Source organism: Anolis sagrei, chromosome 5, assembly GCF_037176765.1.
Source record: "Anolis sagrei isolate rAnoSag1 chromosome 5, rAnoSag1.mat, whole genome shotgun sequence".
Lineage (NCBI taxonomy): Eukaryota > Metazoa > Chordata > Lepidosauria > Squamata > Dactyloidae > Anolis > Anolis sagrei.
In genome coordinates, this window is record NC_090025.1 from 41,598,140 (window position 1) to 41,670,228 (window position 72,089).

The window sequence follows — 72,089 nt, forward strand, 5'->3', positions numbered from 1 at the left end:
AAAATCAAGGAAAGGCATTTTAACAGTCTCTTCTATTACATTAAAATGCATGGTAAACATTGATTTTTATGTTCCATTTTGCACAAGCTGTCATAGATCTGAGTCTTGTAAAAGGTTTTATAGAGTTGCAATTATACTGCAAGACTACACACATAAGTTCAAAATGGGCACCCTTACTCCTTGTTCTGCTTCTTTGACCTTTTATAATCCCAGATTTATAAATTGTCATTACTACGCACCTGGAAACACTCCATGCCTGCCCTTTTTGGTTGAAGTGTTGACAAGTTGAAGATAGGAGAGTGCTACTATTCTTATGCAGGTGTATGTTTATGTGTATATATGTGCACACACATCATGTATGGAATGAAGGATGTATGCCAGCTATTGCCATGCAAAAAACCCCTAAAAAACCTAAAAAGGGAAATTCCTAAAAAGAAAAATGTTACAATTGCTCCTAAAAAATGAAAAATATATATTTATGGTGAGATTCTTTAGCCAATGGATATCCTGATTTATAGACTCCTGCCGGGAAGCTCCTATTCCCCTTTCTTTTACTTCTCTAATAAAAAAAAACCTCCAACAGGTTCACCACACTAGATAACAAGTCGCAGGAAAACCACTACATATCCCATTGGGTGAACTGTTACATTCTAGGCTTGTTTGATCAAAAAAGAAAGGGGGGGGGGGGCTCAAAACTTGTTTCAGATGTAGGGGGTGCTGGTGGTTCAGATCTAAAGTAAATTCTGATTTTCACATAAAAAAGTTCAAAACTTTTCAAAACTTCTGAGACTTCAGAATCCTTTGTTAATGGTTTCAATGTGTTATTTCCTATTTCATTGGGTCACTCACTTCCAGAGACCACAGCAATATTCATCCAATTACCAATAAAGACCACCCTTGGAACACAGAGCCCCCGTGACCCACTATATCCTACTGCAGTTTGGAGGAGGATGGCCCATGGATGATGGGACTTGAGGTACCTCCACTCACTTCCCGAGACCAGTATGACCCTTATCCAATGACTGATCAAGACCAAACGTGGCACATAGACCCCTCATGACCCACTTTATGCCCTGGTGTGGTTTGGCCAAGGATGGATGATGTATTATGGGAGTTGCAGTACTTTTGCTCAATTCCTGAAACCACTGCAAACCTCATCCAATTACCTATAAAGACTAAACTTGGCACACTCAGTCTCCATGATGCACTCTACATCCATCTGCGGTTTGGAGGAGGATGCACCATGGACGATGGGACTTACAATACCTACACTCTCTTCCTGAAACCATTACAACTGCCAACAATGATGGATCAGGACCACAATTCACACAGAGAGCCCGCATGACCCACTCTACATCCTGATGTGGTTTGGAAGAATTTGGAGATGGATGATGGGACTTGCAGTAACTTCACTCACTTCCTGAGACTACTGAGACCCTAGCCAATGACTGATCAAGACCAAATTTGGCACACAGAACCCCCATGATCCACTCTACATCCTGGTGTACTTTTGAGGAGGACAGACTATGGATGATGGGACTTCAAGTACCTCCACTCACTTCCCAAGACTGCTGCAATCCTTATCTAATGACTGATCAAGACCAAACTTGGCACAAAGAGCCCCCGTGAGCCACTCTACATCCCAGTGCTGTTTGGAGGAGGACAGATGATGGATGATGGGACTTGCAGTACCTTCACTCACTTCCTGACACCTCAGTGATACTCATCCAATGACTGATCAAGACCAAACTTGGCACACAGAGCCCCCATGACCCACTCTCCATCCTGGTGCAGTTTGGAGGACGATGGACCACAGATGATGGGACTCGCAGTACCTTCACTAACGTCCTGAGACCACTTTCAGCCATATAAATAACTGATAAAGGCCAAACTTGATACAATATTCATTTCTCAAATAACCCGGGCAGCGCCAGGTCCCCAAGTTAGTGTATAATAAATACTAGAAACAGCTGCAGGGTTTGTTACTCATAGGGATTGAAAGAATATATGAGAAGTATCTGAACAAATGATTGAAAGAATATTTTTAAAATATTTTAAGACCCTGATGAGTGTAATTCTAGATTGATGAAACTCTTTATAGTTGGAGAATTATTATGCACAAAATTTATATGCAGTTCAGCTCAGCACCTTGGATAGCTCATTGAAAATCAATTGTATATCCAATAAAACCCAGCATGAATTCACTTTACTGAAACATTGCATGTGTCTGGGAAATATATGTGATAAGAAAGGAGATCACATCTGCTGGATCAGTACATTCCACACTGCAGAAATGAAACTTAAAATCTGATTGCCTGTATGTGTAAATATCGGTTGTCCAAATTCACAGCAGTACATTTGCATCTTTAACAACTTTAGCAACACCAAAACCTGAAAAAAGTAAGGGGAATGTATTGGGTCAAATAGCTTCCAGAGTTATGTGAATAATTTTAATTTTTTACTAGAACCCTGAGTTCTACCAACCAATGCCTAGTATAGAAGACATATACTTAAAATTCACAACTAAGAGTTTGTGCGCCTTAAATACCAAACTGATGGTGTAGACTTCATGAGATAGATGGATGGATAGATGCAGATATAGATATGGATATAGATGCATTATTTATTTATTATTATTATTTAAAACATTTATATTCCACCCTTCTCACCCCAAAGGGGACTCAGGGCGGAGCACAGCACATACACGGCAAACATTCAATGCCGGGACACAGATTCACATACAATACGTAAACATTAAAAAAAAACATTTCTCAAAATATTAAAATACACCATTTAAAACCATCCTAGCCATCCGCATCAAAGCCAATTGGCCCTGTCATCTTTCCCACTGCCGCTTCATTGTCCTATCCCGAAAGCTTGGTCCCACAGCCAAGTTTTTACCATCCTTCTAAATGACAGGAGGGAGGGGGCTGACCTGATCTCACCAGGAAGGGAGTTCCATAGCCAGGGAGCAATCACCGAGAAGGCCCTGTCTCTCATCCCCACCAATCGTGCCTGTGACAATGGTGGGATGGAAAGCAGGGCCTTCCCGGAGGATCTTAATCTCCATGATGGTTCATAGGGGGCAATTCGTTCGGACAGGTAATTTGAGCTGGGGCCATTTAGGGCTTTATAGGCCAAAGCCAGCACTTTGAATGGCACAATTCAAATACCGGGCACACGGTAGCAAACTGGCAGCCAGTGGAGCTGGCATAACATGGGAGTTGTATGCTTCCTGTATGCCGCCCCACTTGTTAACCTGGCTGCCTCTCGTTGGACTACTTGAAGCTTCTGAGCAGTCTTCAAAGGCAACCCTACATAGAGTGCGTTGCAGTAGTCTATTCTAGATGTAACGAGAGCGTGGACCACTGACTTCCCAAGGTACGGGCGCAGCTGGCATACAAGTTTTAATTGTGCGAATGCTCCCCTGGCCACCGCTGCAACCTGGGATTCCAGGCTCAGTGATGAATCCAGGAAAACTCCCAAGATGCAAACCTGTGCCTTCAAGGGGACTGTGACCCCGTCCAGCAGAGGTTGCAACTCTATACCCTGTTCGGCCTTGCAACTGACCAGGAGGACCTCTGTCTTGTCTGGATTCAACTTCAATTTGCTTACCCTCATCTAGAATGTCACAGCAGCCAGGCACTGGTCAGGACTTCAACAACCTCCTTAGCATCTGGTGGAAAGGAGTGATAGAGTTGGACTTCATCTGTGTACAGATGGCATCAAACTCCAAAACTTTGGATGATTTCACCCAGAGGCTTCATGTAGATGTTAAACAACATGGGAGACAATACTGAGCCCTGCAGGACCCCACAGGACAATGGCTGTGGGGCTGAGCAGGAGTCCCCCAGTAACACCTTCTGGGTACGACCCTCCAGGAAGTACTGGAGCCACTGCAGAACAGTACCTCCAAGACCCATCCCCACCAGGTTCCCTAGAACAATACCGTGGTCTATGGTATCGAAGGTCGCTGAGAGGTCCAGGAGAACCAACAGGGACACATTCCCCTGTCGAGCTCTCTGCGGAGATCATCTACTAAGGCAACCATGGCTGTCTCAGTTCCATGTCCCGGTCTGAAACCCGACTGCGACGGATCCAGATAATCAGTTTCGTCCAAGAATCCCTGGAGCTGCAAGGCAACCACACATTCCAAGACTTTGCCCAAAAAGGGGAGATTGGAAACTGGCCAAAAGTTGTTCAAATCAGTGGGATCCAGTGATGGTTTTTTCAACAGAGGTTTTATCACAGCTTGTTTTAAGCTGGCTGGAATTTTGCCTTCCTGAAGGGAGGCATTAACCACCACCTTGACCCACTCTGCCAACCCCCCTCTGGCTTCTTTTATCGGCCAGGATGGACAGGGGTCCAGGATGCATGTGGTCACCCTCACCTCTCCAAGAATCTTGTCAACGCCCTCGGGTTGCACAAATTGAAATGAATCCATTAAAACCAGACAAGCAGGTGCTCTTGCTACATCTTCAGAGACTACAGTAACTGTGGCGTCCAGGTTGGAGCGAATCATAGCGACTTTATCCGCGAAGAACCAAGTAAATGCCTCACAGCGAGCTGTTGAAGGGCCAGGGACCCCATCATAGGTGGTGGGGTTCAACAAACCTCTGAACCTTTGAAACAGCTCAGCTGGATGATTCCTTGCAGATGCAATGTTTGCCACAATGTGAGATTTATTTGCAGCCTTCATTGCCGCAGAGTACGCCCTTGCATAGGAGCAAGCCCATGTTTGGTCTGACCCACTGTGAGATGATCGCCACATGCCCTCTAGACTCCTCTTTGTTCGCTTCATTGCTGCCAGCCCCCCGTTGAACCCGGAGGCTGGTTTAGCTCTGCTACTCGAGAGGGGTTGCTCCGGAGCGATTGTGTCTATTGCCCTGGTCATCTCCCTGTTATAGAAAGCGACCAGAGCATGAACAGAATCACCTACCTCGGTGGTGGGAAGTTCCCCAAGAGCCGCCAGGAATCCTTCTGGATCCATAAGCCTCCTGGGGTGGACCATCTTAATGGTCCCTCCACCTCTGCAGAGGTTAGGGAGTGCAGTAAGTCTAAACTTGACCAAGTGGTGGTCGGTCCATGGCAGTGGGACTAAAGAGAATTCCTCCACTCCACCACCTTCCTCCCATCCCTGACAGAACACCAAGTCCAATGTATGTCCAGCACTGTGGGTAGGGCCAGAAACCATTTGGGACATCCCCACGGTAGCCATGGTTACCATGAAGTCCTGAGCCACTCCTGACAGGGAGGTCTCTGCTTGAACATTGAAGTCCCCCAGCACTATAAGCCTTTGGGACTCCAATGCCAGGCCTGAGATCACCCCGGCTAGCTCAGGTAGGGAGGTTGTAGTGTTGCGAGGTGGTTGGTACATTACAAGTTTCCCTATTCCATCCTGGTCTCCTACTCTCAGGTGGACACATTCAAATGAGGATGTCTGTGGGATGGGACATCTGGTCAAGGAGATGGAATTCCTATAGACCACTGCAACCCCGCCTCTCCACCCTCCAGATCTCAGCTGGTGCTGCACAGAGTAGCCTGGTGAACAAAGCTGGGTGAGATTAACAACTCCAGCCTCATCCAACCAGGTCTCTGTTATGTATGCCAGGTCTGCACCCTCGTCCAGAATCAAGTCCTGGATGATTACAGTGTTTTCATTTACAGACCTGGCATTCAACAGCACCATCTTTAACCCGGAGGGACCGCCATCTTGGTTACCCAAGTTCACCATGTCAGGATACCGTTTTGCCACTACCAATTCTCTCACACATTCCCTAGGCCGAATTATCACATTTAGTCTACTTTTCCCGCATCTCCCTCTTCCCATTATTGTTTCTATAGCCCCCCCCCCCCCGACCACTGGAACTCCACTCACTCCCTACCTGATCTCTCTTCCTGTCCTTAGGCTGTGGTCCAGCATTGCTGTTGGACTGAGGGATGGGGGAACAAAGGCTGTTGGGCTGGGGAATAGGAAATGGGGGGCTTTTGGACTGAGGGGTAAAAGGTAGGAGGCTATTAGTCTGGGGGATTATGAGAGAGGGTGAGGGGCTATTGGGCTGTAGGGTAGGGGGAGGAAAGCTATTGGCCTGGGGGATTGGAGGGGGAGGGCTGTTGGATTACAAGAGGGGGGAGGGAGCTATTTGGCTGGGGTGTGAGAAGTAGGGGGCTATAGAGTTGGGGGTAAGGCGTAGGGAGCTATTCGACTGGAGGGAGGGGGACAAGGGGATATTTATTTGGGGAAAAAGGGGAAAGGGGCCATTAGGCTGGGGGTAGGGGGTGCGGGGCTAAAAGGCTGGGGGGCAGAGGGCAGGAGGCTTTTGTATACAGGTTGGGGGATTGGGGCTATTGGGTCGAGGGATAAGAAATAGGGGGATCTTACTCTGAGGTTCTTGCTGAGGTTGTCAATATTGTATTGCTTGGCTCCCATCAAGTTCTTCTGATGTATGTGTGTGTGTGTGTGTGTGTTTCTACCTATGAAACCACAATTCATATCCTAAGTTTTTTTAGGTACTCCCAAATTATTTGCTTTTCCTGAAACAAATTAACATGGCTGTCGCAATTGAAGCCAATACATTCTGGGCTCAGGAACTTGTTTTTACTACCAGAAGAGAATTATAATTCTACAAATAATCCATTTAAGAAGACCTTTCTTCAATGCAGCATATTAAGAGAGGTGGAATATATAATTGAAAACCAACAATATTTATCAATCAATTACAAACATCAATGAGAGTGACTAGTAGATCCAAATCTATCTTTTGTCTATCCCTGACACATACATGTGCACCCATCTTAAAAGGGTAAGAATGTGGCTTTTTCACCTCCACATTTTGTTAATCATTTGTTGGTTATTTGCACCTTCCAATCTCTATTCAAGAAATTGCATCTAACTGCATTCTGCAGTCTTGTCACAAAGAAATATATGACAATGGCACAAACCAAATATAATAGTCTTATTAATTCACAGTGATTTTTTGACAAGCAGCCTACCAAATTATATCTAAGCCATATCACAAGTATATGTGATATGTGTTGAAAAGTATATGATGTGGTTTTTTAATGGAAATAAAAGGGTAGTTGTTAAGGGTCCCATCTCTATAGTGAGAAAATTCAGGCTTGGACTGTAATTGTCAAAGGCAGATTAGGTAAAAGTACACTCAATGTAAATGCTAAAGTTTCATGTACAAAAAGGAGTTCATTAAAACAAAGGTGGCAAAATGGAACGAAGCAAACAGGCAGTGAGAAACCACAAATGATTACTGAGTTCATACTGACACATGCTTTGAAAATTGCACTTAGGATTGTTTTTCCAGAAGGAGGTTGATTAAAATCCCTAGTATAGCCTAGCAGGGTCATAATAGTGCTACCTTCAGTCCTTCCCAAGTATCTTGGATTTTAAAAAATGCACAAAATCCCCATACCATTTAAGACTCTAAGAAAGCCACGAGAAGACAATTGCAAACCCGGATAGCCAACTGCTTGATAAAATGTGCAAGCAAATTAAAGGGACACAGAACCCCTCTACGCATCGTTTGTCACAAGACTGATAGATGAAATTCCCCCTTTCTAATTTGCAGTCAAATTCCTGATAAATGACTGTTCTCCTAAAGAAAAAGGAACAAAAGAAGGACTGTAGTTTTATTAACACATATGACTAACATGGAAATGAACTTTATAAATAATGACATAATCTAATTGCTAGTCTCTGCTAGAGACTCATTAAAGCAATGGGATATACATATGGGTTAATTTACAATCTACCAATTGATACAATGGATCTACTGTAGTTGGCTACATTGCCTTTACAGTCTAGGCCAATATGCCCAAACATGGAAAGAGCATATGAAGCAGTGGTAGATGATGGCTCCAATATCAGTGGAGTGATGTATCTGTTCAGAGTTACAGATGGAATTTTGAAAACATTACCCAATACATTGAAGTGTTTAAGGAACAGAGTTTAGGACTTTGAATGACCCTTTAAAATTTGGAGGGGAAAAGGAGATACAGGTTCACTTCCCCACTACAATGGAAGCCTTTGTGCAATTGTATTTGCCTACCCAGGTATAAATATTATTATTTTCAGTGGGACTTCTTCCTAGATAAGTATTTCTGAAATTAGAATCACAGAATGGGAAGAGACTACAAGGGCCATCCAGTCCAACCTATTGCCATGCAGGTAACACAATCATTCCATTTATTTATTTATTTATTTATTTATTTATTTATTTATTTATTGTGTCAGGGGCAACCAGACAACTGTATTACATTTCTAACAGAACAAAACAGACAGACAAAACACAAAATTTACAAACTTGGTAGCTGATTAAATGTCCTTTGACCAGTATCTGGCCACTTGGAGTGCCTCTGGTGTTGCTGCAAGAAGGTCCTCCATTGTGCACGTAGCAGGGCTCAGGTTGCATTGCAGCAGGTGGTCAGTGGTTTGCTCTTCTCCACGCTCGCATGTCGTGGCTTCCACTTTGTAGCCCCATTTCTTAAGATTGGCTCTGCATCTTGTGGTGCCAGAGCACAGTCTGTTCAGTGCCTTCCAAGTCGCCCAGTCTTCTGTGTGCCCGGGGGGAGTCTCTCATTTGGTATCAGCCATTGGTTGAGGGTTTGAGCCTGCCACTTTTGGACTCTCACTTGCTGAGGTGTTCCAGCAAGTGTCTCTGTAGATCTTAGAAACCTATTTCTTGATTTAAGTCGTTGATGTGCTGGCTGATACCCAAACAAGGGATGAGCTGGAGATGTCGCTGCCTTGGTCCTTTCACTATTGGCTGCTACTTCCCGGCGGATGTCAGGTGGTGCAATACCGGCTAAATAGTGTAATTTCTCCAGTGGTGTAGGGCGCAGAGACCACGTGATAATGTGGCATGTCTCATTAAGAGCCACATCTACTGTTTTAGCGTGGTGAGATGTGTTCCACACTGGACATGCATGCTCAGCAGCAGAGTAGCAAAGCGCAAGGGCAGATGTCTTCACTGTGTCTGGTTATGATCCCCAGGTTCTGCAAGTCAGCTTTCATATGATATTGTTTCTAGCACCCACTTTTTGCTTGATATTCAGGCAGTGCTTCTTGTAGATCAGAGCATGGTCCAGGGTGATCCCAGGTATTTGGGTGTGCTGCAATGCTCCAGTGGGATTCCTTCCCAGGTGATCCTCAGAGCTTGGGATGTTGGTCTGTGCTTAGGGTGAAAGGCACATGTCTGTGATTTAGATGGATTAGGATTCAGCTGGTTTTCCCTGTAGTAGGCGGTAAGGGCACCTAGAGCTTTGGAGACCTTCTGTTCTACCATCTCAAAGCTCCCTGCTTGAGCAGTCATCTGCATAGATGAAACTCTCCATTCCTTCTGGCAGTGGCTGGTCATTTGTGTAGATGGAGCAAGCACGCTCCCCTGAGGCAGGACGTTCTTATGTTTCCGCCATCTACTTCGCTGGCCCTGGAACTCAACAAAAAAGCTCCTGTTATGTAGCAGGATTCCTATGAGGTGGGTGAGGTGGTAATCCTTTGTGATATTATACATTTTTCTCAGGAGAAGGCGGTGGTTTACAGTATCATAAGCCACTGACAGGTCTATGAAGACAGCTCCTATGATCAGCTGCCTTTCAGAGCCATCTTTTATGTGCTGAGTCAGGTTCAGCACTTGCGATGTGCAGCTTTTGGCTTTCCTGAAGCCAGCTTGCTGTGGAATCAGACAGGGGTCTATTTTTTCCATAATTCTATACAAAATAAGTCTCTCCAGAACTTTGTAGAGGTGGCACAACAGGAAGATTGGTCTATAGCTTTTTGGATCATTACGGTCTTTGCCTGGCTTCAAGATGGCGATGGCTCTTGCTTTCCTCCAGATTTTGGGGATCTGACAGGATGCAATGCAGTTGTTCATCAGTTCCAGCAGCCAGCGCCTTGTTTTTGGACCAAAGTTCTTGATTTGTTCCAGCTGTAGATCATCCAGGCCAGCTGCTTTGCCATTTTTACATTTATTGAGAGCCATGTCCAATTCAGTAGATGTAAAGGGTTCATGAAGGTTGTTCTTCTCAATCTCTGGTTGTCTGGCTATTGGTTTCTTTCCTACTTTGGTGGCAAGGTTGGGTTTCCCATTCTTCAAGAGTTGGTGTGCTATTTGATCTGCCTTTATTTTGGCATGGGTATTAGTTTGTGAGGGGTCATTGCTCAACCATCTTAGCAGCCTCCACACCTTCTGGCTGCTCCTGCCCATGTCGACTTCTGTGATCAGCTTTATCCACTGGTTCTTTCTTGGTTTCTGAAATGGAGGACACAATCCTCTGTGCTGCCTGAAGAGTTTGCTCACTAAATGGGTCTTCGCTGAGGAGCCTGTAATAGTTTTCCAACAAGGCAGCTGTTTCAGGAGTAATGCCCTGAAGGTGGTTGGTTCTGCAGCCCCTCGGTATAGAGGCCCGTGAGCAGGTTTTCACTATTTCAATCAAGTGCTTGTATTTCTCAGGGATTGGCTCGACCAATATGGTCATGTCATCTAACATGTCTGAGAATTTTGTCTAATCTGACTTTATGAAGTTGAATGTTTGTTTAAATTGAACTTCCTGAGGCCTTATAGTTGGGAACAGTTGGCATATTATTGGTCGGTGCTGTGTGTTTGGGATTGGTGGTCCCACGGATTTAGTGCATTGTTGTACAATGCTGTCGCTCACAAATAAGTGGTCTAGGTTATAACCTTGATGCCATCTCCCGCTGTTGTAGGAGCTTACTATCATGAATGAGTGATAGTTTGTGCAGTTCAGACCAGGAGAGGACAGTCTCTCCATTTTTGTCCTCTTGAGCATAGCCCCATACATGGCTATGGCTGTTAAAGTCACCAATTACTGCCGCTCTTTGGTGCCTATCAAAGTTCTCGGGGGAGGAGAAACAAAACTCTTCATTTGGTGGCTTGTACACAGAGGTGATGGTGATGTTATTAAGCTCTACTGTTATAACCTTGATATTGTTTTCTTCAGTGTTGTGGGCACTGCTGACTTGGAGGCCTGGTTTTACAAAGACAGTGCTTCCATATTGCGCATGTGGTCTTTCTGCTACTAAGACCATTCCTGGAACTTTTGATTGTTTATCCCTGTGTGTTTCTTGGACACACAGCACATCCATTCATGACAGATAGTCATCCAATCTGTGTTTAAAAAACTCCAGAGAAGGAGACTCCACCACCCTCTGAGATAGCAAATATTAGGCTTCCAACTTCTTTATCGCTTTTCTCTCTCTTTTTTGCTTCCTTTTAAAAGTGCATTTTAAACAATGTTTAATAACTTTTAATTTGTACAATTTATAGCATTGAATTTAATTTTTATCACAGCTTGAGTATCCCTTATCCCAAAAGCTTGGGACCAGAGATGTTTTGGAATTGGATTCTCCACCCTAGATTTTGTAATGCCTGTATTTGTTTATATATGAGGCAATATCTTGTAGATGGAACACAGGTCTAAACACAAAATTCATGAATGTTTCATATACATGTTATACAGATATTCTTAAGCTAAATGTACACACTATTTTAAAAATAATTTTGTTCATGAAACAAAGTTTGTACACATTGGCCCATCAAAAAGAAAAGATGTCACTATCTTAGTCTCTCACACATGGACAATTTCAGTTTTTGGAGTAGCGTGTAAGAGAGAGACAGAGAGAGTCTGGATTTCTGGATAAGGCATATCCAATCTGTAGTTCACTTTCATTTATAAAGCTGCTTGCAGCTTTTAATTGATTTTGTTGTCAAACACTTTGAACAAATCAAATAAATAAAAGCATACTTGTAAGAATGATGAGTGAAGAATTCTGCAAAAAATTATTCACCAGCTTTAATTCTCTCTGTCTCTCTCTCTTACACACACACACACACACACATTTTGAACAATTAGTGTAGCATTAGTACTGGATTCTTATGAAAATAGTGCTGTTATAGTAAAGAACAGCCATGGAAAATGCTTAAAGTATAAGTCTTTGATCCAAATGACAGGGAGAAATTTGCCAAGGACACGGTTAGAATTAAGAATGTTTAAAATGACCCATATTGCCTGAAATTCAGGTAAGTTGTTTCTCCTTTTGATGAGGCCATTCACTTTAAAATGAACATGAAATTAAGTTATGTGCATAATATGTATAAGTTGTCACATTATTCCTCCAGATGATATTACTTGCATATATTCACTAATTTGCCCTATGCTGCATCTAGATTTATCACCAACATGCAGGCATGACTTGATGTTAGAAATGGCCAGGAACAATTATGTGTTCAGTCAGAGTAACAGTGAACGATGCAGCTTTAGCAGCCTTCACTAAACCTTTTGGTAGCAGCTTTGATAAGGTAGAAAGAAGTTCAAGAGTGAGAAATGTGAAGTGTAGATGCAAATCTCATGCTTGGTTGGTATTCTGTTATCAAAAAATGTCACATTGATCCTGAGTGACATCAGACTGGTTGCTTTTTTCCATCTCTTCTTCGGAAGAATGAACATACATTTACTTACTGTATAAACTCAAACAAATGGGCTTCTATGGTGATTAAACAAGTAGATTTTCTAATTTCCCAAGAAATTAGTGCATTGGTTTGGAAACAGTATATTAATATCCCACACATGTTCCCACCACTTCTCAAATGTCAAAGATCTATACCTAGCACCTTGACTAACTGTGCATAATTACTCAATATTGTTGTTTTAAACACTGATTTGTAGATTGTGTATGCACCATAGATATCAAGTAGACATACTACATTTGTGTGAAGAATAACTTTCAAGAGTTTAATGTTTCATATACACCTAATACCCATAACCACTTGAAGTAGGGCACGTGGGGTAGAGTGATCTAGGTGGCAGTGTGACTTGTCCAGAGAAAGAAACTGATAGTGACCTTAGTAACTATCAGATGATGCCTCAGGAAGCCTTCACACGTGGGAGAAACACATTCCTACTCCAGCTAAAACACATGGCAAAGAGGAATGACAGATAAATGGGCAGGAATGAAAGGAGTCAGGCACATGTGGGGAATGTAAAAAAGATGCAGAGGTGAGCAAAAGGAGCAAATGGATAGAAGGTGACGGATGTGGAAGAAGGGAAAGATGTGAAAGAGACAGAAGCCTGGGGAAAGAAGACATCTGGTGGCAACATGTTGGGGAGGGATCAGAGCAATGAGACAGGTTACACAACAGGGAAATTGGGAAGGTAGAGATGGCATGGGGCAAAATGAGAATAGGTTGCTATATTCCAGAAGCATTCTCTCCTGATGGTTTGCCTCTGAGGGTGCCTGCCGTAGATGCAGGCGAAAAGTTAGGAGAGAATGCTTTTGGAACATGGCCAAGCAGCCCGGAAAAGACACAACAACTTAGTGATTCCATCTATGAAAGCCTTCAATAATGCAAAATGAGAATATTGTGAATAACTGGGAGCAGAGGCAAAGTGGGGAAGTGAACCCCAAAGCTGGCTTTGGCATTCCTGAACAAGGCTTGCATGTTCCAGTTCCCAAAAACATCTCAGTCAAGGACAGGTCTCCTTTCTCAAAACTATTATCCAAACTGTGCTACTTAGCAATATTTCATACATTCTTCATGAAGATTGAACTTCTCTCCAGGATTAGATTGAAAATCTGTTCAGTTTGCTAGCTTTTCTTTCGTCTTCCAGGATTACTGAAAAGTGATCCATCCCATTCTGAACATGACACATGAAAAATGTCAAATCATTTCTTTTCCTAACCTTCTCCTGTGTTTTTATTTACCACTTCATTTTGTGATTTAATAGTGTTGAAATATATATTATTTCCTATGAACTTCATCCATTGAACATCATGTATGATTCCTGGTGTTCTAAAGATTATATTTTAGAGTCCTCATTAAGATTGCGTAGTTTCAAAATCTTGTCAAAAATGATACCGATGTGTTTTTTTCTTCATCACTTATACATTTATCATAACATTAATAAAGCATCTCGATTTTATAACTGGTATATCTAAGGTTTCTTCTATTCCACTAAAGTCATATAATTGATAATGGCTACATAGTATTCATTAAGTACATTCAATATTGCATCTCTCTATTAGCACAGTTGTGCCAATTCACCAAATCATGGCTTGTGATTGTGCAAGAAGAAATAACCCATCACACCAAGGTAGGTGAACATTGTGGGATTGAGAGCTATCAATGGATTTTACCCATTAATATTTAGGGATGGGAGAATCAGAGAGGGGCCATATTTGTAGCAGGATGTACATGACATCAAATGGATAGGGCCCATCACCAAAGGTGATGTTCCAACTGCAATGTCAATTTGCCTGCCTTATGTGCTAAAGTCCCAAGAGAAGAATAATTTCATGCTGACCTTGCTGTACTCCCAAGCTTTATGTGTTCATCTCATCTTAACTAAAAAAAAAATCGAACAAAAATACTTGACTCTAAGGTTACTGTATAGATTTGTTCAGTCTGCTCAGGTGAAACCAGGCCTCATGGTTTATTGGCTCTCAAGTGTACCTTATCAAAGAATGCTATGACCTTGCTTACTTGACATCAACAGATTTAACAGTGCAGTGAAGAGACAGAATAATTCAGTGGAAATACAGAATGCCTTGTATATTCATGCATACTTGAAAGAGATGCTTCCAGACTCTTGATCTTCTGGTTGTACTTCTACTGGCTTTTCCAGAATTTCACAGTGAAAGTAATAATGTAGGTTTTGTAACAGTGTAGCTCTTATTTAAGTGAAAGAAGCTATACTGCTGTTTGATCCACTTGATATTTCATTATCTGCTCACCCCTAAGCCTTCCCGGCTTTTTATGAGCATATGATTTTTTTCCAGGTGTCCATCTTGCAATGTGTTACAAAATAGCTGAACAAACTGGGCTGTGTAAAACCCTTTGAATGGTTAAAAGTATTTGTGATATTCAGCAAGGTGTAATTTGGCTTCCTTCAAAGTTATATATTAATGTATCCCTTCAAAAATGTCAATATGAGATTGTATTGCAGTAAAGCACACTCAGCATTTAGCACTCTGAGATCATTTTCCATGATATTTCTGTAAATTCAGCAGTGTTCCTATGGAAACATAGGAAACTTGAATAATATAATATTGTGATTTGGATAAAACTGTACTTTCATCTTAGCATCAACATGGAGATTAAAAACCAAAAGGTATATTAGGCCATGCAGGAAGAATCTATCAGGAATAACTGTTGTGGCTTAGTTTGAGCCTGAGCTTTTTGAGCCTGAGTTTCCTCAGGACAAGGAGGATGATGGGTTACAGATTTCTGAACATGTCCCTGATGTTGAGGCAGACAGTGTTGATTCTGAAGAAGAGTTGGCATTTCTGTTTCCCAGAGAAAGGAATGTTGTTTTAGATGAAGGTCATTATTCAAGTGAAACTTCACAGCTGCAGGTGGAGGAGTCAGCCGCTCCATTTGTGAGCTCAGTGCCTCTCGGTTCCCAGGGTGACCAGTCCCAGGATAATGAGTCATCTGGCCTTGAAGGTGATGGGGATTTGATTAAGGAGGACCATTTGCAATTGTCCTGTTTTGCTCTTAAAAAACAGCCTCAATACAAAATTGAAAGTAAAAGAAAAATGCTTTACTCCAGCAAACAAAATAAGCAAATGCAATTGAAAAAGAAAACAAGGAAGTCTTACTACAGACACCAATAAAAGTATTTTGCAAAAATCCCTGCAAAATCAGCAGACAATAAAGCACAGATCAAAAAGTCTTTATCACAAAGCAGGTTACAACTGTAACAGGTTACAACTGTAATCTCAAAGATGAGATCTATGTTGTTAGCAGCGAAAAGCTAAGTTCTCCTGCTTCTGATTTATACCCCACACAGGAGGGCTTAGGGCGTCACCCAATTAGCTCATCAATCTTTTAGCAGCTAATCGAGCTGACCACCGCCTGTTCTCTGACTTCCTCCATCTTTCTACAAAAGTAGGCACCTGCAAAACCTCATTGTTGGAATCTTCTTCCTCTCCATCCAAGACCTGAGCACCTCCCCGCTCCCCTTCCTCTTCAGACGATGAGGAATCCTCAACATCAATTAAGGGTACACCAAAGTGCTCGGCTTGCCAACAAATGGGAAGTTCGAGGTCAACGTAATGCTTTCATTTTAGGGAAATATATTTAACGATCTGATTGAAGTTCATCTTTTGTCAGTGCTACTTTGCTTACACCCTGTTAACTTCTCTGGAATTGCCCCGGCTTTTGGGGAAAGCTTCTGTGTCTTTGGGACTTTGGTTTTTGATCTTGGTCTTTGGGGACTTTGTCATGCTGCCATGGATTCTTGTTTGACCAATGCTAATGGATTATACTTCATGTTATTTGCCTTTGGATCTTGGAAACTTTGCATTTGCATTTAAGGCTCTGTTTTGGCTATTGAACTTTTGCAACTTTATTTCTATGTTTTTTATTTTGCTTTTTCTTCAATAAACTACAAAACCTACAGCCTTGGTGTGTGGTGGTGTTTTGAGCAAGGTGAATCTATCCTGAGCTGCTACAATAACTATTACTGTGGTTTGTAATAAGAAATTTAAATATATGATGTATGTCTTCTGGACGAAGACTGCATCTCTTCTACATGCTGTACAGTGCCAGTGGCACTGTTGGCATTACATAAATATCTAGTTGAAATTGCATTAGTACTAATAATATTACTTGCTTCCTCGTCACAGCTAAATTAATTACTCCTCCTAGAAATAGATTGCATTTGTCATACCTTAGCTAATATCTCCTTGTGCTGATTTTTTTCCTTACAGTTAATTTCATGCTCTGCATCTTTTATACACTTTCTTTGTTAAGAGAAACCTACAGATAGTTTATTTTTAGTTTAGTAACTCGGTTGACCTCCAGTGAAATTGTGGATCTCAATAACTATACTATAGCCAGGATTGCTAGCCCTCTACAATTTCAACCATATCTATCGATATCTACTGAATGTAAAATAGCCCTGTTTTCAGTTCCAATCATGAAAAATAAAGTTCAGACTTCATTACTGTGTTCAATCTGCATACAGCTTAGTTCCTCCAAATTTACAAATTATTTGTGTAATTAATATTTTGTGAATGTCTGAACCTATCTCCTTGTCTGAATGGATCTCCTTATATGAGCCTACTAGAACTTTAAGATCATCTGGGGAGGTTCTGCTCTTGGTCCCACCTTCTTTACAAGCATGATTGGTGGGTATGAGAGACAGAGCCTTCTCAGTAGTGACCCCTGCTGTGGAACTCCCTCCCCAGTGATTATTTACAATTGCAGCTCAGGAGTGAAATTTTCTACTTGGAACTTCTATTTTAAAAAAATAAATAAGACTAATTTATTTTATAGCTATCTATATCAGTTTTGGGGATCAGTACTGCCAACCTAGATTGTGTTTCCCCTTCTCCCCAAAATTGAAATATGAGATCTATTCTGTTTCTCTGAAAGTAAAACCTACCCCAAAAATAAGCCCTAGCATGAGTTTTCAGGATTTTTGGGAATGCTTGAAATATAAGATCTACTTTGAAAATAAACCCAAGTCAATTTGGAAAAATAAGACACCCCCTGAAAATAAGCCTTAGCACATCTTTTAAAGCAAAAATTAATATAAGACCCTGGCTTATTTTCGAGAACACAGGTTAGCATCACAACAAATAGGAATAGACTAGAAAGGTGGTTGCTCCAGAATCTTTTTTTTTTCCTTTCTGAGGCAGCTGACTAAATAGAATGAGCTCTCTTAGAAAATGTGTCTGGCTCATTTTCTCCACTCCCCTCCTCCTTCCAGAAAGGTAGATGGGAAGATATTGCTATTTTCTTGAAGAGATCAGAGAGTTTCATGTTCTGTGTCTATATTGTATTTTAACTACCAACTACAATTTATGGAACTTCATAGGACACATTTTCTATATAAAAAGATTTTGTTCCGTTTTCCATGTTCAGAACGGATCAAAACTATCAACATCCACTGACACCTATCTGCTAATATTTATTGCTAACCTAACTTGGGGGGTGAGCATAAACAGATCGGAAAAACATATGGAATAAACACAGCCATTTTGTTTTAACTATTTAATATTTAATTGTTGAAAAAAGCAGGAGGGGGGCAACCTGGTATGGGATATGATGAAGAAAGACATTCCATTTTGACCTCAATCTTAGTTTCCCTTGAGTGAATTATCATATGCCAAAGGACAATCCAGAAAACTGGGTTGCTATCTGACCAGTTCTGTAATTGAAAATCAAAGTGTGGAGCTCTCCCCCTCCCCACCCAAATCCCATGAGTTAAATAAGGTGATGCTCCGACTCAGCCCTAAGGGTAGTCTCCTTCATAACCCCAGTACCCTAAAGAACCCTCTCATTCACTTAATCTATGCCTACATGTGTTCACACACTGCCTGCTTCAGTGGTTCTACCCAGCATAATTAATCCCATGTTTCCCAAAAGCAGCAGAGGCAGAGGTGGAAATGGGCTGAGCATTAATGATTAAAGAGGAGGCTATGGAGGCAGCAAGGACTTAAATGGCATGCCTCTAACTACTGTATTTATTCACCTTTCTTCAGTGCCAACAAAGGTGTCCCCTCTTTGCAGGTGCACACACCACAAGACAACAAGGCAAGATAATACCTGTTGATGTGGCTCTCTCTATGCATTAGTTGTCTATGTATGAAACAAATTGCTCCTTCCCTGTACTCCCAAAAAGAGTAAAATGCACCGAAGGGATGTCCACTGGTATGGTGGCTATCATATATGATTATCTTACTATTTATTGGACTAAGAGGTGATAAATAAATGTCCTAACCAAATTCATGCACAGTTATAACAAACATAAAATTGTATCAGAGTTTGAATGGCTGCGATGGACTCCATTGTGTAGATTAGTCCTTAGTTTCTTAATCAAAACATTTTGAACATATATTTACATTATTTGAGACATTATTTTTGAAACAGATGTTCCTTGTTTCGGAGCCTTATGTCTTGTCTTTTGGACACATTTTTATGATGCATCTGCATTTTTCTCAAGTTCCATCTCTACAAATATTAGCATGAATAATGTAACATGTTGATTGTCATATAGCATAAGGAGCTGCAGTGGAATGGCAGCTAAGTCTCCCCCTCATGACAGGCAGTACTGTCAGGTATTTGGGGATATCTTTTTTGCTCCCATGTCATCCAAAAATACCTCCAAGAAGTGATTGGAATTCTTCTCAATGCTTTCATTATTGTTGGTCAATTGCTAATTAGTCTTCAATGTTTGGACAATGTTTAGGGAGCTGAGGAGGTCACATGTAAACAAGTGCTCCAGTAGTGATGACTGAAAATGTGGGTTTTAAAAAAAATCAAATTTGTTAACTATGTATGAAATTTCAGCCTTCAGGAGATCTACTTGTGTGGATGGGGTTTAGAGACTGTGGAACGGGGGGGGGGGGGGCATTCATGTGGTTCAGACCACCTTCTCTATCCATGCTGTAAATGGGAAACCATTGGATTTACCTTGTTATTTAAAAAGCGGCCGGGGGGGAGTGGTCTCTGGTGTTTTATAGATTGTGAATGGAACGACTCTTTGGAAGTGATTTTCACTTGTGCATCATTGGTAATACTGATAATTTGTAATGTCCTCTAAATACATGCATAGTAGTTAACTGACACGGACACTAAATTCTCTGCCAAACCCATGATGGATTTCCACAGGCCATAGACAAATGTGTATGAAGTCACTGGCAAAGAAGTATGGCTGAGTTCCACATTTTCAATAGACTAGGTTTCCAGATGTCAATCTGCATACAAAATTCTAGTCATGTAAATTTGATCTTCTTAGAATTCTTTAGTTTAACCCTTTTTGCTTAGAAGAGTCATTATTGATAGTCACCTGAAAATCTTTATATTAAAATCTCAAATCGACATTTGAAGAATTTAGCCTGTATTATATTATCAGATATGCAGATGACACCACTCTGATGGCCAAAAGCGAGGAGGAGCTGAGGAGCCTTCTAATCAAGGTGAAAGAAGAAAGCGCAAAAGCCGGGTTGCAGCTAAACGTCAAAAAAACCAAGATTATGGCAACAAGAATGATTGACAACTGGAAAATAGAGGGAGAAACCGTGGAGGCCGTGACAGACTTTGTATTTCTAGGTGCAAAGATTACTGCAGATGCAGACTGTGGCCAGGAAATCAGAAGACGCTTACTTCTTGGGAGGAGAGCAATGTCCAGTCTCGATAAAATAGTAAAGAGTAGAGACATCAGATTGGCAACAAAGATCCGCCTAGTCAAAGCCATGGTATTCCCTGTAGTCACCTACGGATGTGAGAGCTGGACCTTAGGGAAGGCTGAGCGAAGGAAGATCGATGCTTTTGAGCTGTGGTGTTGGAGGAAAGTGCTGAGAGTGCCTTGGACTGCGAGAAGATCCAACCAGTCCATCCTCCAGGAAATAAAGCCCGACTGCTCACTGGAGGGAAAGATACTAAAGACAAAGTTGAAGTACTTTGGTCACATCATGAGGAGACAGGAAAGCCTAGAGAAGACAATTATGCTGGGGAAAGTGGAAGGCAAAAGGAAGAGGGGCCGACCAAGGACAAGATGGATGGATGGCATCCTTGAAGTGACTGGACTGACCTTGAGGGAGCTGGGAGTGGTAACGGCCGTCAGGGAGCTCTGGCGTGGGCTGGTCCATGAGGTCACGAAGAGTCGGAGACGACTGAACGAATGAACAACATATTATAAACATATTTAACCAGTTATAATGAATTGCATCCTTGAAGAAAATGTATGACACAGTGCTACTGAGAGCTAATTTTTACCCTATTGTTTTACTTGGCAGCTCATCTGGAGCTATTTGGTTGTCATTGGAACTGATACAGTATGAAATCAAAGAGACACTTGAACTGACAACATGTGGGATCCTGCTGATTCTTCAGATCTTATACAGTGTTTGTGAACAGCAATGAATTCATCACAATGCTATATTTTATTAATGGAGCTGATGACAAATAAGACATGAGTTACCTGTGCTGGTAGAAACCTGTTCACATCTTCCAGACAGCTCAAGTGAAGCTCGAAGATCACCCTGTGTGGCATTTAAGATACAGTATGTATAAATAATATCTGGCAACTTTATTTTCTTCCTTTTTCTTCTTATAGTGGGTGTACTGCTAAAATTCACTCCATATTTCATTGCCGTTACAAGAGAAAAATATCTGTTCAATTATTAAAAAAACTGCAATGCTTTTATAGATTTAGTAGAGTCCATGTGATGAGATGCATATGAATTCTATGGCTTACTCTATGTATAGATGTATATGACTAGTCAGAAGGCCAAATTTAGCAAGAAATCCAATGTTCTATTGCTTTCATGTCATTTTTAAAATGTAAAAGTAGCCACTGTAGCAGATGTTTGGATGCTTGGTTTCCATCACATAGCTCCACAACATGATCTAAATGTTTTTTTTCTTCTTCCACAATCCCTATTATTTTGGGACAGTGGTTGTTTTAGATCCTAAAATGGACTAAACATGTCAGTCTTCATTTTATGTGCTGTGGCCCCCATGCTTAAATAATCTAACATGCACAGCTGTTCATTTTAAGTTTGCTGTCTAATTTATCTCTGGTTCATAAAATGGCATAAAGAAAGCTCATTTTCACAAAACCTGTACAGGAGTCTAATATAGTGATATATAGTGAGCGAGAGGGAGAAATATAATACTGAGTTTTTCTAAAAAGTAACACTCTCAAAAATGAGTTTCTGAAGTTTTGAAAAACAGTGATTTAGAGCATTTTAGGCAAGCTCACACTGCAAAACCCATTCTGTGGAAGAAATTGCAGTTCTTCTTCTTTTAACCAAAGAAATTGCATTTTTGTACAAAAATGTTTTCTGTCCAGGAAATTTCTTTTTTGCACAATAAAAATGCATTTTAAACATTAAATTCTGACCTACAAATAGTCTCTGAAAACTCAAGTTTAACAGCTTTTTTGAAGTGAGAATTAAATTGTTACCTTGCTTCATTCTTGCTTTTGAGAATAAAATGTACAAAGATTCAAATTGGGTCATGAGTTCACTCTAGTTTAAAAGCATAAAAAGCTATCTAAGGTGTCTCTTCTTCAAATTTGGACTGGAGCAGGTTTCATTGCCATGGAAACCACTAGTAGATACCACTGTATTAAGATATAAATAAGCAAAACCCCATAAAATATTCTAAATGCATCTTTTGATGCATGTCAAGCTACACTTTTCCTTCTATCTGCACAAAAAGTTATTCCTTCTGTTGAAAGGAAGCTGAGATGCAATGTGATCTTCCAAAATATATCCAAGAGTTAAACTACTATAGAAAATGAGAAATTGTGAAGATAGTAACAACAGATCACTTCTGTGTTCTTTCTTAATCAGTATGTGGAATATGTTATGTTTTCCTAGAGAGGGAAATTATGATTTCATACGTAATTGATGCAGGCTAATTGTAAATAATTAACTTTTGAAGAAGGCTTTTAATTTCTTCTTAAGACTAGTTCAGTCTGCTTTCCACTGCTTTACATGGAAATACATCATGTAAGAAAGGTTTTAGTATGAAATAGGATTAAGTGTACTTAGAAATATTTATCATCTATTTTGCTGTTTCTAATCCTAAGTAAAACTATGCTAAATTGGCAGATTCATAGAGACATAGGAGCAGGTAACAACACAACATTCTCACTTGCCATTTTTCTTTGGTAATTAATCCTGGTGCTCGTCATTTAACTAAATGTCACATTATGATTTGCCAGCTGATATTTAGCATGTAGTACAAATGCATTCTTGCCCCCAAGGTATTTAAACTATCACAGTATGCAGCATTATGAAGCAGATTAACCCTACTTATTGAAAATGCTGCTTCTAGGGATAGGTGAGATTTGTTAGGCTTGCATATCAATGAAAAATTAATACACTTGCACTTCCTGAATGTGTAGATAAGCCAGAGCACCATTTGAGATCAAAACATTTACTTTTCTGAAGTTTGCAATGCAGTTTTAAAAAATCGAGACAAAGAAAAAAATAGACAAAAATGGAAAGGTTTTAAGAAGTGTATAAAATTTCAAAAAAAAGAAAGAAATGTTTTATCCAGTGTAGACTTTTTTTGAAAAAAGTTGAACATTTGTACACTAAAAATGCAGAGATTCGAAAAATGTGTACAAAATCATAGCCAGAATTCAACGATACCTATTTAGTTGTGTATGCATCTCTTGGCCTCTCAACTTACTTTGCCAACAGCCACTGAATCCAATGAAGAGGGTCTATTCAGTTGGTGATTGGTGTGCAAGAAGAATTGTGTTTTCATCCCTTTCTACCTATCAGTGAAGCTAGGATAAGGGTTTGCAAGAAAGGTCCAGTTATTAATTATTGTAGATTTGCTGGCTGCCGGGAAGGTGTATGTTTCTGTGAAAATATCATCCTCCTTGTGTTCCAGTTGCCAGTTGAATGTCAGGTAATTTAGCAGCTGCCTATAAAATACACTCATGATTGTAGAAAAAGCATCAAAATTGTGAGTACCTAATGGTCATGAATACAGACCAATTATGGATCTATAACTCAAAGTTACATATTTGCAACTACAACTCACAAATTCTAATTTGAGCAGATTCCATCAATCCATAATTATCTTTCTTAAGTGTTTTCCAATGTCCCCCAAAAACATTTCAAAACAATGATTTCAAACAGTTTTGAATATTTTTCTTGTCTCGAAGTCCAATAACACCATCATTCTAACTGTGTGGTATCTCTCCTTTAAATTCAGCTAACTTAAGCTGAAACATAGCCTATCATTTCTGAACCAGATGTCTGTTTCACATGTGTCACTTTCACATGTTCTCAGTTATAAGTCAGTTTTCTACTACCTTTAAATAATAAATTCAAACTCAGATTGTACACTTTCCTCCCAAAATACATTTTCTAAGTAAAGAACTGCCCTAAAAAATCTGAGTAATGAACAACCAGAAGGTTAACCACATTTCAGCCTACCTATTAGAGAAGCATGAACTAGGTCAGCCTGCTTCAAAATGTGAACCAAACAAAATTCTCCAGCATCACTAATTGAAGTCAACCCTAGAACTTAAGTACAGAGTTATGTGAAGAGCAAGCTGTATTTGCTGCTCCCGGCTTTGGATGCTGTTCAATTTGCTCAATTAGTTTATCAGAAGTATCTCTCTATAGACCGCTTATATTTAAAGGGACTTAATGGTAAAACAATGAACAATTCCAGAGGGAAGGAACACACAAACTGCCCTATAAGAGCTATTCAGGCAGCAAGTGATTTCCAATTTCAGTCAGAGATTTGCAACTCATGAATATTCAGTCTTCGACTCTTCACTCCTTCATGGCCTCTCCTACTTTCATGGCAGATATTTTATTTTCATGAAAACCATTGAGATATCCTGCTCAAACAAAAATCTTCTTGTCTGCTTCTTATTTGAAGAAACAGCAGTAGCACTGGCTCAAGTGCCACTGAGAATCAAACTCAAGCTACAATTACCCATAATAGATATATATCCAACCCCTCCCAAAATGTGTTGAAAGGTTGCAGGGAAAAGTTTTTGCTCATGGATATTCAGTATCCAGTTGTATGAGAGCATGAAGGTTTTTAAAGAAAAGGTATGTCTAAAAGTCGCAAGAAACAACCATGAAATGGGTGAAGCAGAAGAAAATACAGTGTAAAAAATGGAAGGGGGGAAGGGAAAGGGAAAGGGAAAGGGAAAGAGAAAATAAAAGAAAAAGGGGGAAAGCAAGCAAGAAAATACTTTCCCCACAACTCCTGTGAGTTTCTGATGTTATTCAATGGAAACTTTACAGTGTTTAAACAAGGCTTTTCCAGTTACATTTAACATTGGTGAAATGACACTTTAATAGGAATGGTGGCATGCGTACATACACATATCTTCCTAGGGATGGCAATAGTAACGATGCAATACAGAGCTAAAGCAAAACAGGGAACAAAGCTCTCTAGATATCAGTCAGAGACAAAGATTTATGAGTCATGATTATATCTCTCTTTAAATATTTGAAAACCAGTTCTCCTGGGATATACCCAAGCCTGAACATCACTGTCAGGGTTTCATCAGGATAAGATTGCAGTTGTTTGTTATTTCTTTTTTGAGATTTTCAGTTCTTTTTATTTGTGATCATAAGCACCCATACAAATTGGTTGAATCATATGGGAAATATACTCATATTTTTGATACTGAAAAGGCACTATGTTGTGACTTGCTTCCACATAGCACGTTGGTGACCTACTGTTGTTCTGTGGACAAATTCTAACTTATATGGCTTGGAGGCAGAAAATCTCAATCTGTTACAATTAAAGGCTGACCAAAACATTTTGCTGCCTGAGATGACATTGGAAGAGGAACCTCAGTCTCCCAGGACAAAGTACATAGGATATAAACCTGCAAATAAACCCATGCAGTCCTCTCAGCTCCTTTGATAGCAAAGCTTCAAGAGTAATACATCAAGCAACCATTTGTTGTCTTTTTGTGATATCCAAAACCTGCCATCTCAAAATTCTAATGATCTTGCTAAATTTATATTTAAAATTCACAACAGTGTGAAATTAATCGAAGCCTAGATCAATCAATCAATCATTTTAGTTATACCCAAGCTTTTCCTAAAACTGAGTTTCAACTCATACATAACCTACTAAAGACAATTCCAGCTAACTTTGGGCAATAAGGTACAGATGAACAATGAAACCAATAATGGGCCTCACAGCTGTGTTCCACAAATATCTACCCAGAGTGACATGCATTCTACTGTATTTCTTTTCTGTGTTTTGCCTAGTCTTGTGTTGTTGGGTTTGTTTGTTTGTTTTTGCAGTGCAACACAGTGCTTTCTTTATTCCCTGCCTTTTCTCCAAAGTTTGGACTCAAGGGGACTTTAAAATAGTAAAGAAATACAAGTAATAAAACATAGCACAATACAAGAAGGAGATAATTAGCAGTGCACACCAATAAAAACCCTTTTCCTGAAAAACACTATTACAAAAGTTCAATTTCACTTTAACCGTCATGGCTTTATCCAACGGAATCTTGGGGTTCTGTTTAGCACTAGGTCCTACCCTGACCATCAGCTAGGACCCCGTTCTGCACTTTATACACTCTCCCAGCCCTATGCTACTTCATTGCACTAGCCCTGGCCCAGCCCTCTCATAGCTGACTAGCCCATTTGAAATTCTGGCCATTGGTATTTCGAATCTTGTCAGATGGAATAATACTGTAACTGGCTTTTAATGTTTGTGTTTGTTTTAATACTGTTATGTTTAAGTGTTATAACAGTGATTTTGTATGATTTTGTCTTGGTATTTGAATGCTTTGCCCTATACTTAAACAGAAGCTGGAGGGCCATCTGTTGGGGGTGCTTTGAACGTGTTTGTCCTGCTTCTTGGCAGGGGTTTGGACTGGATAGCCCACAAGGTCTCTTCAAACTCTATGATTCTATGTTGGAAACTGCCCTGAGTCCCCTCGGAGAAATAGAATGGTATACAAATAAAGTTGATTTATCTTTATGATTTAGAATACTCTATCCAGTGCCCTAGTTTGGTTGCTGTGGTTCGATATATCATTAGGATTTCATAGGATGGAGACATTGCTGTTAGATAAAGCTCAAATAATGGTAATTTCCCAAAGCCTGGAAGTGTGAGGGGGGAGGGGTGGTGGTCTTTACTTGCTAAAAAAAAGTATAGCAAGGAGATAGCGGCTTTAATCTCCCTAGAAAAGATGCCCCAGAGTCTAGAAGGAAATGACAACCAGACAGAGCATGCATATTCATCCCTGAGGCATACCCAGATGGTGATGCCTGGACTGGCATGGGCATGTTGGATGGTCTGTTTCCTTCTAATTTTTAAAGAAAAGTGAAAGTTTGACATCCTGTACAATATTTATAAGATTACGGGTCAGATGTACAAATTCATGACTATTGGAATTCACATTTACGATTGCAAATGACTCAATGTGAGCTACTAAACCTCTCCCTTAAGCCAGATAATGCTCCAACTAAAAAACTAAAGTCACTGCAAATCAAACTATTGGAAAATGATGACTGTAGTGCTTTTCTAGTCATGGGGATCTTGTGAGAAGCTATTGTAGCAGGATTTCCCCAGATGCCCACCTCAGCATGTATCACAACTGGGACCAACTACAGTCCTCACTCCCCAATGTTCTGATCTGCAGTGCCTTGATAACCTTTCATTTAGGACAATGTTAACAAGTGTTTTTGAGAGGATGTGGCATTGGCAGATGTAACTAGGGGGTGGCATTGGCAGATGTAAGAGGTGTGTGTCCCTGTTGATGCTTTTAGTTCTTTCAATGGGTGTCAAAACCATTGACCATACTATCCTTCTGGAACACCCAGGGACTATGGAAATTGGAGGCACTGTGCTGAAGTGGTTCTGGTCATACCTCTCAGGCAGGTTCCAGATGGTGGTGTTTTAGAATAGCTGCTCCCAATATTTCAAAATGCAGCAGCCAGATTGGTCACAGGAACATTCAGGAGTGAACATATCACCCCTATACTAGAGTCACTCCACTGGTTGACAATTATTTTCTGGGCAAAGTGTTTTGAACTTTAAAATCCTACATGGTTTTAGTCTAGGCTACCTAAGAGTCGTCTTCTCCCATACAGTCTGACCTGGACACTTAGGTCATCTGGGGGGCATCTACTCCAGCCTGCCAAAACCCAACTGGCAACCATCACCCAGGGGAACTTTTTGTCAGCTGCACCAAGAATGTGGAATGCTGGAAGAAATTAATCTGTTGGAATTTAAGATACAATTGAAGACCCATCTTTTCCAGCAGGACTACCCAGCCTACTTTAAGTTGTGAATATTAATCTGCATTTTATCAGAGGATTTTAACTTTTATTTTAGCTCTATGTGTCTTATTGTATAACTTTTAATAATGTTTTCTCTCTTCTTTTAATGATGTTGCATTCCACCTTGAGCCACAGGGAGAGGTGGGTAATAAAGTCATGATGATAATGATGATGATGATGATGATGATGACAGAGTTCCATCGTGTGGCAATGCACAATTTCATTGAGAAAGCAGCTTTTTCTGTATGTGGCTAAAGATATTTTGTTTTATGTTGTTGTGCTTGTTTAATTATTTTGTTTTAAAATATATTACCCTTTGTAGAGTAAAATGGCATTTATGCCTAGGTAAACATGCTTAGCAGCTGAAAACTCCATTAGATCCCTCTAGTCATTAGGGTGCTATGAGTTAACAGAGTTTACAATGCAAAACTACACATTTCAAAAGTATTTGGTTTCAAAGCAGATTGGCAAGCAGATTTGTTTGTGTGTTTTGCTGTAATGTATCATTTAGAATAATTTGCAAATTGCAGAATGGTAGCCAGAGGAAAGAGAACAGCATGCTTCATAAGACTACCTTTCTATAGGTCCATTGGGTGCAAATCTCAAATTATCTAACTTCAGTTGGAAAGATAACTGAAGAAAATTTTAAAGGTTCTCCTTGATAAAAATGTAATCATGTGAGTGAAAATAGCAGTCTGTCCTTCATGGGTTGTCAAGTTTTCTCAACTGAACATGGAAACTTTTTTATTACAATTCTCAGAATCCCCAGCTAGTATGATCAATTTTATCTATGAGCTTTTGGAAGTTGTAGTCCCAAAACTTTTTCAACCCCTTCTTTTGGTCCAGATAATTTAGCTTTCAATTTAACCAGCATCATTTTTTATTTCTGCTTTTTGAAATTAATGATGCTCAGTATTCATGAAAATCTTAGAACATAAAAGGGACCTTTAATTTCTCTGTTCTCTGTACTAGCATTTTCTTTTTTGCTCAAAGAAGTTTATGGTTTTCAAGGTAGGTCCTTTAATCAAAGAACTTTCACATTACAAACCTGTACTTGTTTTGTTCACATATCACACTTCTCCCAAGTAAAGATTGAAATTGATCCCTGGCATTTCATCTTCCAAGCCTATTTTTGGGATTGCAGGGAGAGGTGTAGATGGGTTGATTTCTAACTTGTAGTGGAGAAAAGTAAAAAAAATATTTTCCATCTTGTTCTCTTTGTTTTGTTGTCTTTATTCATTTCAAGCTTTTAAATTTGAAATTGCGAAACATTTACTCTTTTGCCAGCTATTTAATAAATAGTCTTACTTCTTCTGTCCCCTCCCCCACTCCATATATATTTCAGCAAGTCTCATATAATCTGTCATTCACTGTTCTGTAAAGTATACAAAACTGTGATTAATAATCAGACTTTCATTATACATTACTTACTTACTTAGGCGATACCTCGTAGTCCAAGGATGATGATCCTCCTTCTTTTTTGGCCGCAGGGTGGTGACCCCACTGGACGCGGCAGTCCAGTCAGGGATAAGAGAGGCAGACTATGTTTAGGGCACCTTTTCTAGCCCCCTCCCCGTGTGGGGTGAGCAGAGTGGATCCTCAAAAGGGCTGCTCAGTCGTGGATACAGCTGCCGAACTTCTCAACTACCTCGGACCTTGAGGTAGAATAACTGAGTCCGTACCCACCGCCCATGGGCCAGTCTGTGACTAGGGGCTTCCAGATTTCACAGTCCTGCCCCTGTCGCCACTCGCTGATCGCCATGGGACTTTGGTTGGTTTGGGTTTTTTTCCCTTGGAAGACGCCTGTGCGTGGATTTTTTTAATGTGTGGAGGTCAATGCACAACAGATCAACACACAGTCTTCACAGAGTAATGTTCCACTGGTGGTGTAGTTTAACACAATGACCGTGGCTTCTCAATCTGTTGCAGCCTTTTTCTGCCTTCACAGCCATTGTAACATGTGCCATGTTATCCTCCGTCTGCTCCACCGTTGAGGTATTTGGGTCTTCGGACTCTGCTTGGTCTGGAACCTCCTCCGCGACCACTCCTGGGAGTGCATGACTCCAGTCGTTGTGCCTGCAGGTTCATTGGAACACACAAGCCTCCTCACCATGACACGGTTACAGTCCATCGAGGGGGCATTATACATCCAGAGTATCTCTGTCATCACCAAATTGCAAAAGTAAAAACACCCATGATGTGCAGCCCTTTACACCATTCTTCCCCATATGAATTAATTTCAAAGATGCTATGGTGAATGAAAACACTATAAAATAAAAACACATGGATGATTGACCTCTTACAAGTTTTGTTGTCATACATACCCCATGATGAATGAATTAGGACCCCTGATGTCAAATTGCCACAAGTAAAGTTATTGGACTTTGGAAATAGCAAGAGAGAGAGAGAAAATACTCATTGGAAATGAAAATAATGCTGAAAGGAAAGACTGTGGTACAGAGATAATTTGGTTCAATGGAAGAAGGCATGGTCCTGCAAGGCCTGAACAGAGCTGTTAGAAATTGGCTCTTTTGGAAGTTTTCACTCCATATGTCAGAGTATACTGCAGCACAAACAGCAGTAGCAACTACCACTACAACTTCTTGTATACCTGCGTGTTATCATAATGACACTGATGGCTGTTCTATATTCAAGTGCACATTGTAATAAGAGAAGAGTGGTTTCAAATTTATTTCACCTATGAATGAAAGATCTCCATGAGATACTTATATTAATAGCCCAGCTGTAGTCAGCAGCATCACTAGTGGTGTACATACCAGGTGACATCAAAATGGTGGCAGGGAGGAACACCCTTTCTCCCTGCTACCAGCTCCAAGTGGCAAGGATGGGTTGGCATTGTGTGTGTGTGTGTCCTTTGTCTTTTCTTCTTTTCTTCTGTCCAGAAGCACTAATTCCTTCAGTAGTGGTCTTCTTCCCTCCTACAATTTGAAGCACCAGTCCAACACTGTATCATTTTTTCAAAGGAGAAATACCTGCCTATTGCTGGGACAGTGATAAGCAGAGAAGGGGATCTTCATCTGGGAGAAAGGTCTTACTTTCCCCCTAACTGTGTAACATTGTTAATGCCTACCCAACTCATGGTGGGACTATTTCTTGGGAAAAGAAAGTAGCAGGCTGCTGGGTGAATTCAGTGGGGCAATGAGACAGGCCGATTTCTCACGAACCTAGCACTTTGTGGGGTTCTGACCACTAGGTGCTTCTTCCCTTTCCCACATTGTGTGACACCAATCCTAGTGAGGCCATTTCGTCTAGTTCCCACTAGGTGACCTCAAGTAAGTCTTTTTTCAGCTTCAAAGGAAGAAAAAGTCAAATCTTCTCTGAAAAAAATCTTCCCAAAAATACCATGATAGGCAATTATTATTATTATTATTATTATTATTATTATTATTATTATTAACTTATATCTCACTTTTCATCTCATAGGATTCAAGGCATGTAACAATCACACACTTTAGTCATAGTTTAAAAAGTTCAATACAAAAGTTAAAAACCAATTAAATAGTGCAACGTGAATAAAGGTAAACAGATTAAAATATAAAAAATATGCTTAAAATAGCCTTTAAAACTCACAGTTCCCACCCCCACCCCTAGAATCCAACCCACACTTCCTCAGCAGCATGCCGCTTATTCTTCCCCACATGCCTGCTGGAAGAAGGAGGTCTTGACTTTCCTGCAGAAGACCAGTAGGGATGGGGTCATTCTGGTTTATCTTGAAAGAGAGTTCCACAGTCTATGAGTAGCCACCAAAAAGGCCCTCTCCCATGTTCCCACCAAACATGCTTGAGTGGGTGATGGGAAAGAGAGAAGGTCCTTCTCAGAAGATTTTAGATGTGTGTCAGGTTCATAGAAAGAGGTATGGTCCTTCAGATAACTTGGACCAGAGCCATGCCAGATTTTTCAGGTCAAAACCAGTACTTTGAGTTGTGTGTGGATATGTGTTGGCAGTCGGAAGGGTTGCATGCTCTCTTTAGGTGCCCCAGTTAGCAGTATGGCTGATGCTCTTTGGACTAGCAGAAGTTTCTGAGCCCTTTTCAAAGGCAGTCCCCTGTAGAGCACATTTCAGTAGTCCAACCAGAATCTAACCAAAGCATGTACTACCATGTCCAGATCTGACTTCTCTAGGAACAAGCGTAGTTGGCATGCTAGTCACTGCTGATGTCTGGGTCTCCAGGTTCAAAACCAAATCCAAGAGTACCTCCAAACTGCAAATCTGTGTTTTCAGGAGGAGTGTAACCTCATGAATACAGGGTGAATCCCTATTCCCAGATCTGACTTTTGACAGAGAAGTAGCAGATTTTTCTTGTCTGGATTAAGCTTCAATTTGTTTCACCCTCATCCAGTCCATTACAACTGCCAGGCACCGGTTTAATACAGGAACTGTTTCCTTAGAATTAGGCTGAAAGGAGTGATATTGTGCATTCTCTGCATGTATATGGCACCACACTCCAAAACTCTGGATGACCTCTCCTGGCAGTTTCATGTATATGTTGAACAGCATGGGGACAACAAAGAATCCTGAGGAACCTCACAGGATAGTGGCCAAAGAATTGAACAGGCGTTCCTCCTTCTGAGAACATCACTCTATGAGCTAAGTAGTGACTATTTAATAATGCTTACTAATTTCTTATGTGTCAGATTCTTCCAGTCAATGCTTGGCCTATTGAGGAGGGGAGGTTGGGTTGGTGGTGAGACATGACAGCATTCCCCTGTGCAGAGTTTTATGTACTCTGTATGTACTATGTAAGATAGCATATAAAAACGGATTTGATCTGATATCTTACCTGGCTTTTAATGGTTTAAATTGTTAAAATGTTGATTATTTAATTGTTATTATTTAAATTACTTGTTTTAACTTGTGCAATGTATTTTATTGTTTATTTCTTATATTTTTACTTCTGTTTTATACAGTTTGCCATTATTATGTTGGAAGCCACCCTGAGTCCCCTCGGGGAGATAGTGCAGGCTATAAATAAATAAATAAATAATCATTATCATTATTATTTTTTTAACCAGGATTTCAGCTACTATTTCCATTCATTGGCTTTTCTTTGTTACTCCTATTATCATTCTTTCCTGATGAAACAGCTAATCTTGAAGGTGCAAAAGCTTTTCAAATGTACTAGAGATTTTCTAGCTAATGCTTCCAGTGATAGGTTATCTAGGGATTAATCTACAGGTTAGATGACTCCAACTAAATCTTAAGGGCAGTTATCTTCTGAGATGATAATGCCTTGTCCCATAATCAGAATTCTGTTGGAACATCTGAAATCCACTTTTCTCTCCTACCTCTTATTTTTGCATTTTGACTGTAAAGACCTAAAGTGTCAAAAGCAGGCACATGCTCAGAGAAAAGCAGCAGTCACAATTTTTTCACTGAACTGTGGTGCGAGCCAATTCTGTTGTTTCTTAGAGCTTCACTTGATGTATGTATTTTTGTATAGATTTGTCTTTGTGATTATACCTTCAGTGTGAATCATGTAAGCATTTTGATCATATCTCACTTGCCACTATCCTTTTCAATAGCATTCCATCGTATAGTCCCAGAGCACTAAATCTATTCCAGACAAGGAAGCAATTAAATACTACAAAAAGAAATATATTCACTAAGTTGAGACTTTTCATTGTGAACAAACTCATATATCTTATACTCTGTATGAATTTCTGATTCTGATGTATGGAAAGAATGCAAGCTGTGCACCTTGGACTGATAACATTATTATTTATGTAATGTGAAAGACACCAAGGTGTTCTTAATGGTTTACCTTGAGCTATCTTTACCTGTTTTGCATATCATATCTTGAAATATATCTCCCACAAAGATTAAATAACATACAAAGAGGCTGAAGCAATTCCTTATATAGGAAAATAAATAATTGCTGCATTTTGCTATTAAGCTATTATTAAATCTTATATATTTCATTCAGCTAAACATTCTTAATGTCAGCATCTAAAGATCCATATTTCAATTCCATAAGCTTCTCTATAAAGCCTTTTTCTGTTGTTGTTTTTAAAAATGAACTTGATTAGGGGAATTGTAGCCTGGAGTTTATTTTCTACTACCTGTTAAATTCTATCCCTAGCAGATATAACAAGAACTCATATTCTTGCCAAAATTGATTTGAAGTATAACTTCATTCTTGATATTCCCTGCAGTAGCTTGTTTTCTTTCTCTATACTTCTTTTAAATGGCCTTTTTCCTACAGTCAGACTGGAAACTATGAACAAGACTTGTACTGATTTCAGCAGGGAACTGCAAAGACATTTGGCCTTTATTGTCAATGCAAAGCCTAAATTGAATTGCAGGAGCTGTGTTTTACAATTACTTCAAAAATAATTTCCTTTAAGGCTAGGTTATTAGGTGGGGACATTGTTCTCTTTTGCTTCATGAAGCATTGCAAATATCAGAGGGATTCAAGCATAGCTTTACTGTAACCATCCTATCTCTTCTTTCTAAATCTGTGATTATTAATACAGTACTCGGGAACACAGTTTTAAGGCAAAATTTATTGGATCAAAATTAATTTGGTAGCAGAAAAACCTTGTTGTTGTGCATTTGCGAACATAAATAATGTCTGTCAGAGGGTTTGGGAGAAACTTAATATATCTGAGAAATGCTACAGCAATGACACTTTTATAACAGCTATTGGAAAAAAATGCTGTGTACTAGAAATATGCATCTGATTCCTCTAAGGTCTGAACTGAAGTCAACTTGTGGTGTGTTCAAGGAAAGTGGTAGCAGCAGCAATATTTTGGGGGCATATAATATAGAAGGTTTGTCAGCACTAACTATGCTGTCATTGTCCCTGTCCTCTAAACCACATGTCCTAATCAGTATTAAGAAGACATATGAGTTTACAACAGCCCTGCCAGTAACTTCAATCCAGCTCTGAAGCTGCTGGTAAAATAATAGGCAACCTTGCCCATTGCAAAGAAGGACTAACCCTGTGACAGGAGCTTTACTAGTGGACAAGAGCAAATGATGGATTTTGTAAGAAACTGGCATTTCCCAGAATCCTCAGAACACTATTACTATTAGCTTCTGTGCAGAATATACCATTGTCTCTAGTTCTTACCTGATGAACAATGTGGTGGTGGTGGTGATGAAGGAAAAAGTTTTCTCCATTACATTCCCAGTCCAAGTTAGCCTTACCACATAGGTCACTGTTTATAACAATATTTGAAAGCAAATCTAGAGTTTTATTAAAAGTTTCAATATAAAATGGAAATTACATAAAAATATGGAAGGTGCTAAATGAAATGTTCATATTATTTAGATTTGTGTGGCATAAAGGAGATTTATTTTACAGGCAAACACTTTGGTATGCTGATTCAATTAGTTTGGAAAACTTACAGTGCTACAGCCAAGGTGCTTATGTTCTGCAATTTTCTTCCCAGTAAATTCACTGAATGTTCACAGTGTAAAGTCATACTGCTCAAATGAGAACATGATGTGGGAGGATGTTTCTAAAGTGATAATGGAGATTCAAATTGACCTTTAATAGTTTCTGTGATCCAACACCAAAATATGATTGATTGTTTGTGCTTCCCATAACCTGATATGAGGTCTTAAGCTGTGTAATTAATGCACTGATTTCAAGTATTCCAGCTTTGTCTGTACATAAATACTACATGCCTTGACAGTTTAAAGAGGGCATCCTAATTTTTTTCTGACTGATCTTGTAATTTGCTTCCAGTTATTAAAACTAGTATTCTGTTAAGTTGGCCTAACTTTTCACCATCAACAGACTGTTAACACATTTTAGGATGAGAACGTTTGTCAAAAATTTCAAATGCTAGCTGAATATCTATTTTTGACCTCACCATACAGGCTAATTTGTCCATTGTGCACCAGTTTCTCTCCCATTTTTGTCACAGAGTGCAATCCACAATGTACAGCTACTTTTGGCAGGGCTCTATTGCAAAATTGGAGGGGGGGGGGAGAGAAGAAGCAACTTCAACACATCAACAACATTGGAGGCTTCCCATGTTGCATTTGCAACAATGGGGTGGGGGGGGGGGGTAGCCGGGTAGTGGATGTCCCTTGCCCCCATGGGATGAGGCCAAGGGCAAATCAAGCAATGAGAAGGAGTAGGGTGACGGGTTCCCAACACCCCATGCTGGATCCCCACACATTCACCACAATGTGTGGTAAATCCCACATTAATGTGGTAAGATAGTTCCATTCATATATGAAGTAACAAAAGCAAAACATGTTATCATCACAAGATGCCTGAATAAAATTAGGTTGCACCCATCATGGTAGCTATAAACCTGAATATCATTGGAAGTCCTGACAACAGTAGAAAGACTGAGTCAATCAGATCAAATAAGTTGATTTACAGGTCAAGAATTGATTTAATGGGCGCAGAATACATATAATAATGAAGTGTGAAACAGAATAGACCTCTGTCAAGTATGGATTGATATTTCAGACATTCTCTCTCTCGCTCATGTCTGATCATTTCTGCAAATTCTTGTGCATATAGGTAATAAAAAACAACATTTAGAGGCCAATATCTTACAAAAGGTTGAAGAGCATGTGCAAACAGCACTAGCAAATCCAACATCTTTTTTTCTGTTCAACAGATATGGGAAGAAGGAAAAAGAGAAAGAAGTCTGGTTATAGCCAGATTGCCTATGATGAGAGAAATCCACAAAATAGACATGAGAGAAAAGCACTCTTTCATTATTGTTTCCCAATAATTTGTTTGGGGTGGGCATTTCACTATGAAATAGAGTAGGCTTGTTAATTTCATTCACTGGAATCTGATTGAACATCCTACATGTTAGATTTAAAAGCTAACAGAAACCACTGAATCCAAATGTATAGGCACTGTCAATACATTGTGTTATTTTGCAACCACATGCAATAGTTGTAAAAGAGGAGGCAAGGATTCAGAGTAGAAAAAATATTTTAAATTGAGAGTGCATTCAGACCATATTAGTTGGAGAGAGAGAAGGAAGTATTATTTCATCATGCCTAGGTGCAAAAGCAGACAAAAGACCAACCCATCCATTCCAACTGCCACTGATCTGGTCTTGGAGGAAGAGAAAGGTGGACTTTATTTCCTGTCCTACCACCATTGCATTTTACTTGTGTGTTACATCTTATTAAACTGTAAACCTTGAGGCAGGGAAGCATCAAATTAACACAGGGTCAATTGTCTTAAGAATTTGACTGTTGTCAAATACTGCTGCCTATTTTCCATTGCAATACGTAATGTGTTCCCCTCAGAAATGCTTTGAGCCAGATTTGCAGATGTTCCATATAATGCAAGACTTTCCCTTTGTAGTAATCAGGAAGTGGAATGTATGAAACAGATCTTATTGTCTTGCAGCTTTTACAAGAAGGCTTGACAATATATTATCAACCAACTAATGACCAATTTACCTGGTAGATCAGATAAATTCTATGCCATGTTTTTATTGGAAGATAATCTTCCTCATATGACTTTGGAGGTTACCAAGTTTCTTTCTGAGGTAGCCAGGATAAGAAATCTTCCTGCTCTAGACTCAGGCTGAAACTAGCCTTTGCATTAATCTTTATGTACTATGCCTAGTGCATCTTCTTGTGTTTTAACCAGTTTATTAATCTGTACCCACTTGAGTATCTTTGTCGGTTGAGCTACCAGGGTCTGTAATAAGGCTTGTGGTTGTTGAAATTTAAGGATTCCTTGATGAACCAAACTTTCAAGGTGTTTCTTGGGGATCATAGTCTCAGGAGCAGGAGGTATATTGAATTCTCACTGACAGGTAGTAAGGTTTTGTGGCTATAATTTACATTTAATTCACACAATTGTATTTTTTTCATGTCAGGAGTGACTTGAGAAACTGCAAATTGCTTCTAGTGATGTGAACATTGCCCAGGGGATGCCCGGATTTTTTACCATCTTGTGGGAGACTTCTCTCATGTCCCCTTATGGTAAGCTGGAGCTGACAGATGGGAGCTCACCCCACTCCCCGGATTCAAACTACCAACCTTTCAGTCAGCAGTCCTCTGAAGATGCCAGCCACAGGTGCAGATAGAACTTCATGAGGAAATGCTGCTAGAACACGGTCATACAGTCCAGAAACCACACAACACTCCAATTCATATAGTTGCTAGTTTTAATTCTGTTTTGTATTAAATTTTAAACATACTTTATTGAGCCATTTTGCAATGTCTTTCTGTGCTTTTAATGATAACTTTTTGCACCACCCTAACATGACCTGTTTATATTTTCCAAAACAGTGTGCACACAATTCTTTCTACGTGGGTATAAGATGTATATAACACTGCCTTATGGTTTGTTGACTGTAGTAAAGGCATCATTGATTGAAATTAAGAATTTGTAAGCTGTCCTGAGAACCTTTGTGCTTGAAGAGCTGGGTGTTAATACTCCTAATAAAACAAAACAAAACATGTAGACTTCCCTGTGTTTCTGATCCACAAAACCCTCTATCAACATGAAATGGAGCAGAGGATATTTGTGGGGGGGGGGGGGGGGGGACGGAACATGTTCTTTTCTGCCAGCTCAGAGTAAGTATGCATAGCAACATGAGTCAATGTACTGACTTTTGTCAATGTTTCACTTACAATTATTGGCCAATGTGCATTTAAGATTATTGCACAAAATTCACTTGAGAGGTAGGTTTTTGTAGTTAGACTAGTGTAAAATAGAACTGAGAAATTGTACAGTCCCCATACACAGCAAAGCACATTTGTAACTGATACACAACAGAACACTGGCTGATCGGGATGTTCTTACTGATATCCCTTTATATATTTTTGCAGTTTGCTAACAGGGTTCTTTAGCACCACTTCTACATAGGTAAATATGTGTAAAGTTACACAATGTAGATCATGAAATACAAGTCCAGAAATTTTCATGAATCTGTGTCATGAAGACTCAGGATATGTAACTAAGTAGTTCAAAGCACTTTTCTATATAGTCAGTTGTATGACTACATTATTTACAAAGAATAGATTAGCACAATCTCCAATGAATGCTTCATTTGTTCAAATTAACAACGTGAAGCAACATGCAGTCATCCATTTGTCATTTTCATAAGTTAACAATATTACCACATGTTATGCCATACATAATTTGTGTATTTTTCAATACTTGTTTTGCTTAAAATAATACAGCTTGCATGATCAATAGTTTTCACGAACTAATTGCTATTTTCTGTGCTGTAGCTAATATACAAATATAGGCTAATTTTTAGATCTGACAGAAATGCAACTCTCAAGATGCACGTGTTTATATGGATAACAGTAAAATAAAATGAGAATTCTCCAGACTGTCTTTTGACCTGTCCTCTCTACATACAGTCCTTTCTAAATTAACTGATAATCTTGGGTTTCTCTTGTTTCTTAAGTTTCTCTAAATCTTCCAAGGAGAACAAGACATCTTGCCTTTCTTCTAACAGCATGGGGTGAATGTGGGAGTGATAACGATCTTTACTGTATCTTCAGCCTACTTAGATAAAATTAGAAGAATCTCATCTTTCTGTCTCAGTGGATTTCTCTTAGTAAAGATTAGCATTATTTCATAATGCATATTGAGTGTGGTTGTATTTTCATGGATACAGAGTGTACTATGATTTCAAATGTTTAATCCACTTTCTTGTACACTATGAAATTCACACTTTGGTCAGTGTTTGTACTTGGATTCCTGCCAGTTTCACTACATGTATGATATGCCAGTTTGCCAGATGGGGGGGGGGGGGAAACAAATTTGTATACCCAGAATTATCAATATTTCATGGAAAGGTCTAAAGAAAAGAATAAGGGACACTATTTTACCACAACATTGTATATAATGGGACTTCAGCATCAACAAATTTTGGTATCCACATCTTTGCCAAATGCATCCCAAGACAAGATGTTTTTTTATCAATGTATATTCATAATGACTGACCCTAAGAAGAAATTATTTCTTTGGAGAAGTTGTTGTATAGATTGATCCAAAGTTTTTTATAGATACATGATTCACCATTTCTTAGCAGAAAAGCACATGCTGATAGATGAACAGGTGAATTTTATATGACAGTCTCCTTGTCTATAAAACAAAAGAAGGTGAGACAGGAAAGTTAGGTTTATAAGTTAGAGTGTTTAGGAATTTCACCCAGAGAAGTCATTTTATGCTTTAAACGGAAAATCAATTGGCAAGATTTTAGACACCTTAATATTGATGCAATCTTTTTGCTGAAGTAATCAAAAGCTTCTTCTGAAGTGTGTGTGTACAGAGACACAAATTAAATATCATAACTTAGGAAAATAGTTATGATCTGACTGTTAGTTTGGGAGCATTGATCTGGTCTATTCACTCAACAATCTAGACTAAAAACAGTCTACAAATATGCCTACAATAATCTTATTTTTAGAATATATATATATATATATATATATATATATATATATTCAAGCTTGATGTAGTACAATTATTGACTTAACCATCACTTAATTACTATGGCAAAATGCATATTAAAACAGATGAGAAAAAAAAGAATAGAAATGAAGGGAGGATAACTATTTCTTTCTGATTATGAGTAGTAAAAAAGGCACAAAAATCATTCAATAATGCTGAAATTTGAATTTATCTTCATATTCTATTACTGTCCTTGACTATTTTGCGATATTTCTGAAATACTACATTGAAGTCCTTTTTAAAAGAATTAAAACTTAAAATAATACTTTTTAGGTAAAATATTTTACAATTTGACAGACTTTTTTTCCATTAATAAACAGGGAAAAACAGTAACTTAAAGCTTCCTACAAGCGTTGGCGAATGTGACATGTTTCATTGTTATATTTCTAATTAGTATTAGTATCCTTTCCCCCCCTTTTTCTGACATACTTCTTATGGTTTTTTTTTTTCTATGCTTGAACCTTAGGTCAAAGGAGTAATTTACCTCTGTCTTCACTGTAATTTTTGAACTCTTTATTCAAGTCTAAAAATATTCATTGCACCAAACATTTTTTTGTCTGAGACCCTTATAAAAGTGAAAATAGTTATTTAAATCTTTAATTACTTCAGCCTACTTATTCTGTTGAATGTCTTTCTATATGCCACATTCAACTGACTTTGATCCATGATTTCATGAGAAAAACTGATTACCGGTATTGCAGGTAAAGAGCAGAGAACTATAATAGGGTTCTGATACAGGGAAACTGTCAGATGAATAACCTAGTTGTTTTATTAAACATGTTTTGTTATTCTATGTAAAAAAAATAGATTTTAATAACAGATCAGTCTTCTACTCAAATAGGTCAGCACTCTCTTTTGTTTAACTCTTTGTGAAATACGAAGCATTAGTTTTAATACAGATTATGAATGTTTCAGTGAGAAAGCTGGCATTACAGGTCAGTCTTGGTATCTTGAAATGCAGGTCTTTCTGACAGCACTTTGCATCTGAGGAGTTAATGTTCAAATGTTCTGTGCTTTCAACATTTCTCAAGCCTATCTTGCCCCACCGGCAGTATCATTGGCTATTTAAAGGTAGCATAGGTTGACAGGAGCAAGTTCCTTTTTGACTAAGTGACAATCGAACTGCTAAAATCTTTCGAGAAAAGAAATTCTAAGAAAATACTTAAAGTTTTCTCCCACTTTTTGGATAGATCTCAAACATGAAATTCTGATAAACTCAAGGAAAGGAAGTGTCAAATTGAGGTGAAGAAAACTGGTGATCTGAAGACACTTCATTTTGTCAAGACAGGGCATGACATCTTCCTAAAGTATAAAGTGTTGTATTTCTCAAATCCTCAGTTTTTCTCTGGTGACCTTGTAAAATAGAAGGCTAACTTTCCTGTGGTGTTTCTTGGACATTTTCAGAGTACTCCTGACTGTGTTACCCATTCTAAGATCTGGAGTCCAGTACTCAAATCAATAAAGATCAGACATAGATGCCAGTAATTTCACTTCATTTTTTTACTTTCACTTTTGTAGAATACTTGGAGGTATTTAACTAAATACAGCCATTTAGTTAATCAAAGGGTACCAAGAGTCTAGAGGCTACAACTTCTTCCACATTTAAGGTTTAGGAAACTCCTGTCTAAGGTTGAGGAAACCCAGTTTAAGAAGTAAAAGTTTTGGGTGACTTCAGTCTGTGGATTGGGAGGTCCAGCCAAAGTTTAAGGAGACAAAGCCAGATAAAAGACAAAGAAAAAGGCCAGAAAGGAAGAGTTCTTCAAAAGCAATAAAGAGAATATCAGTCAAGTTCTGAGCTCTGTTCCTTCAAAGTATTCGTTTATTAGTCAGACCCTGCGGGGAGTTAGGGTACTGATATTTCATGTAATTCATCTATTTTTGTTTATTGTTGCACAGTTTTGTAGTGAGTTTCCAACTCTGTTCTCACCGAGAATTGGGCCCCTGAAAGTTACCTCAGGGGACAGAACAGGTAGTGAACAACTTGTACTATGGAAATTACAACATGCTATGCACACCATAATTCTAAGAATGTAGAAGATTTTTCAAACTGCTTCAATACAGTTTAGTCATGTTATTTCTCCAAAAGCAAATTATAGTCTGAATGTGTGTGCATTTAAAAAAAAAATAACACGCAGCATCAAATGGAAAGTGGCTAATGGCATTGCAGCCTAATTGACTTCATAAGAGGTTAAACAATCAACACAGCATTGTATCTCCCCCTCCCCCCCCACACACACACATACACAACAGAAAACTTCAACACAGCTTTTAATATTATCCAAAGATATGCTTTATCATTTGTGTTTGGTTCTAGGTCAAAGAAAACCATTTTAACTTATGTTTTAAACTTGTTTTATTTATTTATTTATTTATTTTAAGTATCATTTCATGTATACACTATTTAAAATTAGTGTACAAAACAGAATTTACACATTTTGATATGTAAACTTTGATAAAGCAAATACTTGTATATTATTTAAAGTCATGATCAAATTTTCCGATTAGTGTAATGAATTTATAATACTGTGCATTGTACAATACAATGCTGTGACTTCTTGTAAAGAGATATTGCCAGCTACTGCTTGTTGCTGACTAGTGTCTTCCAGATTGTGTACTTATGAAGGCAATACATACTACCCTCTTTTTAATTGGAAAATGGGGGGGGGGGAGTGGTTTCATTTGAATTGCTTCATCAATTTAAGTAATGTGAGGGTCACCACTTTAGTATACTTAAATTTCTTATCTAATTGTTCCCTCCCTTCCATATTCCCCTTCTAACTCATTCCTCCTAACCTGTTATAATATTTGTTATTGTTGATTATAAATAACCAATGTCCAACAATAAAAAATGCCAAAAACTTCAATACAAGTGGCACCAATGACTGAAGATTGCATTGCAGTTTAAAAGACTTGTTAATGTGTAGGCATACTTATAGTCCTCAGTTTTCATTTTAAAAATATTCATTTATGCTATTAATAGTTTTATCCTTTAGAAATGTCAAAACAATAATAGAAATACAATGACATACACAAAATGGCACGAGAAGGGCAAATAACACAACCTAGAGCCACAGGCTTATGAAAAAAATGTCCTTATATTTGTTATTTCCAAAGCATTCTTGTTCTCTGTAATAGCTAACTCTGGGAGTTCATGCTGACCTGTTAATTCCTGAGTGCAGTTTCATTTAGGCAGAATGAGTTTAAAGATAGTACTTACAAGTTCCAAATTTGCTCAGGATCTGTGGAAAAAGAAAAGACATAAAAGCTCTCTGACCAATACAATCATACCCTTTTGTGGGTGAATAATGACACTAAGTTTTTGACTTCAGTCAAACATTCATGAAGACTGAATTTTATAGTGAAAAATGACCATTTAGGATATTGTCTCTGAAAGAATATTCTTCAAGGGGGAAAAATAGCCTTTTACTATCAAATTGGGATGTCTACTTTTCACTTGACAAAAGGGTAGTTTCTGATCTGACTGCACATAATCTATGCTTGCAATGATTGGCAATAGCTATTTTAAGGAAAGCAATCACTTCCAGTAAGAAATGAGAGATGTGTGGACTCATAATGTTATGTTTTAGCTCTTCAAGTAGCTGCAGCGGCTATTTAAAAGAGCAAAATAACAGCAAGTCGGGCACTTCTATAAATACTTTCCCTTCAACTGAACAGAATCATCTGCATCATACTGTGATCCAGTAATTTCTACTTGGACCCAGAGAACATGTGGGTTGTGTGATAGCCGCATGAGAGACCCAGTTTCCATGTGTCAAGGTGGTGGAAGTGGTAAATTAAGTTGTGAAAAGATGTCTCTATTTCAGCTCTAGCTATATTGAACCTCAATATCATGCAGCTTTATATAAGTCTCTAATTTTAATCCCACATCGCTCCCAATAATGGTATAAGAGTGTGTGGAAGGCAGAGCTACCCCCCCCCCCCCCCCGCGCAATCTGAGAAAGCATACTTCCTTAATCCAGTGGGAAGAGACACAAGTCATGGCTCAAGACTTCTTGATGAACAGCAGCTGGCTGCTGTGGGGGAGTGAGAAGGAAAGAAAGGAAGTTGTTAGATCTTTCTGTGAGGCCACTTCAATAAAGGTCTATTTAACAGCTTGCATGCTGCTGCTTGAGGACTGCTATCTTGAGTTTACCTTACCCACATGGAAGAGGAAACGATTTTAGACATACATGCCACAGTTTATATCATTCCAATGGAAGATGAATGACTTCCACAAATGGTTACTAGGAAGCTCACAAAAAGACTAAGACACAATACAACACAAAAGATGGTGGCATGTCATATTACATTATATAAATCCATAATTTGAAATATAAAAATAATTTTAAAGATTTAAAAATAAATAATTTAGCCACCCTTGCCTCCCAAGGGTGTGGAGTTCTATAGCCTGAGCAGCACCAAGAGGTTTCCATGTGTCTTCACCAGATGAGCCAATGATGATGGTGGGAAAACATACTTCCTCTGTGAATTTTAAGGCTTAGGCAGGAAGCCTGGTAATAGGTTTCAAGACTGTACTGGTTTATACCTATATAGAACTATATGTTGTATATATTTATTAGTTATTAAGAAGAATCTAAATAGTGCTGTGGTATGTTAAGGGAATTTGTATACAACCTGGACAACGTTAATAATGTGCTCATAATGCCTGGTAATATGTAGAACATCTAAACATCAAAAGACAATTTGACACTTTTTGCTAATTCACTTTTCATATTTATCAAGCAATGTGTTTAAACAGAATTGCCTGGTATAGCTTCAAGAGTATACATCATGCACCAGGCTCTTCATACCCACTAGGGTTTTGGTAACAAGTCTCTTTCTCCTTCTCTCCCTCACACATGTGTGGATATCAATATTTGCAGATGCTAAAGTCTTGTTATATGATTTGGTGCACCTTATATAAAATCACAAAATTATGTTTTGCTTTCTGGAAATTTAAAAATATTTTCAAGACATTGAGAATTGAATTTGTGGATATGGAATCCAAGCTGTATATTGATGAGATTATACAGTTTCCTGAATATCATCCTATACATGAACATTCTATTTGATACTTAGTACTATATGGTTCTTTCATACACACACATGTATGTATGTATGCATTTATAAATTTTAATCAAGAAAACAAAAATCCAAACATAGTAACAAACAAAAAAACATATGCAGGGGAACATATTGAAACAGTATTTGCACCAAGAGAGTACATCATAATAAGGAGTTTTCTTAATGTAGTAATAACATCAACAAGTAAACTCAACAATCATTTTTACATAATTAATAACATAAAATAGGTGTAATATTAAAGAAACACCTAATTTAGTTTAAAACTTTCCCTGTCTAAAGTATACTACAATTCTTCTAATTACTTGAGAATGTCTAGCTCCCCACCCCACCCTTTTCATTTTGCCACCTTCACCTGAACCAACTTATCTTATCCTTTATCTCCAGAATTTCATTCTTTCTGTTGCAGATTTCTTCCCCTGTCCTTGGGTAAATACACATTCTATAAATTTCCCCCATATTTTCCAGAAGCCAATTTGCTTCCATATTCCCTTTTTAACCTTAATGTCACAAGTCAGTTTGTCATTAATCACTATGTTCCAAATTTCTCTGTACCAGGCTTCTCACTGGATTTCACTTTTATCTTTCCATTTTTTGCAACTGTCAGTCTCATTGCCATTAATAAATTGGAGGTTATTTCCTTCACTTCTTGTAAGGATATCATCTTATCATATAGTGATAATAATGCTGCATCTGGTATCCTCTCTATTTTTTTTTATTATTTCTCTTATTTTCTAAAATACTATTTACCAGAATGTTTGTATACATTTACAAAACCACCACATATGGATACATGAGCCTAGTTCTTAGCATCCTCTCCAGAATTGATTTGAACATTTCACATCTATCTGATTTAATCTAACTGGTGTGAAATACCATCTCCACATTATTTTATAATATATATTTTTTAAATTCTTATAGACATATGTGTGTACTCCATAAGAAATAGAAGAATATGGTCCTTTCCCCTTCAAATTCTCCATTTCCTCATATCAACCTTAGCTTATATATATATATAAATCCTTTGCAGAACAAGGTCTTTGACTAGTTCTTTGAAATCCTGTCTGTAAATGGCAGCAAACGGCCATCATTGCAAAATAGCATTGGAGGTGTGACAGCACCCTAGGCAAACTACCAAGTGCATGCAAAGGTCAACTAACAGATGAAAGAGGAGTGCAAGAATTAAATGAAAAGAGGAAAATGCCAGGGTTATGCTGACGTTTTCATTAAGAAAATCACTGAATAGATATAACAAGGCTGACATTTACTTGTACAGTAGTAGAAATCACAGTTCTCTGAGTACTCTATGGTTTTCTGTTGAGTCAGCATACTGCTGAAATGGCTTGGTATTACTACACATTCTAGTGAAAGAGGAAAATGTAGAACCAGATGCATCAAATTAAGACTTTAGCTGTCTCATAGCAATAAAAGTAGGACTGTGCTGATATTATCTATTTCTATGAATATTTACAGCAAGACCCTTATCCATGAATTTAATATCAATGGTTTCACTTACCCATGCTTCAAATATAACTCTTAGAATGTATACTCCATCGATATGACAGTCATACTGAACAGGGATGTGCGAAATTTCGAAGGTCATTTCATAATTTGGGAGATTTATATAATTCAATATTTATGAACTATGAATTGAACGGGGGGGGGGGGGGCTTCAAAGATGGGAAAGAGGGGGCTGAATGCGACAATTGCAAAGCTAATCACATCCCCTCAGTGAAAGACATGCTTGAGAGATCCATTCTGTTTTTGTTCAAACTTTAACTTAGAAAGAGGTTTACATTCTTCTTTCCTTAGCCCCTGAATTGGGGATCTTAGAAAGGGGTTTAAAGTTATAGAACTTTTTCCCTAGCCTTAGCTGGAAAATTAAATTACTATATTATCATTAAATGCTCCCAAAGATAGAAACAATGCAGAACCCGAAAATGGTCCCGAATATGTGCAAAAATTATAAATTCTCTTAAGATTTTTTTTCTTGAAGCAAAGAATAAACCTCCTCTTTGTCCCCACTTTTTGGGGGTATGCTTTCATATTTAGTACCGGGGATACAATACCACTGTTCACATCCCTGTCTGGTGACTGCTGGCATTCTCATTTTATCTGCTTGACTATCATTATGGTGAAGTAACAGACTTTTAAAGTGTCCTGGAAGAATCAACTCGTGGCAGGCCCGTAGCCAGGATTTCGTTTCGGGGGGGGGGGTGATTTTTTTTCAGGGGGGGTTTCGGGGCGGCTGAGTTTCGGGGGGGGGGGCTGAGTCTGAGTGAAAGAGGGTCTAGCCTAGCAAACCTTTTGCATCATTACCCCAATATCCCATGCATATGGAATATATTGAGTATGGTGATCAGATCATGATATGAATAAACATAACAGTTTAAATAATGCACCAATAAGGCCTTTTCGCGAACCACCATGAAAATTTTTTTGGGGGGGGGGGCTGAAGCCCCCCGAGCCCCCCCCCCCTGGCTAAATGCCTGACTCGTGGCCTTAAAGGATACTAAAACCATAAACTAGGGGGAAAGCCTGGCCTTTGTCTGCAAAAAATGAAGGGAGGCTATAAAAAGCTGTATTAAATTCATTTGTTCACTTCTGAATCTGAACTTTACAAAGAAATAACCAAAGAGATCATTTACAATGTCATTTTCCAAGTCATTATGATTATCCACAACACCAGACCCCAAAATTGCAGCTTCACACACACACACACACACACACACACACACACACACAGATTTATAGTGGTTAATCCAGCAGATACTTTTGGGAACTACTTCTTTCTTCCCATAAATACTAATGTTTGTACCATTATACCTAATGAAGAATTCCAGGAAGAGTACAACTCTATTTGAAAAAAAATAGTGATCAAATGATGGCATTGCTCACAGTGCTGATATTTACTCATGGATCACACATGTACATTCTTTTTTGCTTTTAAAAATATAATACTAATTTGTAATAATCTGATTAGAGTGCATTTGTAAGAGGAGATAGAGAGGAGAAAACATATGGATCATTGAATAGAAGGTGACCTTCATGGCCCCATCAGGTATGAATTAGTGTTGAATTCATTTAGTTTTCAAGAACAAAAGACATAATGTTGAGGCATGATATGAGGTTCTAACCTTTGTGGATCAAACTAAGAAAAATAACAAAGATTGGCATATTCCTGCTCTGATGTCTTTGTTATACTCAAAGAATGGGAATGAAACAGCAGACTTCTGCCTCCGCTTAATATAAAGATTTACAGGAACAGCATGTCATGAGAACATTTTAACACTCCTGACTAGTTCAGTCTACAAATTTCAGCCCATATCAGTTCCCAGACATTCAAAATTTAGAACTATATACACTATGGTATTTCTCAAGGACAGAACTGCAGATGTATCCTAAAGATTCATAGATCATATTCAGTGACCCTATCACATCAATAAATAAGAATAAGAGGTTTGAAGATCATCTTAAAGTAGAATATGTTTCTTCAAGGTTGCATTCTACATATGGAAAACTGCCATCATAGACATGGGAAAGATCAATACCTTTCCTCACTTTTAATGCCAAAATGCTTCCTAAAATATCAATTTGATATTAATAGATCAACTATATTTGTAGCTAGCAGATAGATTTTCTTGAGATCAAAGAGACAAGCTTTTGTCTGAAATTTAGTTGTTTGCAGACAACAACTGCCATACAGTTCTGATTCCACTGCATCCTTTTTGAGATAGATCCTTATGGTATGTATGTAAGAGCTAAATTTCATTACCATTCTTTGCAGTCCTTGTGGTGCTGAAAGCAAAATATTGGATTGACAGGCACTCATTGTAGAGCAAGGCTTACTGATGATGGAAATCCTGATTCAATCTCTAATTCTGAAGAACGACCTGCCACCTGAAGTGATAGTATACAAATGGGTGCAATCTAAACTCTCTTCCTGCCTCAAGTTGCATTTGGCTGTTGATTATCAATGTGATTCCACATAATGAAGTTTGTTTGGTGCAGTGACAATTTTCCATTACTAACATGCAGTGTCAACAGTTCCAACATAACTATAAGGATAGTGTATTGTCGAAGGCTTTCATGGCCGGAATCACTGGGTTGTTGTAGGTTTTTCTGGACTATATGGCCATGTTCTAGAGGCATTTTCTCCTCACGTTTCGCCTGCATCTATGGCAAGCATCCTCAGAGGTAGTGAGGTCTGTTGGAAGTAGAAAAATGGGTTTATATATCTGTGGAATGACCAGGGTGGGACAAAGGACTTTTGTCTGCTGGAGCTAGTTGTGAATGTTTCAACTGACCACCTTGATTAGCATTTAATGGCTTGGAAGTGCGTAATTTTCTCCATGTTTAAATATGCTTCATCTGGCTGGAACCCATGGCAACATATTTAACAACTCTATTAAAATTACCTACAGCGTACTGGTTCTGAAGATGGAAATACACAATAAGGCTGTGCACAGATCAATTTTTCAAGATGGGCTCTGAATGATTTGATATTTTCAGCTACTCGACTGCCCGTAACAGCATGAACAGTGTGGCCATGTTTTTTTTTTCCAGCTGTGGCTGCTGAAAACAGCTGTTGTTTTTTTCAACTATACATGGAGTGTGGAGAAGCAGACACACATGCGAAAAAAAGCCCTTTCTTCTCATTCACCTCTTTGATTGACTCTCTTATTTATTTCCCTCCCTTGCCCTGCTGTCACGATGCCAGGGCTCTGCCTTATTCAGGTAGAGATGAACCAAACAAACACCCAGTTTGTATCAAACAGTTGAATTAAAACAGCACTTACTTTCTGGCTGTTTTAATAGTCCAAAATATAAAACAAAGATAGCACTCAACCACAGAATAATCAAAAAATACACCATAGTCAAAAGGTACAAGTCCATTGGTCAAATGCTGAGAGTTCAATAAGCAAAGTCCAGGGATCAAGAGTCTATACCATAGTCCAAAGCCAGTCCAGAGATTCAAAGTTCCAGGGTTCTAAGAGTTCAGGAGACAGGCTAGGGCATTGAAAATCCAGAGACCTGGGGAAAACCAGCAGCCTCTACCACCCAAATAAGACAAATACTTTTCTCCCAAAGATCAGTCCCAAGGCCAGCTAGCTCCTTATATCCACAAACACCCAGCTGCAATCTGTCTCTTGCATACCTCTATCCTTAATTGCTTTCACCCATGAACTCTTTCTTACAGATTACCCAGCCCTTTAGAACTAAGATTTACATTAACACTTCCATCACCAACTGCTAGGCCTACTACCACCAACCACCATCAACTGCAGAACATGATACATGACACCTATCTTCTGGCTCGTGTACTCCTGCCCCAGTTCACCTGGCTTGTGTGTGTGTGCCCTCTGGCTTGTGTACTCCTGCACTAAACAAAGCTTTATGGAAACAGATTTGTATGTAGTACTGGTCATCTTTGGCAGGACATGTTTGTCTGATCTGCCTTTGTGACTCTATTTTTATGATGATGATAATAATATTTTTGAAAGTGAAGATTTAAGAAATTGGGCTCAAGCAAGAATTATTTTTTCAAATAAACCTGATAGGTCCACTGAGGTCATAGGTATAACCAGCCTTTGGGTCTCACCAACAGTTGTGTAGTTGTTGGAGACCCAGATAGAGTAATTTTGAATTGAAGCATGTAGAACTGGGAAAAATTTGATTCTGTTCACACTTTGATTAAAAAAAACTGAGCAAATTTACAGTTCCACAATAAGTAGCAGGTTCAGACATGTTATTATTGGTATTCACACTTCTGAGAGTTTTGTGGTACAGTCCTCTTCACCAAAGAGGGAAAATGCATATGTTACTGGGGAAATGTACAGAAATATATATATAAGGTCAAACTAATTACAGTCTTGAATACATTGGGCAAATGTACACAAAATTTGTGTATTAAGCAGGCGGCATTAGATTGTATCTAAAGAAAAATTGACCCAGAATGGAACAACTAGAAAAAAACAGAATGTGACAGAAACCTTAATTGACAGATTCATTAATTCCTGCAAGCATCCCCCTGAGAAATCGGGTTATTTTTCTGAGCAATTTTCAGAGCAAACTGTTATTTTAAAATGCCTTAAGTTTGGATTTTTTTCTGTTTCCCTGTATGCTGTGTTAATACTTTTTATATTTCTTGTGGAGCCCCAAGAAATGTTTATATATTATGTTATATACTGTACGATATTACACACAGAGATGACTGAACGAATGAACAACAACATACATATATATACACACCCCCAAAGAATGGGAATGAACACACACATATGCATGCACTTTATTTTTTACATATGGAGTCCCTTCATTAAATCACCCCAATATTTAAACAAACACCACACAAAAATGCCCTTTTACAGCCCCACCAAATGCCTCATGTCCCTAGCAAAATATTTTTAAAAAGAAGGACTGAAAGATATTAAACTAAGAAAAATTATTTAAATTGCCAAAGGAAAAGAAGAGGCAAAAAGCAATCCAAAGAAGCAACAGTACTGAGAGATACAACAAACAGAGCTACCTAGCACATGATCTCTCAAGAACCAGGATACCACATTAAAATGGAGGCAATAGCCCCAGTATTTCTAGATCAGCTTAGCTAAAAGACACGTGAGTGGGACTGCCATTCCACTCTCCATGTGCAGCTGAAAGAAATGGAAAGCAGCCATTTTCAGCTGCTACTATTTTGTTGTGCCTGAAAAAAATCATGGCTGTGCAAGACTTGATGCCAGAAAAGGTTGAATTATCCAAAGCCCATTTTGAAAAATGGAATGGTGCAAACCTAGTGAATAGCCACAAGATAGCAGTTGAAATGGGAAATCTGTAGCTAGGGTGATGGGGTAATAAGTTCAGTTTTAACAATGATTGTTGAGAGACAAAGACAGGAGGAAATTACAGGCATTCCCCAACTTATGAACAAGTTGGGTTCTGTAGATTTGTTCTTAAGTTGAATTTGCATGTAAGTAGGAACAGGTACATTTTAAAGTGTAACTACAGCCAAATATCTATATTTAGATTTGGATAAGGAAGGGCTAACACCCCTGTGGTGTTTGTTTTGCTATTTGTGCCCCTGTTCAGAAGATTTCACCTTCATTTCTGTCCCTGTAATAATTTGACTTTGAAACATTTGGCTTGTTGTGGAAACAAGTTTTGAAGGAAACAAGGATTCAGTCAGGACACATTTTCCCATGATATCTTTTTCAGGATAAATTTCCCTTCCTGGGGGTAGATTTTGCTCACTTTCTGTTGTCTTAACTATGAGTTGTTTGTAAGACAAATGTTTATAACTGGGGAACTGCCTGTGTTGCTGCTGTTGTGCTGCTGAGTGGGGATTCTAATCAATGTCTCACAGAATAGCAATGTAACACTCAAACCGCTACATCACTCTGACTCTTTGATAGGTAAAAGTAAAGGTTTCCCCCTGACATTAAGTCCAGTCGTGTCTGACTCTGGGGTGTGGTGCTCATCTCCATCCCCAAGCCAAAGAGCCGGTGTTGTCCGTAGACACCTCCAAGGTCATGTGGCTGGCATGACTGCATGGAGCACCGGTACCTTCCCACCAGAGTGGTACCTATTGATCTACTCACATTTGCAAGTTTTTAAACTGCTAGGTTGGCAGAAGCTGGGGCTGACAGTGGAAGCTCACACCACTCCCCAGATTCGAACCTGCAACCTTTTGGTCAACAAGCTCAGCAGCTCAGGGCTTTACCCCACTGTGCCACTGGAGGCTCCTGACTCTTTGATACCCTTCAACATTTTACAAATGAAAACCATCACATCAAGAGTGGTTAAGATGGGAAAAGCTATTAATGAAGGAGAGCACACAAGCTAGGAAAATATCAGTTCCTTGCTTTTGCCTGAGTCTGTTGTGACTCAGGCACAACAGACCTATCCTGTCCTCTCCTACTGATGATTTAAATGCATAGAAACTATTTTTGTACTTTTAACCCAATTTGCAGGAACTGAAGCCAGCTGAGAACAAAGGGGAAAAGTGTGGAGGTGGAGGGTAGATAAACTGAGACGTTTTAAAAACAGATAAATGTGGGATTTGGTAGGACTGCTTCTACCAACTTTTGGCAGTTGGAAGGTGTGCAGTCATAATGCAGGCCATTTTTGAAAAAAAAAGTTATTGCATGTTTCTAGGTATTTATGGGCATGGTAACTTGTGATATAACTGTGGACATTTTCACAAGATCACTCTGTACATCAAATGTGAGTGGGAACATTAAACCACGATGACTGTTCCATCTTAACAACTATTGTGGGAGGACATGGAGGAAAGGTATTTGATAAGCAGATGGTAAAGTGTGAACACTTTGAGAAATGTGAAGTGAGGCTTTCTGTCTAAACATTTCTTATTAGAATTAGGAACACTTAATTGCATGAATAAGCTTCAGGGCAATAGCAAACAAATTGTAATATTTCTATATGTAACACTGAGCTGAATCTGTATAGTATTTTCCATTGGGCATTACAAATGCTTTTCTGGTAATGAATCACAAATGAAGAAGCATAATAATGAATTTAAGAACCTTCAGAAGATGGGAACAGAAAAATTAAAGGATATAACCCAATATTCTGGGTGTTTTCAATAGGGATGTGTGACACTTTTGTTTTAATTAATATTTTAAGTAACCTAGTATAGTTCACAGATGTACAGCAGGGTTGTAATCAGCTTGTATGCAGAACACATCATTTGATATGCAGGGCTTGACGAATCAAAGGCTGGAGTTAAAATTGCTGGAAGAAACATTAAAAACCTTAAATATGCAGATGATACCACTTTGATGGCTGACAGCGAGGAGAAGCTGAGAAGCCTTCTAACCAAGATGAAAGAAGAAAGTGCAAAAGCTGGATTGGAGATATAACAAGATTATGACAGTGACAGACTTTGTATTTCTAGGAGCGAAGATTACTGCAGACACAGACTACAGCCAGGAAATCAGAAGACATTTACTTCTTGGCCAGGGAGCAATGACCAATCTCGATAAAACAGTTAAGATCACACTGGCAACAAAGATCTGCATAGTCAAAGCAATGGTATTCCCTGTAGCAACCTATGGATGTGAGAGCTAGATCATAAGGAAGGCTGAGTGAAGGAAGTTAGATGCTTTTGAACTGTGGTGTTGGAGGGAAATTCTGAGAGTACCTTGGACCATGAGAAGATCCAATCAGTCCATACTTCAGGAAATAAAGCCCGACTGCTCGTTGGAGGGAAGGATATTAGAGGCAATGATGAAGTGCTTTGTACACATAATGAGAAGACAGGAAAATTTAGTGAAGAGAATGATGGTGGGGGAAAATGGAAGGAAAAAGGAAGAGGGGCCGACTAAAGGTGAGATGGATGGATGGCACCCCTGAAGTGACTGGCTTAACTCTAAAGGAGCTGGGGGTGGTGATGGCTGGCAGAGAGCTCTGGTGTGGCCTGGTCCATGAGGTCACAAAAAGTTGGAAGCGACTGAATGTATAAACAACAACAAAGTATAGTTCACACTTGTTAGATGAACATATAAACCAAAAATACACTCATCTTCAACTTGTTCATACCTCTTAATTTTTATGCAATTATTGCCAAAAGCCATATACAAAATTGTGCACAGAGGGTGAATTGCATAAAAGATGAGGGATAATTGTATGAAATGAATAAAAAGAAATGCATTGGGGAAGGAAGAGAGTTTACATTGTTCAAGAAGTCCCATAGAGCTCTGGTGCCCATTGTACAATTGGTCCCATATAATTTTGATGTCCATTGTCCTTTGCTGCTAGCTGTATTTGTGCTATGGTCGTGGAGTTATAGCTATATTCCTGTCCCCTTCCTGAGAAGATGAACATTGTGTGTGTGTGTGTGTGTGTATGATTATGTGAATACCTAACAGGATGCTTGCTGCCATTTTCTATGTAAAGGAGGATTTTCTATGTAAAGTATGGGTTAATATTTTTGCTGCTTCCTCCTATTTTCCAGTCTTTCAAATGCAAATGTACAATAAAATAAAATATAATAATAATAAAATGTTTTATTTTCAATCATGAATTTTGTTAAAGTCAAATTCTCACCCACCGCTAACTAGAACAGAAAAGTTTTGTTTGACACATTGTAATAAGATATTTTCTAGTTTTTCTAACATTGAAAGATGAAATTACAAGTTTTGCCATGACTCTTAGTACTGTTATTGTAGCTTTTGAAAATATAGCTATTCAGGTAATATAAGTAGACATCAATAAGAGTTCTGTGCTTCTAAGACCAAGTATAGAATAGATGTATTTCTAAATTGTTTTGGAAATTTGTTTACATTCTGTAATCTGTAGGTTCAGTGCACAATCAGTACACCACAGGTAAGAAATGAGAAATTTTGAGGGCTATTGAACACAAGAATAACAGCAGAAAAGCAAGGTTTCTTACATTACAAAATGCTTTAACTTTTGGAGTATCAGAAAAGCCCACAGTGTTCAAATATCAGATAAGACTTCTTTGTTTCTGTTATTTTGGCCAAATGGTATATTGGCTAAAACCTAGGAGCATGTGGTGTCTCATGACCCATTCATTTTCTTCTAAATTATCTGTGTTTCTTAATAAGTTACATCATTTCTCTGTGCATGATTCAAGTGATATGCTGAATAAAGACATGGCATTATATTATTGTGAGGCAGTCTTTTTAAGATAGGGGAAGGATGACTGTCACATTAAAAGAATTTAAAAAATTGATAATTATATATGGCTAGAAATTTATCATGCCTGAGATGTGATTTGAGAGATCTATGATTTAGTTTCTCTCATTCAATCAATCAGATTTAAATTATTATAAACTGAGATAGATCTTCAATGTATTGTCGAAGGCTTTCATGGCTAGAATCACTGGATTGTTGTAGGTGTTTTTGGGCTATATGGCCATGTTTTAGAGGCATTCTCTCCTGACGTTTCGCCTGCATCTATGCTAAGCATCCTCAGAGGTTGTGAGGTCTGAACCCTGAGATAGATCTGCTATGTGGTAGTCCTGCTCCTTTGTGGCCATATAAGAAACCCACAGCTAAAGTGATTATCATAGGTAGTCACCCACTGTTCAGCATCCCTAATTTAGAGATTCTGTAGAGATTCTGAATTTGATAGCGATGGTGGGATAGAGGTATCCTGTAACAGTATTTCTCAGTCTTTATGCCTCCAAATATTTTGGATTCCTCTTCCAGGATCGCTGATTGTTCAGCATATTGACTAGAACTTCCAGGATCTAAATCCCAGGACCCTGCAAGGCTCTTTGAAAACTTGTAGTACATAGCACCTTTTCTTGTTATGACCTTTCCCCTGAACTTAGAAAGTTAAGTTTTAAAGGTAGCTTAGTGTTGCATCCTCAAAATAATTACCAACATGGTTAAATCATATATAATACTTGAGTTCATAAGTCTTACAAAGTGGTAATATGATTATTTTACTTTTTAAAATGATTCTTACAAACTTGTGATTGAAAGTATAATCTCAACTCATCTGATTTGCCATCATCTGATCACTCACAATAGAGAGCAAGGCACAGTGTGACCAGCATTAAAGCCATGTGCTATTTGTCCTTCATCATACTTGAATCTATAGCTAAAAAAAAAAAAACCCAGACACAAACTAGTTATTCATAACTAATCCCCAGTGACAAGAGTGTATAACCTCACTAAATTATGTAGGAGGAATTTGATATAGTCAAGTGTGTCTCATGCTGTGTATCATGCCAACACATTCAGATTTTCTAGTAGCTAAAAGAGTAAGTAAGATATTTATTTTTTAAATGTTATGAAATAGTTTTGGGGGGAGGCAGAGTTCAGCCACTACACCCTTTTCAAAATTAGCTGTTTTACAGTATCTGTGAAACCACACACACACTATGTATATATATGGAGGGCAGACACAGGGCAGGCGTAGGGAGATGTATGTGGCAGCTTTCTGATTGGCTCTCAATTTCACAGGCCACAGAGACCTGCACGAGTGACGGACCTGGACCAAACTTGACACAAATAACCCCCATGACCCACTTTACATCCTGGTGTGGTTTGGGGGAGGTGGACCACAGATTATGGGATTTGTAGTACTTTAAAATGCTTGGGCACCCACAGACCACTATGCCCCCCACCAATGACAGATCAAGACCAAACTTGGCACACAGAACCCCCATGACCCACTCTACATCCTGGTGTGGTTTGGGGGAGAATGGACCATGTATGATGGGACTTTCAGTACCTTGACTCACTTCTTGAGAGCATTGCGACCCTCATCAATGACCGATAAAGACCAAACTTGGCACACAGAACTCCCATGACCCACTCTACATCCTGGTCCAGTTTGGAGGAGGACATACCATGGATGATGGGACTTGCAGTACCTTCACTCTCTTCCTGAGACCACTGCGACCCACACTAATGACTGAGAAAGACCGAACTTGGCACACAGAACCCCCATGACCCACTCAACATTCTGGTGTGGTTTGGGGGAGAACAGACCATGGAAGATGGAACATGTAGTACTTTCACTCACTTCCTGAGACCATTCAGAAACACATCCATTGACCAATAAAGACCAAAATTGGCACACAGAACCCCCGTGGCCCACTCTACATTCTGCTGCAGTTGGGAGGAGGGAGGACCATGGATGATGGGACTTGCAGTACTTTCAGTTACTTCCTGAGACCACTGCAACCCACACCAATAGCACACAGAGCCCCCATGACCCACACTATGTCTGGGTGGGGTTTGTGGACCAATGGACCATGAATGATGAGACTTGCAGTAGCTTCACTCATTTCTTAAGACCATTGCGACCCACACTTTGAGCCCCAATGACCCACTCTACATTTTGATGTGATTTGGAGGAGGATGGACCATGGAACTATACTTCACCTGTACCCACTGAACCCAGCCAACATTGGATCTAGATTAAACTTGGAGCATACACAAACAATGCCTTTCTGAAATAACCCGGGCAGCACCGGGTCCCCAAGCTAGTGTATGTGTGTGTATACACACACACATACAAACACACACACACACTGTGCAATTACACTGTACAAAAACTCAAATCAAATCAGAAGACCAAGTCCTACCTGCTGATAAAGGGTCACTTGCTTTATTTGTTTTAAAAAATGACCATTTGTCACTGATTTGCTTTGAGTTCTCCTGATTTGCTTTGAATTTTCATATATGTTTATCAGTTCTCTCCTTTCGACAGTACAAGAACTTATACTGCCTTACTTTCTTTTACACTTGTAATGTTACATAGTTGCATCTTTCTTATTATAAAGGAATTGGTTACAATTAACTAATTATTTTTTTCCAAGCACCATCTTTAATTTTCATCCCCACAGCACACACTTTAATGTGAATCACATTGTAACTTCGGTGAGCCAGCAGTCATCTCTGGGAAACTACTGGAGCTCATGTACCCATTATCACAAATAAAAAAGGAGGTGGGTAAGGATTCTAACAGTGCCTTTAAATGTAACTAATTTATTAGAGCATATGCTTGTACAGCCTTGGGTCATACTGATTTTATTCAATGTGTACCAGAAAATATGATTACATGAATGGCGTGACTCATAGATTTGGCTTTCTAACACATGGACTCCCACTGTAATTTGAAACTTCATTTGGGAGTGTTCTTACAGGCAAGTCTGCAAGAAGAAAATTTCAGCCTCCTCAAATGTGTAGAGCTCTGCTACTTTGATACCACTTCTAAACTCCAAGGCTAGCAACTTGGTCTGGCAAACTGGACAAATCTTCTTGATGAAATTTCAGTGAAATGTCATTGTTCAGTCCTTTCCTCTATTCTATTCAGCACTGTCACTGGCATTTCTAATACAAACAAATAACAGGTTGGAGAAAGATTAGTATAAATCCTTTGATATATTTTCTTGTGCTTGTAATGTTAGAACAGCATGTATAAGGAGATAGAAAAGTTGTAAGGGAGCTAGCATAGTTGTAAGGGAGCTAGATATCAGATATATGGATTCCAGTACATTTTAAATGATTGCTCTATGGCTTCAATTTCATTGAAACTTTTGCATGGCACTGGCTAAAAAGATCACCATCTTACCTTTTTCAGCAATTAGCAAATGCAAGAAAGACAAAACGGGTCATCTACTTGAACAAGCTCTGCTCTCAGATATTCCCAACACAGCTGAAAGTATCAGAAGATTTTATATGTTGATTAAAGAGACTTGAAGGCATATCATTAGGGAAAATAAACTACCCAATAAGTCATTAAATTTGTGATAATAACAAGCCAGCAAATTCGTCATTGCTTATTGTATTTCTACTGTCAATGGTCAGGACAATTGAGGACTCATGAGATGACTTTGTTATGGGCACCATTTGTTACTCTTTTGATATTGAAATCTCAGGATTGTTTCTGACATTGGATCACTAACATTCATCTGGAAAATTCTTTTGAAATTCAGAACTGATGAACAGGGAGTTTCTATAATTATTAGGAAGGTACACACAGATCTGGGATGGGCTCAAGTATTTCTTTGTGTTTTACAGTTCTTGCTTAAGTCATTGTGATCCATAATACCCAGCATTTCCAGTTTAAGTTAACTCTTCACTATTGAAAATAATCATGTCATAAGTACATCGTTTCCTGCATATGTGTTGTTGGGGCTGAGAAGAAATGTGTGTTTGCACTATGCTCAGCTTTGTACATTTTTCTTCATATATTACAGTAAAATAATCAGGATCTAGATTTAGGTTCTTTTCAAAACACTGAATATTCACCTTTCAGTATGTCTAGACTTGATCAGCTGGGTAATTCTCTTTGGTCCTGGAGAAGAGGAACTCTTCTATAACATCTACTAAGATGTCCCAGTTAGAATAAAATTTTATAAGTATTCCTCCTAATAAAGATGAAAATTTAAGGCATATTTGACTTGAACATATTTTAAGTGACTCTATAATCTTAAATGACATGTTGGTACTACTGCAGGATCATCTCTCTTCTGTCAGGAAAGTTGAAGGTGTTCTTTTCCAAACAGTTGACCCAGAACTTTACGGGTGAGTTGGATTAATAGTACTAACATAAATGATATCAAAGTGACTGCACTTTGATACCACACTGAAATGGTTGACGCATTATAGAGAAAGGGAGAAAGTGCAGTAGAGAGCATTCTTGCCACTATTTATATCTCAGCTGAAATAAACATTTCTTTTACAATAAAAATTTCAAGCCATGCACAAAATTGCAAAATGTGAATACTTTTAATTACCAAAAAATGTGTTCAGTTGGTTTAGCTTCTGATAGTGAGCATAACAGAGGCTAAGACCTCTTCCCTAATTCTCTACATGTTATTGTAGCATCAATCTGTCTTCTCTTCTTCAATCTAAAATTATTGAGCTGCTTCAACTATTTCTCACAGCTGATAGTTTTTAGAGCTGATTCTCTGGACATGTTTCAGCTAGTTAACATCCTTTTTAAACTGTGGAATTCAAAACTGGCAAACTTGTGGTCTTGGAGTGGAGGTGGGGGGATTATTAAGCCCATCTAAGGGGCACAAAACATGTAACAGGTTTCAAGATTTCCAGTCTTCATTGTCAAGCAAATGTTATTAGAAAAAATGGGAAGGGTTTGAAAGGAGAAAAAGAAATGACTTGATGTTGAAACATTGTTTATATGGCATCTTGAAGATTTAATAAAGAAACAGGGATCTTTGGGTAATAGGTGAAGATGTAGTGGATAAAGTGGTGGATTTATGCTTCAAACCAGAAAGAAGAAAGGCAGAAATGTTTGTGTCTCCATTTTTGAAAATTATGTAACTCAAGTGTTTGGTTCATAAAATTCATTCATTAGCTATGCAATGAAGTATAAAGGCTTACATTTATTTTGTTCAAATATTCTTTCCTCCGTCTTACTTTGTAGACTAATATTGAAGATTGGATGTGATAGTATACAATGTTCCCTTTTCCCTTACTGGCTTCTCTCTCATTTTTCCATACACCATTCTGCCCTCATAAGTTTTTCTTCAGGACTTAATATAATCTCCACTATAATGAACACACAGATACTGACAAATAGCTCCCTTGATATCAGCTCACATGGAACTGTATACAATTAAACGAGAAAATAAGACAGGCATTTCAGGGGCAATATAGTGTGCAAACCTTGCATTTCCATACATGATATATGCAACCATAGCCTGTAGTTAAAACTTCACCAAACCAACAAAGTATTTTGCATCTATAATTTGATACTTAATTTCATATCAGATCTTCCTCTCCGTCTTTATGTGTTTACAGATCTTATTTCCATTTCTTAGCCTTTCTACCACACCTCATTCATTTCTAGAACAGTGACCTTTGAAGAGCTACTTTAAAGATAGTGGGATTCTGACAAAAACTAATAAGTGCAGTATCTATAACTCAGAGTGAATTTGAAATCAAAAGACGGGTTTTAAAATGAGAGCGCACCTAAATGAAATTAGATCTCCATTCGTTATAATGAGTATCACTCAGTATTCACTCAGAGAGGTTTCTCAAGCTGCTGTTCTTCATAGTTTATTACATCATTTAATTATTGACTGCATAAACACATATAGGAAGACAATGGATACATGTCAATGAAGTATAGAATTATCATACATGTCATGGTGGTGATAGTTTTTTTGAATTGCACATATCATATACCAAAAATGCTGCAGCTGTTAATGAGCAGAAGAGCAAAGACGCAGTGCTGAAGTTGAGATGAAAGGCAAAAGTTTCTGGTAGATCACTGTACTAAAAATTTACATAAGGAATTAGTACCATGAGTTCAAGCATCATTAAGCAAAATGTTCCAGTTTTCCAAATGTGTTTGGAAAAAGGCTGTCATTCAGTAGTAGAACAAAAGGATTGCATCCAAAAGGTTATTCATTCAATTTTCAACAACTCCAGATAGAAGGTTGGACTGGATTCTGATCTACAACTTTGGAAAATCAGTGTAAACATTACACAACTACCTATGTTCTTTATGCTGATCCCCCCTCCCAAGTGTATGTTGTTCCTTAACTATGCTGGTTACCATGGCAAATGCCAACAGTTTGCTTTTAATACTTGGAAAGTAAAGTAAGAAGTTTTGACAGCTGACAATATCATCCTACCTCTCCCTTTTCTTTGCCACTTTTCCTTGCATTGCCTTACTTCTGTCTTTTCACAAGAACTGTTCTTGCTCCCCTATGATTAATATAGTAAGCAGAGCACTAAAGGCCAAGTGGATGATTACATAGTTTATAATAAACATAGAAGATTCTGCAATGTTGAGTTATTCCAGGTTTATGTCACAGAACTTTGTCATAATTGAGTATTGGTTGCTATGGCAGGATTGGGAACCATTTTTCACCATCCCATCAATCCCATCATGGGCTGCACCAGAACTTCCTACAAAACTTTCTAGTATTAACTGAGTCTTGTTACATCAACACATGTGCATACACACATGACTTAAAATATCAGTCTCAATTTTTCATTATTTCAAAAATGAGAAATCAACATTTATGTGTATCTATCCCTCTAAAGTTTTATATAAATTAAATAGCTAGATATATTTTTATTTATTGACTTGGGTTTTCTTTTAATGTTGAAAAAATGTTTTTTGCAGTATAAAATTTCTAAATTGGATTTTAAATTTATGCTATACCACAACAGTGAAAACCTTACTGGAAAAAGGGTAAAAAAATCCTTACTATGATTTTGCTTCCTCGTCTTTCATCCTTGTTTCAAGATCAGGAGAGAAGAAAACAACAGCTTGATTTTTAAAGGTATCTTCCTCACTCATCTACCTGCTGAAGTGGAATGAGTGAAATTAAAACAAATGCATACACAAAGGAAAGATGGGGGGGGGGGAGAGAGAGAGAGAGAGAGAGAAATGGTTTTGAACAGAACTACCAGCCTCATAACATTTACAGAATAAGTAACCACAAGCAAAAATCAGCCATTTGCCTTCTTTCCAGAAAGCAAAATATTGGATTCCATTAGGGCCCAGCTACCCCAAATAAACCAACTTTTCAGGCACATCAGAAATCTGCCATCAGATAATCTGTGAATACTATGAACCATGGCCCTACCACCAGAACTGAAGATAGAGTCCACTATGATTCTGCATTGCATGCTGGTGTTGTGCTTAAAAATGGAGGTGGGGGGGGGGGGAACCTATTATTATTATTATTATTATTATTATTATTATTATTATTATGATGTAAAAAAGGAAGAAGACACTTCCTTGCTACTTCCATACTTATTTAATCAATGGGAACTCTGTTGAGTTAATGCATATAGCAGATACAATGGCTTTTATCTTAAGAGGTTTCACTAAGAGAAAGGATAATAGAATAATAAAACTGGAAAAAAATGAAGTCGGAAGCAAGGAGGGACTGGGGGGCAAATGTGAGTGGGAAGACTAGCCTAGCTGCTATCCCAATGCCCATGAGGTCCTATTGTGCAGCAATTCTGTTGTGCATAACTCTCAATGCACAATGGCCATTTTGCTGGCTCAGCTATGTATTAATCTTACAGCAGTCCCTTGCTGAATGTGGATATTGTGAGATGCCTTGGTTCTATTTGTAAGTGAATTTACAAATATATAAGTCTACAAGTGAATTCTAACCATTCAAAACAATAAACATGATTTTAGACAACTTTTTTTTTTAAAAAAAGGTATGAAGATGTACTTAGAATTATGACATCATAACCTTTTCCCTTTCACACTGACAATAATATATTTTCCATGATTGTGAATGCCTCTAAAACGCATCTTAAAAACCAGTTACATGGGATACTCTAGCTGAGTGCATTGAGGGATGAATTGTGCAGTGCTGGTAAGCAGGGCTTAAGGATATATATCTCAAGTCCAGGCTTTGGCAGATTGAATCTCCCAGAACAAATGTGCCCACCAGGCCCCGAGATCTTCAGGAGAGGCTTCTCTCAATCTCACCATCATCGCAAGCATGGCTGGTGGAAACACAAGAGAGGGCTTTCTTGGTGGCTGCCCCTTGATGCTGATGGAAAATCTTGGTCAGTAAATTGTAATATTAAAAATATCTAACTATGCAAGGAGGCCCCTAGTCCCTCCTTGCTTCCATATGTTTGTTGGGAAATTTCCCTAAGCTTAGAAAAAATACTTTTTGCATCACAAGTACTCTCAGTTCTCAGCCAGCACAATCATTAGCTAGGGATATTGAGTGATTTAGAAAGTTGCACTTCAAAAGAATGTCAATTTTTCATCATTAGATCTCTTTCAGATAAACTGGGTTACCATTCAAATAAGGCAACCAGTGCATCATGTTGGTCAAAATCAAAATGTATGGTCTGCAATTTTCTGCCAGGTTTAGTAGTAAATTCAATATGTATAATTTTCTTGGGATTTGCAATTGTATTTAATCCACTATTTTATACTACTTTGAAAAAGTTATCCTAATTCAATCCCTTACTGCTTACTAAAGCAAACAACTTTATAAGCAAAAAACTATAAAACCAGTAAAAGAATAGTGGTCCTATCAATTGCCGGCAGGCGAAGACCCCCTTGGGGGCCCCCATGAAGAAGGCTAGACATGGTTGGGGCAGGCTGGTTTCACTGGAACCTCATCACATGACAAGGGTAGATTGGTACACTATTTAAAGCTGATCCACACTTGCAATGATCTTCCATCATTTGCCTTGTGGAAAGAGAAGGCAGCAGCATTGACTGCTGTTTCAGGTTTGGTAATTGACAAGGAGATTGGAGGATTTATTTCTTTCCTGGCCAGTAATTTGTTTTACTTCTTTATTTGTGTTGCTCTTTAGAGCTTTGCTGGATCATTTTGCTCTTAGTAGTCCCCCCGCCCCATTTGTTTTCCCTGTTACTTATCTGGGGAGTATGGGGAATGGCCTTCTTTCTCCCCCAGTGCCAAGCCATCTTGACAGTGTAGCTCATTCAACCAAGGCCCCATATACACTGACCATATAATTCAGTTTCTGATGCAGGTTATCTGCTTTAAACTGGATTATATGAATCTTCATTGCCCTATAAACCAGTTTAAAGCAAATAATCTGCATTCGGAAACTGGATTATATGGCAGTTAGATGGGACCCGATACATCTTTCTATTATGTTTAACAAATGTCTTGTTCAACATTTGCCTCAGCAAAAACAATCCTACGCAAAATATAGTGTTTTTATTATGTCTGCTTCCAGAAGGGATTATGGCTAACCACTTAACCTTTAGGGGTTTTTTTGTTTTGTTTTTTTAAAGGAAGTCATTACAGGACACATTTCATGAAAGACTGGAGAGTCTCTAGCCAAAGTCCTATAATAGATTTCTGAGACTATTGCATATATAGTTAATACACTGACAAATATAAGTGGTGAATGATGGACAAGCAATGTAAGATATTCTAGTTCTAATTGAATAAATATGTGCTGCTGATGAACATTTTTTCTCACTTCATGTCTATCACATTTTTTGTAAATAACAGCATTTGTCAGGAAAGGGGGCACAAAGGATTTGTTCTTTTCAAATTTTTATTTGCAAAAATGCTTCATGAGAAATAAAATATGTTTTTCTTCTGACCTCTAACGAAAGGTATTTTATTTGAATTAAAGACCTGAAGATAATTTATTCCCTCGCCTCAATGGTGTGTATATACTGAAGTCTGTCACAATTGACAGAAGGAAAATGGCATAGTTTCATACTGAATTAAAATTGTAGTCATGGACACTTTCAGATGATCTTTTAAATTTGATGTTCTTTTCTCTACTGTGGACAAATTAATAAGAAAAAATATATAACGACTTTAGATTGTATACAGATTTAACCATACTTACATCTAGATCAACTTATAATTACAAATAAAGTAGACCCACTAAATCAATGGGGTGTACATCAATGCTGACTTTATCACATGGAGGTCCCCAACAATGGCAACAGTAGGGGAATTCACCTGTGGGGCAGTGGGGGAAACCATTGTCCTATGGCCTGCATCGCTGTCTTCCCCATCGCATGGGGGAAAAGGTTGCTGCCTGGCTTCCCCCTGAGCTGGGCCCATTTTGGGCTATGAGATAATAATTTGATTCAGACTTAATAATATGAATGGGACTTCTGCAGACCTCTATATGATTAGACTTCAATCTCCAGCACCACTCACTACTGGTTCTGTTGGATAGGGCTTACAATAGTAGAAAAATATCTGAATGATTGCGTGATTTTCATATTGACATAGAGTATGCTCACTGAAATCAGTGAGGCCCCTGGTTTTATTGAGTATAAACTACTAATCCTTTTGGTGACAGATGGTTTCTTGAGCTACTTGTGGTACTACAGTACAGCACAGGCGATCTGAAGTTGTATTGCATGGAAAATATAGCTAAAATGTGTTATATATGTTAGAGGTTGGGGCTACAGTTTACTTTATCCTTTAGCTGGTATGACCAGTAGTGATGTGAAACTGGGGGGTTTCTATGCAGTAACCAAGAAGATATAAATAGCACTTTTGGGAACAGGTAGAAAAAGTAATACATTATTTTACTCCTATTAGTGTGTTTGTTTCTGCATTTTGCATTTACTTGCATTATGAGAAAATGATGCCACTTCTGTGAGGTGTTTCAGCTCCCTAGAGATATGAAAGCTCACAACACAAAAACACAGGGAGTTGCTACATCTTTACAGAGGAACAATACTTTTGATAGATACAATTTCATGGAATAATAAGGATAAGATTCACAAATTATGCTAAGCAAGTAGTTGTTTCACTTTCTCCAGTGTGTATCTGATGTAGAACTCTACTTATTCTAGGGAGACATAGAAGAACAGATGGAGATAAAATTAGCTAATGAAGGGCTATATCCATTATAACTTGGACAGAGTACTTTGGCTTCCACAATTTCCAGATAGAATGTATCATATTCCTTCCAGTCTTTCTCAATTAGAAAGGAAACTCCATTTTTCACCAGTGCCATGAGGTTTTGGATAAAACGTTTATGTATGTGATAATAGTTTGGGGTTGTTTTTGGATGTTTGTTTGTTCATTTTTTGGCTCAAAGCATTAATGGATTATTCTCTTGTATTGTAAAATAATAAAAACAAACCTGGATGACTAGGGGCAAAGATGGACCTCTGCAATTGATATATCCTATGCCACTGCAATATCCTTTGATTGCTAACTAAATTGTTGTAAAATGTTAATCAGTTAAACTCATAATAATATAAGAGTCAAAATGGAGAGATTTACACATTCCGTACATGGCTTTCTGTGTGTGTATGTATAATTTGTTTTTGTGAATAGACAGTGTTTAGATTGCCTCTGCTGTTTGCCATTACTACACTCGCTTTTCTTTAGAGTAACATTGCCAAACTAGCCCCAATTCAGTACACTAGCCTTATCCATTATAAAGGAATAAATATTAGGCTCTGAGAGGCCAGTTTCAAAAAAGCTATTCTCATGCAATTCACAGTCACATTGACTTATATTAGTGACATGGTGAATTCACTCTCTGTTTTGTCCAAACCTGAAAGGAGATAGATTCACCACCTGGGAATTTTTTTAAAAAAAACAAATTAGATTGATCCTTCCAATCGCATAGGAGACATCAGATTTCATTCCCTCCACATATGCCCATGCAGTCCTGGAAACACCCACATATTAATTTTTTAAACCTTATTTATATCCCGCCACCATCTCCCCTCAGGGACTCAGGGTGGTTAACATGAGGCCAAGCCTATATTGGAGTGAATGTGTACCAGTGGCAGATAGGCTCTATAGCTGTTGTTCTTTTGCTTTCTTTCTTCTGTACTGTACAAGGAAAAAAATCTCCCAGTCACTCTTTTTCTTTCTGGGTAAACAATAGTTCTTGTAGACCTCAGTGTGTGATTGAGTAGTCACTGCTAGCAATGGAAGGAGCTGCTATTGTGCAGGACAAGACTTACATGTGCTGTTAAAAGGTTTCTCCAATTACTTAACCATCTCTGAAGTCACTGTGCTCTTCCAGATGTTTGGACTTCAGCTGCTACAATTCCTAACAACTGCTAAATGGCTGGGAGTTGAAGTTCAAAACACCTGGAGGAGCAGAGTTTGAGAAAGACTGTCCTAGATTGTCACTGAATGCTCTTGGCTATGCACAATACTCCATAATACAATTTGTACAAGTCTCAAGTTATGGAATATTTGAAAAGTCTAGGGGAAATATGTTTCATGCTAGATGAATTGCAGAATCCCTTGCATTTCTCAGTAGGCATGCTTAAGAAACTTAATTAGTAAATGTTCATAGCTATACCTTAATTTTCACAAGTTTGTTCACAGGAAACTGAGTAAAATTGTTTAACTAAGATCATGCATGGTTATAAAAGCATAATTTAATCTAAGGTTGGAAAGAGCTATCACTTTCTTTAAGAATGCAAAACAACAATTACTATTGCCTCAGAGTGGTCACTTGTTAAGTGGGTCAGGAGGCATCTTCACTGTAATTATGTAATTGTGAGAAACCTATCAGCATGTTCTACAGATATAATAAGGTTCTTTGTGTGTGAGAGAGAAAGAATTGCATAGAAAACATTTCTGGAATTCCATTGAAAGTAAACATCTATTATTTTAAGAATACTTTTATTGTTATGCTTCAGATTCATATAGATTCCATATTTTGAAACTAAAAAGCTTGGAGTAATGTAAGGATTGTAGAGTTTCGGGTTTAAAAATATGTTACAGGGGTCTGGAAGAAAATGTGCAATGTGCTTGGCTTTCAAAAACCTTCAGCTATTTGCTATTTTCCCAGAGATCGTGAATATATTTTTCTCCATCTGCAACATGTGCTCAGTTTCCTTTTCACATATCATCACAATAGAAACCTACCAATGTTGTCTTTTTTGTATAGTGATGCACAGTCTCCCATACCTCACAAATCAGAAAGCTAATTTAAGTCAATAGGGTTATAGCACACACATTAATGAAAGTACTATTTTCACAAATTTTAAATTGTACATTATGCATAAGAAAGAGATGATAATAGTTAATAAAATGATGATGATCAATGATGGGAACATTAGAATTAGTTGTAGACATCAGGCGCCATTTATAATAGACTATACAGACCTCCAAAAGAAACAAACAACGCAGATAAAAATAAAACACATATTTGATATAATGGCAGAGCTAACTATTTTATAATTTTATTTTGTTCCCTTTCTTTAACTCTCCCAGACAAGAATCTCATTTGGAATCAAAAGCTATAAAAGTACGGGGGGATAACAACATGTTCAGTAATTCTGCTGTGGACAGGCATGGATGATTCTTGAAATGCAACCATTGGCATTTGTTCACATTTTCCATCTAATCAGCAGATTTGTGTGTAATTATGTATTTTGCAGGTGAGGTGTTAATGTGGGTTATATGGCACATCAGCTGCAGGCTACCACTTGAAATGGTCCATTGGAAAATCTTGAGACAAACAACATTCAATTAGGCATGCATCCATGAGCAGCTGTGCTAAGTACCACTGGCAGCATCTCAGACATACTTTTCTCAGTAAGATCCAACTGCTAGCCAGTTTTTAAAGCATGCTTGAACTGGTGACAAAATCTTATATTGTTATTTTCTCTTTGAACCTTGCATCTTTGCGGTAAAAGTTACTCATTCCTGTATATAGAAAAATGCTCATTCTAATTAAAATTCATTAGATAGAAAAGATTTCTTCCTGCAACCCTAATTTCGGGATGAAGGTCAAACCATCATACATTCATATGTACAACGAAGTACTGCCAGATTTTTAGCACATTTAGCATGGACTTAGCCATGTGCTTCAAATCAGCAGCACTGGACAATCTGCTCCGTATTGATCCAAAGCAAACACTGCTCCTTGTGTACCAATTCTACCTCACTCAGCCAACATTTAACAGAAGGAAAGAAAACATACTTGTTTGATTATTCATTTTTGTTTTTTTGTTTTTTGGTGATGGATGTACACACTGCTACAACCTGCTGTTGTTTTGAAGGGAAGTATAATTTTTTATGGGATTTGCTCCAAGCATTGTGTAGCTGAAGCATTTTCTATATGCTCCATAAAGGGTTGCCGACAGTTATGTATTGGTTTAACCAATAAAATCCTTTTCAATTAGGAAGCCAGGGTCTACCAAACCATTGAATATATTACTGTGCCAAGTTTCTTCTATATCATGCCAGCTTTTGTTGTGTTCCATCTTTCTATCAGTGATAGAGTAAATTTCTCAATAGTTTTTTTTAGTAATGATGACCATAAACAAATTTTATGACAGAAGACAGAATGCCTTCATTAACATTTCCAAAAGCAAAAGAAGAAACAGGGCTTTACGTGCTTATGGTTGCATTTAATTCTTTAAACAGATTCACCCAGTTGTCCTGTATAAAAAGCCTTTTACAAAAAGGGGTTTCTCAACGAAAAAAGTCCATCATTTCAGTTAATACCAAATAATTTTCTTAGTATAATATAAAGAAAACTTTTTTAAAAAGTTTCTAGAATTTTGACTGCACATTCCACACTATTTTTTTTATTTCCTGGCACTTGCGTGTCAAGAAGTATGTTATTTTTATTGTATTGTGATAAATGAAAAAGTGATAAATGAAAAGTGATAAATGAAAAAGATAAATGAAAAAGTTCTCGCTATCAAGTTCTTAATAGCAAGATGTGTCTAATCTTACTTAATTGTAATATTAGACACACCTTGCTTGCAGACATGTACCTACACACACAGTTATGCATACATACATAAATACCACCACACATTGTTGTACTTCTATATATCCAAAAAGGGAAAAATGTATGATAAATAATTCATCTCACCTCTTGGCTTTTCATACTTTTCATATATTTCTCTACTGGTACTCTCCACCCTTGCTTTTTTGTTGAAATATTAGTTCTGAAATCTAAAATTGCTCCTGTTGAGGAAGGTGTTTCTTGCCCTTGATAACCTCCTAGTAACTACATAACCATCATTCACCTAGATCCATAAATATTTATTTTAACATAGAAGAAGTAGTGGGGAAGGACCGTGATGACCACATACAAACACACAGGCAGACACTTATTTATTTTGAACATGCCTTGATTCAGGCATACCTGCATTTAATCAAAAACACAGTCCAAAGAAATCACAACACACAAGCACACACCCACAAAACACACAGACACACTTGAATGTATCAACTTCCTTCTTATAAAAGGCCATAATAAACCACAAGGAATTTGGCATATCACCCAGACCAATAGTTCTACCCCTTCCCCATGCCATGAGTCATTTAGGGAAGCAATTATTGGCTCATATCATTCTCAAAGGAAGCAATATGGAATTTTAGCAACATTCCTCCCATTGCAAGATAGTGTCCACATTGAGAGAAAACTGTGCCACTTTCTGAAAACTCTTTGTATCTCTGGAATTATTCTGCACACAATTTTGCACAATTTCTACACAGAGATTGCCATTTCTTCTCATTGAGGACTTTTCATTTAAACAATTACTATATGTGCATTTGAACCAGAGAAGAGTATTTTCTCTGCACACACAAAATTATTTTTCATGAATAAAGGGGGGGGGGGGAGAATAATGGGATTTGAAGACTGAGTGTGGTTAGTTATTTTTCTCACCAAAAGTCAAACTATTATTTAAGTAGCAATAAGAAGTGATAATAAGAAGTTTAGTGTGGTGTTTTACATATGGTTTTGGCTAGTGTGGGGGCCAAAGTTAATTTTGACAAGAATCATTTTCTTATTTTGCATAGAATCATGGGGAAAAAAAATAGACCCATGTCTGATTCCACAGAAAGCTGGCTTCAGGAAAGGCAAAAGCTGCA